This window comes from Lissotriton vulgaris, chromosome 8 (assembly GCF_964263255.1).
Source record: "Lissotriton vulgaris chromosome 8, aLisVul1.2, whole genome shotgun sequence".
Taxonomy (NCBI): Eukaryota; Metazoa; Chordata; class Amphibia; order Caudata; family Salamandridae; genus Lissotriton; species Lissotriton vulgaris.
In genome coordinates this window covers 236,978,266-237,050,354 of record NC_141696.1, presented here as the reverse complement: position 1 = coordinate 237,050,354, position 72,089 = coordinate 236,978,266, and positions in this window count along the sequence as shown.

Sequence of the window (72,089 nt, the reverse complement as noted above, 5' to 3'; positions counted from 1 at the left end):
CTAAGAACTGCTCAGGGCCGGTGTTAGCTTTTGGAGATATTCGCGCTTAGCGCGAATATCTCCAAAAGTTGGTAATAGGAGATAGCGATGTTAGCGACCGTTTCCAGTCGCTAACATCTTGGTACGCCCACTTTGCATGTCATTAGTGATAAATATCACTGACATGCAAAGTGGGGCCCAAGATGGTCGCTATCTCCTACTAGCTGTCGCTAACTGGTGTTAGCGACAGCTAGGTAATAGGGAGAGAATTTTGTCTCCGCTTTCTTGGCTTTTAAAGCCAAAAAAGCGGAGATAAACCCCCTTGATAATATGCCCCATAGTTTTACATGGGTAATGAATTACACACCGCAAAAGAAAATTAGCAAATACCCCCAACACATTTACCCATGGAAATATAAACAAACTCTAGATAAAGATGACATAACCAGTACAGTTGAAGGCAATATGCCAATTGGACCCATATGTAAGTGCAGACCACAGTTTCTCTTTCACTCTCTGGCAAACAGCACCCTGGCTAAAGCACTGGTCCTGAGTAACTTCACAGTTTAGGAAGTAAATCTATTGTTTATGGAGCTAAAACTGCAAATACAAGAGTAGCACTAGCTCCAACAACAATGGCTAGAGGCCTCAATAGTTGTTACTGAAGGCTTGGATTGATCAGGAGAGGCCTGAATCCATTGAATGTGAACAGGGTGCATAGTCTAACAACCTATCGACTTGACATGGCTGCCAGCCACAGCCCACTGGATGCAACATGAAATGCCCCAGAGGCCAACATTCAAAATACAAACTGCTGCCACCTCCCCATACAAATGTTGGGGATGGTATGTGTTTTGGCTATCCTGCAATTTTTGGGCGCAGTGGGAAGGCTACCTTTTCAAAGGTGTTATGGGTGCTATTGGGTGCACCACTATAACATCATTTTCCCAACAGACCCACAAATAGTTAATGCTAAAAAGGCTATGTTTTACGTCCTTAGTCCAATTCCCAATGCATTCGGTGCACATGTGGCACTTGTAGCACCCACAGCAATTAAACCGATATAATGTAATAGGAAGTTGCGGCATAGTATTGGTATTCAAATGGTGTGTTCTCTGGACCTAGTAACTGCACATTATGTGCCCATTTCCCAGCATCTATAAACGACGCAATAATCCTTTGAAACAACACAGTACCACATCCCATGTCAACACACAATTTGCACAGGACATGATTGCTAAGTGAGTACAATCACTTCCCTATAAATGGTACTGGACCACAGGAATGTTGCCTTGTCAGAGGAAAGATAGCTATGTGGAACACATAGTCCTTCAATATATTCATGTAATTCCTAATGTCATGTCACAATGTTGCAAAGGCTATTTACTTAATATGAGACTCACGTGAAAATTTGAACGTATATATTGGCATTCCTATTGTGGGTATGAGACAAATTAGAAAATCCTTACCTCTTCTTCGCATTCAGATGGTTCGGGTTTACATTGCATGACTGGCTGATGACATCAGGTCAGGATCCTGCAACGCATCACAACGTGCATACAATAAGTTACAGTCCTGAAAAGCTAAGCGTGATTCAGCATGCATCTAGAATGCTAAAGCATCATTTCGACTATGCACCCCAAAGTGGTCGAGCACTAGCTTACGCAGCAGAGAAGCGGTGTCAAATCACACACCGGTGCTGCATGCTGCCCAAGGTGTCACCTTGTCTTGTTTGGGCCTCCACTTTAGCTGGGCATAGATTTGTCTCGAGGCACGGCTTGACCCATGTGTCAGGAGTAGTGAGTGGGCAGTGAGAATGTAGGGTGGCACAGGCCACCCATATCTAAGCCCACTCAAATACCTAAACTGACACAAATGACTGAGTGAGATGCACATATAAAACCATGTACAGTACTACACTTCAAATTCTCTAAAAATATTTGATGTTCTCATTAGATACAGTGTTGATAGATAGTATTAACCTTCCTCCACCAACCTGTAGCCGGATATGTGTTTGTAAGTGAGGCAGAGTTTATGTAAGCATTTTTTTGCCCTCACAGGCACTATTAAAAAGGTATCTAGGTACAAGGGCATAGAATGTTAAGTAACATGTCACAACAGCCATTACTATATCTTTACATTTAAGTACAAAAGACAGGATTTTCGTATAAGTTGATACAAGAAGCACGGGTTTATTAAAAGGTGCCCTTATATCTCCCAGATTACACTCAGTTATTGCAAACTTTACATGATGTACTTCCTCATCTTGCTCTTCAATTCTACAAAACTCTGTGCTAATCGTTCTGATGCCACACACTGTCTCTCCCATGCCTGAAATTTCAGCACTAGTGATGGTGTTGCTCCAGTGGTGAGGCGTTTGCAAGCAAGTCTGGAATCTTGATTTTCAGGTCATTTAACATCCTTTTGCAGCCCTCCACTATCCGTGGCTGGATGGAGACGACATTTACTTTATTAATGATTGTCTGTCTGAATTTTGGTGGTGTGTGTACCATGAGGTGTCCACTTGAGGTGCTCTTCCGCCATCACCTCCTCTTCAGCCATCACCTCACGTTCTCATTTAGAAATGCATGGTTCCTTTGTTTGTGCTGCCATGGTGGCTTGTTGGGCACAATATTTTTGTGTATGTCTTTAATGGTCAGAGGATGGCAATAGATTGTATATTTACACTTTTCGTTGCTCCAGGAAAGAGAAATTTAATACCTGTTTACTTCACCACTGTCTGCTGCAGGAAGAGGGTGTCAAGCTGCCAAACAGCCAGTGAATGATGTTTCTGGGCTAAACTTCCTGTGTTTGTCTCTCAGGGATTATGTATTTCCTAGATGGCATGTGATTCTAATGTTTTGTCGCGTTTTGCCCATGCATAGTGTTATAAATTGGGTGTCTGATTGGCAAAGGTGTGCACCCTGTCCAAACAAGAACCTCAATCCTAGTCAGAGTAAGTCAGAAACACACACTAAAATAACTGGTGTTCGCCCTCAGGTATCTTGGCACAGCGCAGTCAGGCTTAACTTAAGAAGCAATGTGTAAAGTATTTGTGCAACACTTCAAACAGTAAATCAGTGAAAACATCACACAAAAAGATACCACACCTGATTCGAACAGTAGAGCCTAATTTATTGAACAAAGCAAGACCAAAGTGACAAAACTCCAATAAGTATAACCGGAGTTATGAATTTCTAAAGAATAGACTGAAATGCAGTGCTTAAAAGCATAAGGCACCACCCATGGCTATCTGGTCCCGCTAGACCGGATCAAATCAAAAAGTTCCAGCTGACCATGATGGAGCATGGGTCAGGTCCAGGGACCAACCTTGTCCTGCCGCAAAGTATCTTGTTGTGTCGTTGGCGAGGGCAAGATAGCTAGAGCAGAGAAGGAGATGCATCGGTTCCAAGCCACACAAGTCGGAGAAGTGACATAGTCGAACCACAATATATAGGCGATATGCCGTTGTTGAGGCTGCATCAGAAACTGGAGGTGATTGCAGCTCAGTCGGCAATACGATGTCTTCGGTCATTGTGGCAGCGGTGATGCGTCGAAGGAGAGGCGCCAGTTCCGAGCCACGCAACAACGGCGATGCATGGTTTTTCACTGAGGGAGTACTTTATACCCACTTCCGTGGGCCCAGAACTGGATTGGCACCACTTGTCAGGGCAAGACTCAGATGGCAGAGTCCAAGTGCTGTGGGTGGATGGTCTGACAACTTTTCTGTAACAGCACATCAGTTCTTCTTCCTGACAGAGTATCCACAGGTCCAGAAATGTATTGACTTGGTGATGTCAGAGGTCCAGTACTTATAACCAGTTGTACCTTTGATGTGGTGGAGACTTCAAAGAGAGGCCTTTGAAGTGTACAGAGTCCCTACCCTTCCTGCCCTGACTCCAGACTCACTATAGGGGGTATACAGCCCTTTGTGTGTTGACAGGACATAGCTTATTCAGGTGTAAGAGAGGCAGTGCTTAGCTCCGCCCTCCAATAAGCCAGTTGATGGCCCATAAGGCCCACCAAGTCACACCTAACACAGACTCCCTTTGCCTAACACCTTCCTAAGCTTCATTCAGGGAAGTTGAATACCCTTTGAAAAACAAGATTGCTGGTCCGTATATAGAAAGTGGAATATTCTGCTACTTTTTTAGAAGCTTATCAACTTCTGTAGTGCAGAGAGGAAGTGCTCTAATTAGTGTGACACATCCTGGATAATACTCAACATGGGTTCCGCACCGGCCATAGCACTGGGACAGCGTTGCTTGCTATGACTGAGCATCTCCGCCTAACTCTTGATCAGGGTCAAACGGCGGCACTGGTCCTGTTGGACCTTAGTGTCGCCTTTGACACTGTTTCACATCAGATCCTGCTCCATCGGCTCGAAGAAGCAGGGGTCACTGATCTGGCACTTGCATGGTTTAGATCTTTCCTGTCAGGAAGATCCTTCCGCGTTTCTACCCCTCCTTTTCTTTCTAGGGCACATCCCATTGAGCAGGATGTTCCTCAGGGCTCTGCCTTGAGCCTCACCCTGTTCAACCTTTATGTGCAGCCGCTCGCTGCGGTCGCCGGGATGTGGGACCTTAACATCGTCTCATATGCGGACGACACGCAGCTGGTGGTTGCCCTATCAGAGGGTGCTACCGGGGATTATGTCAGATTCAGAGCTGGGCTGTCTGCAGTGGCTGACTGGTTGACAGATAACTGCTTACAGCTTAATGCGGCCAAGACTGAGGTTGTTCTGGTTGGTAGGAACACCTATTTATGGGGAGACCACTGGTGGCCAGCTACTTTGGGGAAAGCTCCGAAACCGAAGATAGAAGTGAAGAAAATCGGAGTCTGGCTTGATTCAACTCTGTAAATGTAAATGTAAATGTATGTAAATGTATAGGCATTTATATAGCGCACTACTTACCCGTAGGGTCCCAAGGCGCTTCGACCGCTGCGAAACCCTTCCTGGCTTCCCTGAGAGATGGTCCCTTAATGGGTATCTCCAGGGTGAGACCAGGCATCCCCGGCGGTCTGGTGGGGCCGTTAGTGAAGATGAGGCAAGCTAATGCCCAGAGTTGCCGAGTGTGATCGCTGATCAGAGTGGGCACCGAGGCGAGAGAATTATCGAGTCCGCTGACCCTGGTCCAGAAACCTGCCGCGCCGGGAATCGAACCCTGGTCCCGGGCCGTCCTCTGCTCTCGGGTCTGCCGCCTCTAACCAGTGAGCCACACTACTTCACTCTCAGTTTTTCTACCCATACAAAGAAAGTTGCCGCAACTTGCTTTGACATCCTGCGTAGTCTGAAACCTGTCTTAAATTTTTTTGACTCTGAGACCAGACAGATGATAGTCCAGGCCACAGTGATGTCTAGACTTGATTACGCCTGCTCATTATTGTTGGGCGCAAATCAGGTAGAAATCGTCCGAATGCAACGCATTCAAAATGCGGCTGCTAGAGTTCTAGTAGGCTTGCCTAAATTCAGCCCGATTTCTGCGACCATCCGAAGGCTCCACTGGCTACCTGTAGCCCAACGAATACAGTTTAAGACTCTCTGTATTTCGTTTAAAATCTTAAGACTGACAACTCCCAGGATGCTCTGCCCGCTTCTGAACTTATATGCTCCTCTGCGTACATTACGCTCTGCGGGCCAAAATTTGGTCGAAGTACCTCGGGTCAAACGTAGTAGAGCGGGAGGACGTTCTTTTCGCCTTCTTGCGGCTAAAGCCTGGAACGCCCTTCCATCCTACATCAGAGGAATTCAAAGTTTGTCGTTTTTAGGAAAGCTATAAAAACTCATCTTTTCTTGTAAAAAATTTTTGGGAGATGCTTTTTCACTACTTCACTCATGGTCCTTTTTCTGTTCTGGAGTTCAGCGTTGGGACGCCCCTTCGCTGGGGCAGCTGTGCGCTTTATAAAATGTTATAACATAACATAACATAACATAACTACTCAGTTCGCCTGAACTATTTGTAATAGTTTCTTTGGTAGCTCCTGTTTGGTCTCTGGAGAGACGTACAGAGGCCTTAAAGGTGCAGAGTCCGCATGTTAGTGCTTGATTTAGACGTTGGCCCACTGCGGCAGTGAGCCCAAGTACTCCATTGAGCAGATGGTCTTCTGTCTGCTGTATTTAGATGCATATGTAATACACAGAAGACCGCTGCCGCTGTGGTCTTCAGTTCTGGCAAACTGTCGCCTTCTGGATGGCGGGGTCCCGCCGAGCAGATTTTGATGTTCCCCTCAGGCTGGCGGTGTCGTGTTGGCAGAGTGGTGATGGGGGCGACTGTAGTGGTGGGGAGACTGGTAAATGGGATTTTATGTTGTAAAACACATACATGTTGTGTATGTGTACACACGCGTATGTAGGTTATGTGTAGTGAGCATGGTTTGTACATTCTGCATTGCACCCCACCAACATACACACATGTACACACCATAAACACATAACTTCGGAGCTGTCAAAACTGGCTTCCGATCCATCTCGGTGAAGGTCCAGCAGGGAAGGTGGGACTCTACAGATCCGAAGTAGGAGGGATTCCTGCCAGAATTCCCTTCGAAACAGGTCACATCCAAATACTTGTTGTCCTCTGTTGGGAGCACCATCCATTTACTATCTTTAACATGCCAAATATTTAGATTTAAATACTCTACTACGGTTAACCCAAACAACAATTACTGTGAGAGTGATTGTAATCAATCTCCTTGTGGACACAATTATTAATACAAGATCGATACCTATAAAGTTCATAAACATTTCAAACACACAAAAAAACGTAAACTTTTGACACAAAGGGGTCACCTCTTCCCCAAACCACTGGGCTTAATTTAGATCGAACAATTAGTTTGCACCTGTGATCAGAAATGTAAGTCTGTAGGCTCTGCGGAAGCAGATGCAGGGTTTATTTAAGGTCTCTGCTTGTGGCATTTCCTCTATTACGCAGAGGAAAGTTCAAGTGTTGTACAGTGTGTTCAAACGTCAGAGAGGTTTCAGTAACACATGCTTTGAACAAAGAATGTAACCCATCCATCCGAGCAGAGCTGTAAACATAAACACATTCAACTCGAATGTAATCCCATGTCTCGCCTTCATTGAAAACCTGATAAATTATTGCTACAAAACACTATACGGGCACACACTGCAAAGACTCAGAAAATACATGCCGACCAGATACATAAAAACCATTCCTTTGCAAAAACACTGTATTATTTCCAAGTGTATCGGTAAACCTGCAACTGTTGACAACATCTGCGCATACGCAGAATCGGGGGTAGTGTTGTCCTCAAGAAAGTATGATGAAATTAGCCCCTTAATAGATTAGGATTGTGAATACAACAAATAGCATAGCCAGTTAAATAACCCTTTAAAACAGGGTATAAATAGGCAACCATGAAGGTTTGTTATTAAAATCAGACACAATACAAAAATGTGATTAATCAATCAAAATCATAATGATCATACCTACAGTGAATTAGAATAAAGCTCACTTAAATGCACAAAGAGGTCTGACCTAAGGTTAGTCTGTGTTCTAAGAATCAGGGCAAGCGAGTCTGGCTCAAGTCCAAAATAAGCCCTCCTTTATAGCAAAATTTACAACAAAAACCATACTGTCAGCATGAGGTGAGCAAAATGATACATAGGATCCGAAAATCCCAACACAGAATATAGTGCAACAATACCCATCTTTATCCCAAAAGAATTAGTCATCTTCTGCCCTAATGTCACCAGATGTGACCATATGTGACAGTGTGAATCTTATTACATGTAAAACAATGACAGACTGATGAATAGGCCCACTGAGCTTCAGGTAGGAAGAACAGGAAGAACATTTGAGAAGAGAGCTTCCTCTAGAGCTTACCAAGAACATCTTATTATGAAAGAAAATGACTGAATCACAATACATATTGCATTCAATATTTAGTGACTATTTCACTGTGTGTGGGAATGAAAACACTGTTATGTTTTGAATTTCAAGATGGAGTTAGGATCTAATCTGGCCAATTTAAGAAAAGACAGCTCAGTTGAGTTCAGCTAGTTTGATTCGTTAGAAAATTATTCATGCCACAAGTAATTTTTTATTAATTAGCAATTCGCTTCAACATTTATCAGGAACAAAGCGCCATTTTATATAAGAATTTGCAATTGAAATTCATGTTCCTATAATTTGTTTAACTTCAGCTTAATCATTAAATCAGGAGCTGGATCAGGTAGGTAATTCAGCAAGTTTCCTCATTTTGCAAATGAAACACATTTAATTGGAAAGTGCAAAATGGTATGCTTAATAACACACGTATCATGAATACACTTTTGTAGTAAGTAATCATATTTAGCTGTTTGCAAGTACACAAATGAAGTAACATATGTTCTCATTACAATGTTGGGCGAACTTTTACAGTTTGGAACCGCCAGACCGTAGGTCGGTGGTTCTGACTGCAGGATTAGGATGCGACCAGCCATAGGTCGGTAGCAAACATCAATTTTTTAATGGAAGCTTGTGCAGTGGGCTTAAAAGGCCCACAGCACAAGCTTCCATTGAAAAATGGATGTTTGCAAACATCCCTGTACTGTGTGGCAGGCACCATGCAGTGCCCGCCATACAGTGCAGGGCTCCTAGGCCCAACAGCGGAGGGCCAGGGTGCAGGGTCCACAAGGTTACTTTCCGACAGCCTTTCCATGTCGAAAAGGCCAACATGGAAAATCTGTTGGAAACCAACATTTTTATTCCAACGGCAGAGCCGAGGCTTGCTCTTTCGTCATTCAAGGTATTACAATTCTGCACCTCCTATGACAGCCTCTGTGAACTCATCGTAAGAGGAGCGGAATCCCACTATGGGTTTCCCTCCGACCGTCGTCATCATAATACGGCAGTCTGAGGGAAATCCTCTTTGTCAGGCAGAAAGTCTCCGACAAAAATTTGGATGGCTTTCCGCCCGATATCCAAATTGGGCCCACAATGTACTGACTTAAATTAGTCTGACCATTCATGTTAACTTGGATTTTATAAGCTCTGGTTAAAAGACCTGTTTTGCATTAAACTGTTGTTTTTCACAAAATGTTTCCTTCTTCGACTGCAGATGCTGTATCTTTACAGAAACCTTTTTTAGCTAGTGAATAGGCATTTGTTATGTATTGGACAACTTATAGTGAGGTTCTCACCAGGAGAAGAGGAGATGGCAGGAAACGCAACTCATGAAAGAACTGTCTGAACTTCAAGATGTGAACGATGTATTGTTTCAAGGACGTGATTTTGTAGCCTATTGTTAAGATGTAAGAAACTAGGGAGTTCACCTGATCCCAGGGTTTACTGAGAATTCATTTGTTGGTGAGTACAGGAATGTTTCAGTTGTTGCATTTCTATTTTTCTCATCAGAATCCTTCATTTGTGTTTCTGAAACTAACAGCATACCGTGCTCATTGAAGAACTCAAATGCTTACATTTCTGTTAACTCAGATTAGGGAATCCCTTTATGGAACAAACTTGCTGTATCTTCTCTGTTTTATTTTTGATCCTTCCTAATGTGGTATTTTATCTTGTTTTGAAACACTGACCAATGGGTTATTTGAATCTGTAATGATGGTGGTTAAATATTAATTCTTACTGAATAGATAAATCGATCTGAATTAATTGTTAATAAACCATTAAGCTCACATCAATTTTCTCCAAAGATTCCTATGATGCCCCAAATGGTCTTCACTGTACATGGTATTTGATGTAAATGATTGCTCCTTCTGACTTCTTCTTGTCGACGAACAAAGGTCTATACGATTAATGGCAGGACTTATTTAATGATTGCACTCGACGATCAAGATACAAGAATCCCACTAAGATAGGTGGTAGCAGATTGACAGTTAACACCTTAGCTGCGTGTAAACATTTCTCCCCAGTGCTGCGCTGTCCATTAGAACTAGTGCTGAATGGACGTTCAATGGTCGTGCGCAGCACTGGGGAGGTAGCGCTGCTGACGACCATTGGCCGTCAGCAGCACTTAAGAGGTTAATGTCATAGGCAACAAGGAGCAAATAATGTAAAGAATTGTCTGAGTTTAGAATTGCAGATGTCTCATAAGTCCATAGACTGCCCATAAATACTGAAGGAGTTAGCGGTTACAAAGGTGTTTGCAGTAGTAGACGTATGAGTATCCATAGGGTTGTGCATTGTAATTGTCTATTTTGAGCTTGCATTGTTGTGTTGAAGTTATGTGTTTTGCATTCTGATAATGTCTGTGGTTTAGTTGAGCATTAGCATTTGAAGACGAGCAGTTTAAGTTGTTATCATATTCGGTGCAGTCCAAGGGTCGAGGATAGATAAGAGGTATTGTTGTATTACTTGTCTAGTAAGGTCTTGGAGTTGGTTTGTGAGTTACCATCTACCGCACAATTGAGATAGGGATCATAATATGGGTGTGATTGTTTTAGAAGAGATTGTGAAGGAGAGTGTAATACTGCAAGGGGTAATAATTATGTCAAAGAGTACCACACTGGGATAGGTCAATTGATGCGCAGTGTTGCACTTGAATTAGTTGGTGAATCATCAGGTGCCGTTCTGTGGTAGATTTATGAGGAAAAGGACTTCATTGGAATTGAAAGTGAATATTAATTTGCACTCAACTGTGATTTTAACAAAAACATTGAAAACAATTGAATCTATTTTTGTACATTTATTGTTAAATTGTAATCATGAAATGTTTTAAAGCCATTAAAAATTTAATGAGAAGTGATGGGTAAATCCATGTCCATGAGGGAGAATAGGCTCCTCCAGAAGGTACACCAGATTGCAATATGGCAACAAAGGTAGGGCTCCACACATGCTTGTGGCTTCGTCAGTGGCGCAAGATCACTGAAAAAGAGAAGGCATTAAGATTTCCACATTATAGTACATTTGATTTAAAGGTTATTGAAAATTTCAGAGAAAAAATATTTGTGAGTAACCAGGTCCTAGACCTGCACAGTATGAAGCATTAAATTCCTGGAAGCATGCAGCTCATACTAAGGATTAATAAAGAATTGAGCAAAGAGGACAGTGCATAATTATGCTAATGCTAAATGGGATGAAGAACAGCAGAGAAGGAGGAATGTGTAATCGAGGGAGCTAGAATGTACAGAAAAGCCTAGAAAGAATCGAAAGCAGGGAAATGAAGATGAGGGCACTGCAGGAAAAACTGCTACTGACAGTGCTTCTGGAGATGACATTTTACAACAAGGTGGTGGATGTGAGGTCAACAGAGAATCTCTGTTGTCCTCACGTCCACCACCTTATGTTGTTCCATTGTCGGGTCCAGTAAATGCTACAAACTCAAGTGGAATAGTGGCAACAGCCCCTGTTCCACAACTTTCAATTGCAGCTGCATTTGCTGAAGCAGCCAATACTGTAATTACTAATTACTCCAGGTTTTATAGCATCTATTGTGACTGTTCGTGCACTAGTGTCACAAGTTGTATTGGCTCAGACATTGGCAAAACTTGTTACAACTGCACAAATAAACATTAGAGCCAGGAGTCGTAGGGGGAGTAGTTGAACAAGGTTTATCCTGACATCACAAAATTCACAAATTTTAGCTTGGACCCCTCCACAAAATGTCCAGTCCTTAAGTGAAGGGAAAAGGATTGTTTTGACTCCAATTGCACAAGAGGAAACAGGACCATTTGAAAATGAGATTCTGCCCCATTGCTTGAGAAAACTGCTGATACTAAGGAAACAGGAGATGCAGAGAGACCATCTGCTAGTCAAGAATGGGTGAGACATCTTGATGAACCATAATTGAAGGTAGAATTGGAACAAAACATTCAGGAGTGTTTGAAATATTTGGGAATGTTTGAAATATTTCGCATGAATCCAAAAGTTCAGGGGCTACGATGGAGCGAGGGTCAGATCCTGGGACCAACTTAGCTCCTCAGCAAAGTACCTTATTGTGTCATCGGTGAGAGCACCATGCCTGAAGCAGAGGAGGGGATGTGTCGGATCCGAGCGGCACAAGTCGGAGATATGTCGTCAATTTTTCAAAGCGTATGGAATCCCTCTGCCCCCACATTTACGGGCAAAGGAAAAGGGTCCATAATTGATTTAATGTTCTTTTCCCTGCACTTAGTACCATATGTTTTAGACTCTTACATAAAGTCCTCAGTTTTGAGCGACCACAATTCCATCTTTTTGGTACTTTCAGGCCCAGCTTTTAAACAATCAGGGTCAAACTGCCCCACTGAAATACATTTTTCAGCCTGTAAGAACATCCATCTTAAACATGCCAAAATTGATCAAAATATTTTTTTGGAACAACCTTATTTCAGAGAGTTATTAAGACTTTATGGTTTGCTTGGCAGAGGTTGCAAACCCTGCTGATGTGGTCCAGAGTTTCAAGACCATTTGCAACCCAGCTGCAAACCAATTTTTTATTCAGACTAAAGTAAACTAAAAGAGAGTCACTCTTTTAAATGGTTTTCCACCAAATATACAGCAGTCCTAAAATCACTTAAGGATGCACTTAAGGAATTCCCACGTAATGTTGCTCAAATTAAATTTCTTAGGAACGTGTATAAAACAATTGTTACGGCCAGGAAACAGGTAGTGATGGACCAAGCCTGGGACGATCTCAGGGCAAGCGCATTTCATGATTCCAGAGCTTTCTGGGTAGTTGTCAACAGACCCTAGTTTAGTGACTCCAACTCCCCTATGATTGAATGTCATATTCCAGCTGCTGAATGGTTGCACCAATTTTCAGAAATCTTTCGTGACTCTAGCTTATCCAAAGGCAAATATACGGTCCACCCTTCTACTGACGCAGTGCTGGCTTTTACTTTTGATATGAAAATTCATTTCCAAGTCCTCCTCTGGAAAAGAACTAGGGTTAGATGAGGTACCCTATGACGTTTTTAAACAAAACTCTGCATTCTGGGCACCTCTTTTAACAAACGTTTTCATTGTATAATATTAGGCCAGATCCTGTCCTACGGGAAGGACTCAACCATAGTGCCAAGTTTTTAAAAAGGCAACCGAAATCTGCCCACTTGTTTCAGGCCCAGATCCCTTCTGGACTTATCAGCTAAGAACATGGGGAGGGTAATATCCCACCTTCTCGAGAACACAAAGTTCTTCTCGGAGGCCCAATTCGGTGTCCTCCCTGGGGTCGGTACGTCAAACAATCTTTTAACCTCCTCATGATCTCTGGCAAATACGTCTAGGCCAGCTTTAATCAACCTTATGGGCAGATTACATAAAGGAACAAAGACATGGGTCAGTTTTGACAGCAACGGTGACTATAACCCCTTTTCTTTCCCAATCAAGGTGTCAGACGGCTGTATCCTGGCTCCATTTCTTTTTCTTTTTTACATTGATGCCCTAGAGAAAAAACTGATTTTAAAGGGTATGGATCTCCCATGGGTTGGGGCCGCGCCATCCCAGTGCTTCTTTATGCTGATGATGAGGTCTTCTTAGCCCAGCCCAGCTCTTACTGGATATTTTCTATGATTTTATGAAGGACTTAAATTTGAAAATCAATCACACCAAATCTTATACCAAGATTTGTGGGTCCAAAAAGATGCTTCTTGTTTACATTCTGTTGCTGGGACTACCATCACTGGAGTGCAACATTTTAGGTTTAAAGTATTTTATTGAAGCAGGGTAAAGAAGGAAACAACAGGGCAAGAAAAGAAAAACCACAGGTGCCCCACAATAAATGCATACAGTATATTAGATACATCAAAGCAGTGCAGGCTCTGCAATAGGCTCCTTCCGGCATGGATACACAGCTTGTGCGCCTGTGGTTAAGGACAAAAAAAGGAGGGGGGGGGGGGGAAGAGGGGGGAAGGGGAGGAGGGAAGGGGAGGAATGGAGGGGAAAAAGAGGGGGGGGGGAAAGGGTGGGGAAACAACCCTGCTCCACAACCTACCCAACCTACAAAGCCCCCCAACTACCACACCCCAACCCACCCCCTGTACTGTGCCAATGACCTCCAGCTCTCCCCTCATAGCGACCCTCCGGTCGACTCCGCTACTCAACGCCAACTCCGACCAATCAGACAGGCGGATCCGGTGGCGGTGTCAGTCGTAGCAACCTAAGATACCTGGGGCAGGTGATCTCCCTGAACTCAGAGCACAACAAGCCATGGAAAGGCGCCCACAGCTCCTCAAAAGCATCTGTATCCCCCAGTGCCACCAAGGACATCTTTTCCATGCCAAGGACATGCCAAAATCTATGCAGCCAGCCGACAACAGTGGGAAGTGTGGTGGAGCGCCAGTGTATGAGAATGTTTTGCACCGCTGACCCTAAGGCTATCGCAATCTGTCTGCCCCTTCTAGACCTGAGGGGGTACATCAACCCATTCGGCAACCGCAGTAGGACATAGGCAGGGAACCGTGGCAGCTCTATCTCAAAACATTTGTCCACCTCACCAAGAACCTCCTCCCAATAAGAAGCCAAGGGGGGACAATCCCACAGTATGTGTGTAAGCGTGCCAGTGTGGCCACAGTTACGCCAGCACGTCCCCGGCAGTGATCTATCCATCTCATGTAATTTCTCAGGAGTGCGGTACCAGTAGGTCGAAATTTTAGTGAAGGTCTCCGTGAGCCCCGTGTGATAGGCCGAGTGGCGTGAGCGGTAGGAGATGTGGTCCCATTCTGTGTGGCTCAACACTCGTCCGAGCTCCCGTTCCCATCGCTCCCTACCGGGGTTGTGAATGTAAAAGGGGGGGGCTGCAGCATCTTGCGAAATCGGACATAAGTTTAGCGTCCGACGTGCGAGTGATTAACCAGCGCTCGTACACCGTGATCTCCCGATCCGCCGATTCGCGCACTTGGGGTTGTAGTGCCCAGTGGCGCGCCTGCATATACCTCATGCGCTCCGTCTCAGGGAGGCCATAGTCCCGCCGTAAATCCTGAAAGGGGATGACACCCTCGGGGCCATATAGGTGATACAAAGTGCAACAGCGGGCCGCCCGCCAGCGATCGTAAGCACCAGGCTCCAGTCCCGGACCGAAGTCCGGATTGCCAACTAAAGGCGTGAAGGGAGAGGGAAAGGTAGTAAATTCATGCTTAGTGGCCACCGAGTCCCACACCCGAAGTGGGACACGTGTCACAAAAGATGCGTAGAGGTTAGGGGGCCGGTGTGACCGCCTCAAGAATGGCACCTCCTGCAGCGTTCTGCCCGCTACCGCCTGGTCCTGGAACAGCCAGTGTTTGTCCGACTCCCACCGGCTCCATTCCACCAGATAGCGAAGTTGGGCGGCCTGGAAGTATTTCTGTAAATCTGGTATCCCTAGCCCCCCAGATTCGGGCGCCAGCGTAGCAATGTTCCTCTTAATCCGCGGTCTACGGCCCTGCCACACAAAACGCGCAATGGCCGATAGAGTCTCTGCAAGCCACCCTGTGGGGGGCTGGAGTGCCAACGCCCTAAACAGGTATAGCACCTGAGGCAGGAGGGTCATCTTCACTGCGGCCACCCTACCGAGCAGCGACAACGTGCCCTTATCCCACCGGCCCAATTCCTCTCTGATTTTTGAGCTCAAAGCCGCATAATTGGCCGTGACCATCGCCGGAAGGGAGGGCGCCAACAGGATCCCTAAATACGGAATCTGGTCCCCGGACCAGCTCAGAGGATAAAGTCTCTGCAGTTCCGCCCTGGTGGCGCCTGTGAGCGAAATGTCGAGGGCAGCTGACTTCCCAAGGTTCACCTTAAAGCCCGCCACCGCGGCGAAGAGGTCCAATTCAGCAATGCAAGCCGGCAGCGACCTCCGTGGGTCATCGAGCGTCAAAATGACGTCATCTGCATATAGGCTGATCGCGTGGGGAAATTCGCCCATCTTGACCCCGACAATGTCGGGGTTCTGCCGAACCCTTTGAGCAAACGGCTCCATATAAAGAGCAAAGAGCAAAGGGGACAGAGGGCATCCCTGTCGCGTGCCCCGCTCTATGGGGAAGGGCCGGGAACTGCCCCTGTTCACTCGGACCACCGCGGACGGGAACCGGTAGCAGTTGAAGATCAAGTGCCGGAACTTCTCGCCTATCCCGAACTTGCCCAAGACCTTCTCCAGGTAGGGCCAGTGCAGCCTGTCAAACGCCTTCTCCGCATCTATGGAAAGGAGCATTCTTTCCCCGGGGATCCTGGAGGCCTTCTCAAGAATATGAGTCACCCTCTTTGTGTTGTCCACTGTCTGCCTACCAGGTACAAAGCCCGCCTGATCCAGGTCAACCATGCCCGGGAGATGAAGTGCCAAGCGTGCCGCCAATATGCTGGTGTACACTTTCAAGTCCGTGTTCAGCAACGAGATAGGACGATAAGACCCACAGGCAGTCCTGTCCTTGCCCGGTTTTGGGATCACGGAGACCGTGGCTTGCAGAAACTCAGGGAAAATGGCGCCCGGCTCCGCGAACGTGTTGAAAAGGCGGGTCAACAGAGGCGCCAGCTCCTGACAAAAGGTTTTATAAAACAGAGGGATGAAGCCATCCGGGCCCGGGGCCTTGCCCGGCTTGAGCCGGGAGATCGCCGTGACCACCTCCTCGATACGGATCTCCCGTTCCAGGTACTGGGCCTGATCCGGCGTCAACAAAGGGAGCTGCACCGATTCCAGATAGTCCGTCTCCGTCTGGGCAGAAGGGGCCTCACCAGTGTAGAGATCTGCGTAAAAATTACGGAAGACATCCGCTATTTGCTCGTCCTCCGTGACCGAGCGTCCGGCCGGGGTAACCAACTCCTTCACACGGTGCTGTTGGTGTTGCACCCTGAGCTTGTTGGCTAGGAGCCGTCCGCAGCGGTCGCCACCGGTATAATACTTGTGCTTCAGACGAAGCATTGCGTATTCCGCCCGGTCCGTGTCCAGGGCAGACAAGAGTTTTCTGGCGGCTTTCAGCTGCCTCCAGATCCTGGGGGCTCCCGTTCTGTGATGAACCTGCTCCAGCTCCCGCACCTGCCGGGTAAGCTCGTCCCTTTTGAGCTGTCGATCCTTGTTCTCCGCCGAGGAGAGAGCGATAAACTCGCCCCGAAGCACAGCCTTCAGGGCTGCCCATTGCGTCGCGCGGGAGGTGTCGTCATTATCATTGACACGCTGAAATTCCGCAATGGCCGCGCGAATCTGTTCCACCGTCGACCGCCTGTGCAATAATGTGTCCCGGAGTCGCCAGACCCCTCTCGGCCGGGCCACCGGGGGCAGATTGAAGGTGCCCTCTACCGGCGCATGATCGGAAAGAGAGAGGACCCCCATGTCAGCATTCGAGGCTAAAACGAGCATCGGTCCCGACACAAGTAAATGGTCCAGTCGCGCATAGGACTTGTGTGCGTGTGAGAAGTAAGAGTACGCGCGGGTAGTAGGGTGGAGGTGGCGCCACATGTCATGCAAGTCCAGCTCCTCAAGTCGGGTGCGAACCGAGCCCGAAAGCTCTCCCAACTGGTGGCGCCGTTGCACAGACCTGTCTAGAGCCGCGTCAAAAACCAGATTCTGATCCCCCCCAACACTATGTGCCTATCAGAGGTGGACGCCACGTCTTCCAGTGCCCTGTGCAAGAATTGCTCCTGGCGGTCATTGGGGCCGTAGATAGAGCCTACAGTTAGCACCAAGCCTCCCACCCTAATCCTGTACGCCAAGAGCCTCCCTTTCTGCTCCGCCACTTTGTGTAAGATCTCCCCCCGGAACCCCCTGGAGAGCAGAAGTGCCACCCCTGCCGTTTTGGAAGCGCTGGAGGAGAAAAGCTGCGTGGGGAACTTAGGGGTACTCATTCTGGGACAGTCTTTGGCCAGCAGATGGGTCTCTTGTAACAGGCAGACCTCAGCCTGGGAGTTCTCTAGCAGAGACAGTACCGCTCGCCTTTTAACCGGATTGTTCAGCCCTTTCACATTCAGAGTGACAACTTTAAGAGCCATCAAGGAGGGGAACCATTGAAATGCACATAGGTGGGCAAGGCCCGGCAAGCGAGCGCAGAAGCCATTTCACGAAGCCCCAGCGCGCAGCAAACATAGACATCCCTACGGCACAGTACAGTCCCCGGACCCCACAACCCCCCAACTGGAGGAACCCCCCCCTTCCCCTGGAACATCACAAACCCAACTCCACACCATTCCCAACTCCCAGCCCCCTCGCCGACCCCCAAACTCAAAACACCCCCCTGCAATTCCCATTCCCGCTCCCCGCTTCTCAAACTATAGAAAGAAGTCATTGTCCCAGTCCGGTCCTTTACGGACAAGGCCGTGGAAAGTCAGTTTAGTGGACGTCCAGCCACCAACACCTGCACTCGCCATCCTGCACCACCCACCCCCAGAACCCCCGCACCTGCAATAAGAAAAGTCTAATGCAGACTCCCCCCGGAGTAAGTTCAGGCCGTCAGGGCCACTTCACCAGTCGCCGTCGCTCTGGAGGCCTCCTGGATGGCGGCCGACATGTCCGCCCGAATCGTGGGCGAGTCCGGTCGCTCCGGCGGCGGGGAGCGTCTCTCCCCAGCCTGCTGCCAACCGTCCCGAGTGCTGCGTCTGCGGTGCGGCGCCGGGGTGTCTGTATCCGATGCTGTGATGCCCAATACTGTGCAGACATCCTGAAGGGACCGGAGCTGGTGCAATATTCCGTTCCACCGAAAAATCAGGCGGAAAGGGTGCCCCCAAGAGTACTGTGTCCCCTGTTCCCGGAGGAAGTCCGTGGCGATTTTAAAGGATTTTCTTTTCTGCAGTGTGACCGTAGATAAATCCTGATAGAGGGCCACCGGGTGGTCTCGGAATCGAAAAGGCTGCTGCCGCCGCGCCTCGCGAAGGATCCGTTCCTTCAGGGGGAAGTCCGGCAGGAAGGCCAAGATGTCCGGGGGGCACCGTGGCCCTGCGGGGGCGGCCCACTCTGTGCGCCCTGTCGATGAGAACCTGAAAATCTTCTGACTCCCCTAGAATTGAACGGAAGAGGGCCTCCAGGTATGCGGTCACGTCCTCTCCCTCCTCGCCGGACGGGACGCCTCGGACCCTGATGTTGTTCCGCCTGGACCGATTTTCGAGGTCCTCGGCGTGGGCCCGCAGCTCGATCTGTTGCTCCCGCAGCCGCAGGACTTCTTGCTGCAGGTGGGTGATCTCCTCGTCCCTGGAGTGACTAGCTTCCTCCACGGTGTTGACTCGTTCTCCCAGGGAGTCCACCTCTCGCCGGATCTCGCGAACCTCCCCGGCCACCTCCTGCTTCAAGGTCTGGAAATCCTCCCGCTAGGAGCTAAACAGCGACTCGAGGAACGACCGCGTCACCGGGGGTTCACCGCCCTCAGCGCCCCTGGAAGGGGCCGGGGAGGTCGTGGCGGTTTGGCTTCCTCCGCTGCGTAGGGCCCCGCATCCCAACATGTCCGGCAAAGTCCGATCACCCCTCCTTTGGCCCCTAGCGTTCGACATCCTGGCGGTACGGGAGTCAACGATGGCCGCCGCCCGGCGAAGAAGTGACCAGTGCCAAGGCAGCTATACTCCAGCCAGAAAGCACCGTCACACAGAGGCCCCGAGCAAGGCCGGGCAGCCGGTCCGGGGTTCACAAAATGGCCGCCCTTTACAGTCAATGGGCCAACGCCCAGGGAGTGAGGCCTACCCCCGTCGCGAATCCAGTAGCGAAAAACACCGCCGGAGGGCAGGCTCGCGAGGCGTAGGCAGTCGGGGCCGGCCCCCCCAGTTGAATAACAGCTCCGGGGGCGCAACACCACTCCTCCACAACCAGGGCTTAGCCGGAACGGCTGCACGAGGCGAGGACTCTTGCGTAGCGGCCGGAGGCCGGCTCCGCCTCCGTCGATCTCCTCCGCTCGGCTCCGCCCCCTCCGATCTCCTCCGTTCAGCTCCGCTCCGCCGGCGAAGCTTCCGCCGGCACCTACTCGGCCACTGAGGCTCAGACACTCCAACGGGACACCACAGGCAGCCGATCACACCGTCGAGACCCCAAGCCTGGAAGCCTCGCGGCCTCCGGATCACACACCAGCCGCCCAGCGGGCTCCGCCCTGGGCTATCTCGGCCAGAATCGCACCTCCGACGGGGCAATCAAAGCTCAACGGCCACTCCACACCACCACCGGGGTCACCAGGCGCAGTCACCGCTTGATCCGGGGGGGAATCAGCGGTTACGAGCGGTGCAGGGTTTCAGGGGCACGGGAGCTCTCGGCAAGTGCGACCTCTCAGCCCGCCATCTTGGCCACGCCCCCCGGAGTGCAACATTTTAATCATCTTGGCATCCTGTTTCCCTATGATTTATAATGGGAGAAATTACTGACAGTGAGAATAGGTAAGATGGAGTGGGCAATAGAGGGTCTATTCTACCTTTCAAAGAAATCGGGGGCCAGATGTAGGTGGCCCATTACCAGTCGGTAACGGACGAAATTAACGAATTTCGGCCGTTACCGACCGGTAATAGGCTTTTCTTATGTAGGGGGCCAAAATTAACGATTCGGTAGTTTACCGAATCAGTAATCTAAGGAATCGGTAAATTACCGATTTCTTAAATGCCGATTCGGTAAATTACCGAATTCCTAATGTAGGGAGCACTTAAATGAGTGCTTATCCCATGTTAGGATTCGTTATTTACCACGAACTACAAATTGGTGGTAAATAACGGAAAAAAAACAAAAAGCAATTTAATGCAAATTGCTTCAGTGTCATGTTGCAGACATACAGGCCCTTAGGGCATGTATGTCTGCAACATGTGCACCCATGAACAATTAAGGGGAAACAACCTTTACAACGCAACTTTTACAACGCACTACCATTACAACGAAACCTTTACAACGCAACATCCATTACAACGCATGCATTCACAACGCAACCATTACAACGCATGACACTACAACGCACACCACTACAACGCATGTCATTACAACTCAGTTATTACAACGCATACCATTGCAATGCAAAACATTACCATCCAACACTTACCCTACTGTTGCACCCCCTGGAGTTAGAATAGTAATTTTTACCCCTACACTATCCAACACTTACCCTACTGTTGCACCCCCTGGAGTTAGAATAGTAATTTTTACCCCTACACTATCCAACACTTACCCTACTGTTGCACCCCCTAGAGTTAGAATAGTAATTTTTACCCCTACACTATCCAACTCTTACCCTACTGTTGCACCCCCTGGAGTTAGAATAGTAATTTTTACCCCTACACTATCCAATACTTACCTTACATGCAATGTAATGTTATGCGTTGTAATGGTATGCGTTGTAAAGGTAGTATGCAATGTAATGGGATGCGTTGTAAAGGTAGTTTTTAAAAATTCATTGTAATGGCATGCGTTCTAATGGAATGTGTTGTAATGGATGTTGCGTTGTAAAAAATGCGTTGTAAAGGTATGCGTTGTAAAAGTGTGCGTTGTAACGTCATACATCCACAATTGAGGGGTGCAACAGGGTGTCAAAGTGACACCCTTCCACCCTTCAATGTTTTCCCCCTTTTACCGAATCGTAATGATTCGGTAATTTTTACCGAATTATTAGCTACATAGCATTTACCGATTCTTAAATACCAAATCGGTAAAATTCGGTATTTACGAATCGGTAAATACTATTTACCTACATATGGCCCCAGGTCAGAAATCGATTCAGTAGTTGATCACCTTGTACAAGGAAAAGTGCATTCCTCTGGGAACCATACGAGGCAGGAGTCTGAGGCTACCCTTTTCCTGGTCCTTTACAATTAAGAATACGTTTCTTTGTAGGTTGTTAGCCAGCCTGATGAGAACTGCCAAGTTAATAACCCATCTGGAATCTGGCCTTTCTTTTCTTGAAGACAATGTTCTAGCTGCAACTTTGCTCCTGTGGATTAAAGTTTGGACTTCCCCGTTTTGTTCCTTTACCAAGGAGATTTTGAAGGACTGCCTAAAATTGGAACAAGTCAAAGCCATTCCATGTTTGTCATATGTAAGAAAATCCTTTTTGGAACTAGATCTTCCCCACTTCTTTCTCTCTCCAAATGAACTTTCGGAAGCGCAAACGTTGAGACAAAAACAGCTATATAGCAGAATGTAATCCAGCTGATATTTCGTAATCAACAATCTTCAGCCTCAATTTTGCGCTGTTTATACTTTTAAAAAGAGTCTGGTTGAAAAGTATCTCCTTTGGGTCACTAACATAGAACATAGGTTCTACCTTGCCCGTTTTAGATTCAGCACGGTTCACCTTTTTATAGCCTACCCCCAACAGGGTTCATGGTTTCACAGCTTACCCATTTGTCCCTGATATGGCATCGCAAAACAATCTTTTGCCCATGTTATGTTTTCCTGCAGGTTTTAGTCTCAACCCAGAAGATCCTTTTTTCCACCCATCCTGCTGTCATTCTGGGTTAGAATTTATAATGCAAGTTTATCCCATCTTTTATGATTAGAATCAAAGTTTTGTTGTTTTGCTATCACTAGTTTTATTGATAGGGATTTCAAAATCAGAAATTCTCAGAAATGGAATTGGCTCAACACACTGTCTGATGAGGGGCGTTACCCTAAAACCGGTCCCAGGATACTTGCTTCTGGTCTTGGAAGATCGGGCTGGACTGTTCTCACGAGGAACAAGGTCAAGACTGATTTGCATATGGCTGGGTTGGCGAAGTGAGCTAAAGAATTATGATGGGTTTAACCCAGCTCTAACAGTGACTGGGGGTGAGTGAAAAGTTTCAGTGCTCCGTCAATCAACTCCTTGTGTTTGCTTTGTTTGCCCTAAGTTGGCAGGGTATGCCCAAACGTGGGTCCCTTGCTCACTTTGCTACTGGATTCAAGCTAGCCTGGCTAATGAGGGGTGTTACCCCAAAACCAGTGCCCGAATTCTTGTTTCCGGTCCAGGGTAGACCTGCCTTGGCAGTTTAGGCTGGACTGTTTGCGTGAGGAACAAGGTCAAGACTGATTTACATATGACTGGGTCTGAAATGGGTTGGTGAAGTGAGCGATGATGGATTTAACCCAGATCTAAAATAGTGACGGGGTGAGTGTCTGAAAAGTTTTAGCACACCATCCATCATCTCCTTGTGTTGGCTCTGTAAAGTAAGAAAATGTCAACTTTCAAAAAGTGTCATCTTCAGAATTACAATTTAAATTAGGTTCACCATCAGTTGTGATTTTAAATTGTGATTCCAGAAACAGCAAATTTGGACTTTACACTTAATTATTGTAATAATGTAATCCGAATGTTATCCTATGGGACAGATAGCCCTTGCAGTAATGAAAAATTAATTTAACAGTTTTTCACTACCAGGACATGTAAAATTTAAAAGTATATGTCCTAGTTTTTACATACAGTGTCCAAGCCTGGAATAAAAGTGTCCAAGCCAGTAATATATGAACTGGGCACGTTGCTTCGAGGAAACACAACTCACAGTATAATAAGAAAATCAACACACATCTTAGGCCAAGTTCCAGTGATCAAGCAATAAGCAAAGCAATTAAAATTAAAACAAATGGCGTACAAACAATTGCGAACTGAAGCCGCTAAAAAGCAGCTGAAATCAGCAGCAAAGACCCACACACTACTCATCAGGAAACTAAAACAGGAAGCCACAGAGGTGAAATGGCTAAACATCTTTGGGCTGCTGGCCCCATGCAAGTCCCAAGAATTCTGGCAATATTTAAACAACTTATTCATGGGCCCTCCAGCAGAGAGAACTCAGTTGCAGTGGATACCTGGGTAGCTCACGTGAGGTTTCTGTACACTGTCGACCAGAAAGCCATCTCCCTACTTGGGATTATCCCACCAAGGAAGGCAAACAACATCAGAGCGGATTACCTTGGGCCAGGGACGGATTCAACTCTTCCGAGTGAGGAAGTAGTTCGTACCATCCTAAAAAAGATACAACAAAATGGAGCTCCTGACCCTCATGGGCTGACTGGCTCCCTTTTTTAGGGAGGACATAGATTTTTGGTCCTCAAATCTTTCATTGCTATATGCATAATGCAGGCTCTTGGAGGACGTCCCAGACTCCTCGAGGGGCTCACTGTTGCAACCAATCTTCAAAAAAGGATCAAATACTGACCCCAAGAATTACCAGATGATTGCCCTATTGGACATCGGGGGTAAGGCATATGTAAACACACTCCAGCAGGAATTAGCTTATTGGGTTTACATTGAAGGTCTGCTGCTATTCTACCAGACGGGATTCAGACCAGGGGCTCAACTGTAGACACCATCATAGCCCTGTCATACTTAGCCCAACAAGCAGTAGCCCATTGCTCCCCTCTGCTCTTCGCTTGCTTCACCGACTACTCTGAAACCTTCGATGGAGTAGTCCACAGCATCTTCTGGCAGAAACTGGCACAGTGGAACATCTGCCCGAAATTACTACAAGTTATTAGATCTCTCTACTCTTGAACATAGGTTAGTGTTAAACTGTCCAGGGAGTTCGCCACGGACAAAATTGCCACAGATTGAGGGCTAAAGCAGGTATTTGTCCTGGCACTGATGCTTTTTAATTTGTAAACCACCGAGCTGGGAATAGCACTGCATGGAGCATCTCTAGCTACTCCCAGAATTGGCCACATAAAGATCCATCTGATGCAGAATGCCGGGGACCTCTTTCTTTTGTACCACACCTAAATAGGTCTTCAAAAAGCTCTCACCGATTTGTCAGAATATAAAGCCAAAAATGAGCTGGTAGTAAATGCAAGTAAGTCTAAAATTGTGATATTTGGCTGCTACCCAAAGAAAAAACTTACTAAGAGGTGACTGAGCCCTCTGATTTTGGACTGTGTACAAAGTTATAACCATCACGGGGCCTGGCTCAGCGAGCCCAGCCGGCCATGGGCCCACCTACAAAATCTGCAGCAGAAAGGGAAAATGGTCACACACGCTCTCTGCAAATTATATGCCACCTTAGATAACCCAACAATTATAGAAATTCAAAGGGTATTGAGGGACAAAGTACTACCATTACTCAATTACATGCAACAGGCATTTCCGGGAATGTTCACACAAGACTTGGAAAAAATACACTGCACAGCGTATAAAAAGATATTTCACGCACCAGCTTGTTCAAGAAGCACGTTGATCCACCTCTAATTCGATCTTAACCAACAAAAATTAGAAGAGCTGGCCGCTTTGACAAAATACTTGTTTGTGACAACTGTGGCGCCATAGAATTATATTAAGGCTGTTGGAAATGGGATTTCTGATTGGCTAAGGCTTGCCCCAAAACCAGGCAGAAACCACCACTCTAGTTAGGGCAAGGGAGATGCACACCAAAGATAACCCCTGCTCACCCCCTTGGCAGCTTGGCACGAGCAGTCAGGCTTATCCCAGAGGCAATGTGTAAAGCATTTGCGCAACACACTCACACAGCAGCAACACACTAGACACACTACAAAAGAAACTCCACACAAGGTTATAAAAAAATAGCCTTTGTATTATCCAAGACACATTAGAATCATAATCACACAATATACACTGTGCCAACGGGCACTGGGCAGTATTCATAGAGGATTATATATAGGACAGGGCCAAATGAGCCACCGACAGAACCATCACAAAGCACAAGTAGCAAATGTAAAACACAACTAGTAACTACTGGTACAATACTGTACTTAGCATTAGCAACATGAACACATAATGTTTGCATCCCTTTGGCATAAAACACATTATGCATAACATTTGGCATCCTCATCAGCATAACACGTTATGCAATAACCATATTAGGCATAACCACATTATGCATAAAGCTCATAGCATAAATACATTATGCCACCTCTGTAGGCACAAATCCATTATGCAACATGCATCACAAGCATAAACACATTATGCAATAAGCCTCACAAGCATAAACACATTATGCAATAATCATGGTGCATAAATCATCAGCATTATGGTGTAGGCATCACATTAGGGCCTTTCACCCTACCAACACTGAGGTACCCACCATGACCCCAGGCCAACTGGCCTTCCTGGGCTGAAAGTGCCCTCTGTCCAAGATGTCAGGGCACTAACTGGGGCCTTCCACTGGCTCTTTGCCTGCCAATTCAGGAAAAGCGATGTGCATAGCGCATTGGGGCAGGGGGGTGCAACTCACCCCTTCCTCATCACTGAACCTTATCAGCCATATGCAGTATGGGGCCTTCTGTGTACAGACCAGCAATGAATATAGCCCAGGATATGCAAAAACAACGTAGTCCCAATGTCTTCAGAAGGCATAGGCACCACAGACTCCACTAGGCGTTGGGGCCCCTCCCTCTTGTGTCTCAACTGGGGAACACAATGCTTTATCCCAACGGCATGCCCCAAAAGGCAGACATACCTTGCTCCGTCCTCCTCCACTTGAAAGAGGGTCATGGGCAGCCCTGCAGACCCGCGGTGTAGCTACTGATTACGAGTGCACCAGCGGGCTCACCTCACGGGGGACATTCCCTGCACATGAGGAAAGCAATGGGAAGCCTGGGAAAAGGGAGCCGAGCGGGACCTCCGTTGAGGTTTGCTCTCGCCTTACCCACCACGAGGCTGCGGGAAGGCGGCTTCAGCACGCATCTACTTCTGGCCAAATGCCCCGAGGCTCCATCTCAGTTTGGCCAACTCTGCTGGGGCCATTCTCTGCCTCTCTCCGCTGTAGCAGACACGCGGGCCACGCTTACAACCAGGCCTTAAAGCTGACTGACTTCCGGTCCCGGGCACAGCTTCCTTCCTTAAGGGCAGAGGTCCCTCCACAGTCAGGCTTGGGCGCCTGACTTCCGATTTCACGGCTTTCTCCTCCGGGTTGCTGCTCACTAAGCCGCGGCCCCTCGGCAGCACGGATATGCGGATGGACTCCCGCTCCTATCATGCACACCTCAATGCGGGTAGGATCCCGCCAAATGTGATGCAAATGCAGGGTGGGCTCCCGCTCCTCAGGAAACTGAATGCAGGCTAGGCTCCTGCCACCCAGAAGCCTCACTCCTGACGGCACGCAAATGCGGGGTAGGCTCCGGCTTTACTGTGGAAATGCGGGGGAATCCCGCTTTGAAACTGCAGTGCGGGGTGGGCTCCTGCTTGTCCTCTAACCTGCACAAAAGGAAAGCTGACATACGGGGTGGGCTCCCGCCTCCACCCTAAACCATGATGGAATCCCCATGCCAGGATTCCTTCTCCGACACTTCGCAGCAATGTGCTGCAGGCACCAGGGCTCCTCTTGTTTGGGAATCAGGATATTGTGTTCACACGGGGCTTAAGCAAGGTCCAAAAAGGTTGGGCCCAGGCAGGCCAGCTCACAGGGTCCTCCAGCAGGAAGGCAGTCCCTTGTGGTGGTTCTTTTCAGGGCCCCGCAGCCACAAGTATCCGAAGTAGCACAACACATAGGGTCACAACCTCAGTACTTACACTAACATTCTCTTTCTTCTGCCCTGGCACAGGGTTTGGGGAACCAATCTCAACTGCTTCTGGGGGGTTTTGGAGCACTCTGCTTACAGGACTCCTCTTCCTCATTATCAGGTGGGGGCTCGGTCAACAGGGGGGCGGAGCCATATTCACCCAGGCAGGCACAGACCTATTCAGAGTCAAGGGACTACTCCCACTACTCCAAATGCAGATCCCCTATTCAGCCTAGCGCTGGCTCACCCTGCCATCCCTGGAGCCAAACACACCCCACCAGCCCCTGTCACTCCAGAGCCAGACAAGCAATACACATCAGGCAGGCAGTCACAAAGCACACAGAAATGCCAACTTCTAAAATTGGCATTTCTAAAATAGTGATAATAAATCTGTGCACACCATTGGCAAGCATTTATTATTACTATTCCAATCATACCAAATGTGAACTCGCTTCTCCTCTCATATCAGGAATTACCACTGAAACACTTATCAGGGAATCTCCAATGCATTCCGGCCCTCATCCTCCTAGACCTCTCCGCGGCATTCGACACGGTCTGCCACCGCACCCTAGTACGGCGCCTCAGCAACATCGGAATCCAGGACAAGGTGCTGGAATGGATCATCTCCTTCCTCGACGGAAGAACACAGAGGGTCCGCCTACCACCGTACAAGTCAGAGGCCTCCGAAGTCATCTGCGGCGTCCCCCAAGGATCATCTCTGAGCCCCACCCTCTTCAACGTCTACATGAGCCCCCTCGCGGCCATCGTACGCAAACACAACCTCAGCATAATCTCCTACGCCGACGACACCCAGCTGATCCTCTCCCTGACCAACGACCCCGCCGCCGCCAGAGCCAACCTGCACGAAGGGATGAAAGAGGTAGCCGAGTGGATGACGTCCAGCCGCCTGAAACTGAACTCGGACAAGACGGAGGTCCTCATCCTGGGCTCCTCACCCTCCGCCTGGGACGACTCCTGGTGGCCTCCCGCCCTGGGCACCGCACCCAAACCGACAGACCATGCACGCAACCTGGGCTTCATCCTGGACTCCTCCCTCTCCATGACCAGGCAAGTCAACAACGTCTCCTCGGCGTGCTTCAACATCCTACGCATGCTGCGGAAGATCTTCTGGTGGATCCCCACCGAGACCAGGAAGACCGTCACCCAGGCCCTCGTCACCAGCCGACTGGACTACGGCAACGCCCTCTACGCCGGTACCACCGCCAAGCTCCAGAAGAGACTCCAGCGGATCCAGAACGCCTCAGCCAGACTCATCCTCGACATCCCACGAACCAGCCACATCTCCGGACATCTGAGAGACCTTCACTGGCTCCCCGTCAACAAAAGAATCACCTTCCGCCTCCTCACCCACGCACACAAAGCCCTACACGACCAAGGCCCGAGCTACCTCAACAGCCGAGTCAACTTCTACGCTCCCAAACGCCACCTCCGATCAGCCAACCACGCCCTCGCCGCCGTCCCCCGCATCCGAAGAGCGACTACAGGAGGAAGGTCCTTCTCCTACCTGGCCGCCAAGACCTGGAACTCCCTCCCGACCGACCTGCGCCTGACCCAAGACCACCTCTCCTTCAGGAAGAAGCTGAAGACCTGGCTGTTCGAGCAGTAGCGGCACCCCCCCCCCCCCCAGCGCCTTGAGACCCTACGGGTATGTAGCTCGCTTTATAAGTGTCACTGATTGATTGATTGATTCCAATGAGAAGGCAGCCTCACATCAGTGAGAAACCGAAATGGCTGTTTGTCACTACCAGGGCATGTCACACACTTAAGGCACATGTCCTACCTTTTACCTACAATGCACCCTGCCCATAGGGCTAGCTATGGCCTACCTTAGGAGTGACTGACATGTAGTAAAAGGGGGGTCACAAACATTGGCACACACTTTAGGTGCCATGTCACAGCGGCAGTAACACTGCGCACACAGGCCCTCAATGGCAGAGGCCTGAGACAGGTTTGAAAGGCTACTTTTGTGGGTAGCATTTAATCTACCAGCCTGGGTATCTGAGATACCACTTTACAGGGACTGACAGGTAAATTAAATATGCCAAACAGGTGTAGACCAATCTTTCCATATTTACCACAGAGAGCACACGCACTTTACACTGGACAGCAGTGCTAAAGTGCCCAGAGTACTAAAACCACCAACACCATGTCAGAAAAAAGGCTTGGAGGAAGACAATAAGTTCAGGGATGACCCTGCAAAAAGGGCCAAGTCCAACAAAGGCTCTCATCAATTCTATAATTTTAAACCCAAGTAATCCCTGGTCTGCCAGTATCACCATAGCCAAAGGTCTTCTTCAATTAGCAATCAAGAACTGGGATCCTAATGCATTCAACTACGCCACCATTAGAACAACAATAACAAGGCAATTACGCTCTTGCATTTTGGACATGGAATCCTTGGCAGCCAGAGACTTTCATGAAACCCTATGTCTCCCTCAAATTCTGCACACTCATAAGCCTCACCTTACGCACCCGTGGGGAGACAAGCATTGCATTGGATTTTAGCAGCAAGATTGCATCCACTCCCTTTAAAAAAACGTTATTCATCTTGAAAAGCTCGGTCAGATATCACAGAGTGTCATCTCTGTAATTATAAAAGGGAGTCCCTGGGACACATTTTGTCATGCTGCCCAGCCTTGCGGGCAGCCCGCAGAATTCACTTCAGACCGATTCTTCTTCAACTGGGCACCCACACAGCAAAAGAGGCCCTCTGTCAGCTCTAAACCTTGGACATTGTGAAGAACATGGCCAACTTTGGCAAATTTGTATACCATGCTCACACACTTTTGAAAGACAAGTTGGCATAAGAAGAGTCTGACGAACAGCCTGGGTACTCCACAATATCCTGGCTTCCCTCCCGGAGGTCCGCTCCACCCCTGAACAGTTGATTTTATCATGGGGACCTTCGAGCACTAACACTGTCCAGATGTTCTTTTTTATATACCGATATACCGCTTGCTCACATATCACTGTGATGGCTTGCTCTTAAATATTATGAGCTTCTTTTTTAGCTTTGATTTTTAATAATGATGTGCACTTCCCTTTTGCTACATGACTAGCTTTCACATACACTGCTCCCTTCCCATGGGCTGTCCCGGGCCTACATTAGGGGTGACTTATATGTATTAAAAAGGAAGGTTTAAGGTGGGCAAGAGGGTTACCTTTTTTTTTAATGGCAGGTGCGAGACATATTGTCCCGACCTCACCCAATGCACACTCGAATCAAATTCTTCTGTCTTTTCACAGTTAAGCCTGGTATCACTAAATAAACATATAACTCAATGTACATATATCATTTGATACTTATATTTCAGCATTTTTTGATATTCATACATATAACTTTTGAACCAATGTACACATAAATCCTGTATTTACATCATACAGATTTTTCTTCGTGACATAATGCGTCAAGCTTTTCTTGTCATTAACAATGTATCAAAATAAAACTCATTGGTGTAAGTACATCGAGGAATACGATGGTTTCTTGATTGGCTTGATGCCTCTGGGGCCTCTGTTGATAGAAAACGTTCTAAAAACCATATGAATTATATTGCTTCATTGCATGTTGATATTAAATGCTGTAAACATAGCCACAAACTGTCGGATCTCATACAAAGTTTGGTAGTAAGATCAGTGTTGCGCATGCATTCAATCATTTATTCAGAAACAAATCAATGCTTAAAGTGCAATGTAGCATGCGTATCCATAAGCGGGTGAGAATACGATAGTCTAATGCCCTGAAATTGGTGCCGGGTGCTTACTGTGCCCGTGAAAAGACCGGAGTCTGCTACTCTACGGCTGGTGCCGGATGCTCACAGTCCTCGTGAATTAAACCGAATCAAACAGTGAAACTGCGAAGCGAGCGATTAGAAAGTTAATGCTTAAAATGGATTACTCAAATTAAGCATGGGCGTAAAATCCGTTCCGCTCGCGGAATTTGCGGATTTTCGATAAATTCGCAATCTGCGAACTCTCGCGAATTTGCCGAAAATCCGCAAATTCGCACGCAGCGGATTTTTTTGCTTGGTGATACAATATTGCGGCGCGCGGCGTTCACTTACCGTCATTCAGCGTTTGCAGAGTTCTTTTTCTCGATATTTTGGGTGTGCTGCGCCATTTTGGATCTTGCTGCGGGATCCCGTGGGAGTTTGGCGACCGTGATTACGTCATCGCGGCTTGCCACCTTGCACAGCACACATCGCGGGAGTTCGCAATTGCGAACACGTAGATGCGGCGGGCAGCAACAATCTCGCACTCGCGAAATTGCGAAATTTGCAATTCTGCACAAGAAATCCACCAGCAAGCAGCATAAACCTTCTGAAAATGATTATTTTTATCAGAATAACTCCTCAGGTTGACATTTGCCTGCACTTTTTTTTGCAAGGAGTCCATTTTTGGGGGGGGGGGGTGGGAGGAAGTAAGTGCCCCCAGTCTCCAACTTCCTGTTCCTGTCGAGCAGGCTCCTCCCAGTGCTTTCTTCATGTGCTGGTCACTTTCATTTGGATCTTGACCTGGAAGGATTACTTTTTGTGGATGCTGCTGGATATTTGGATTTGAGGCCTTTTTGACTTTCTTTGGATCACTTTTGGATTAGAAATTTCACAAGTAAGTTTGTTTGGGGCATTACAGTTGCTGCAACTACAATTTTGGAATTTTCGATTTTTGGGCTGTTGTTGGGGCCTTTTGCCCAGGGGTAGTGAATGGTGCATGGACTGAGTCTTTCTGTGGGGTCTCTTTAATGTAAACATCATGGAGGGCATGGATGGCATGGGATTGTGCTGATTTTTGTGTGTTTTTCGATTTTTTTGGCTGCTGTTGGGGCCTTTTGCCCAGGGGTAGTGAGTGGTGCATGGACTGAGTCTTTCTGTGGGGTCTCTTTAATGTAAACATCATGGAGGGCATGGATGGCATGGGATTGTGCTGATTTCTGTGTGTTTTTAGATTTTTTTGGCTGCTGTTGGGGCCTTTTGCCCAGGGGTAGTGAGTGGTGCATTGGCCTAGTCTTTCTGTGGGGTGTCTTGAATTTAAACATCATTGAGGGCATGGATGGCATGGGATTGTGCTGATTTGTGTGTGTTTTTCGATTTTTTTGGCTGCTGTTGGGGACTGGCCATGTGGGTGGGGGCCATTTTGAGTGCTGGTACAGGCAGGCCCTGGCCATGTGCTGGGGGAAAGGGGCCATTTTGAAGGCAGGCAGTGTTCTCAGGCCTGCACCCATTTTGCCTAGCTTTCATCCTTTATGCCCAGGGGTAGTGAGTGGTGCATGGGCCTAGTCTTTCTGTGGGGTGTCTTGAATTTAAACATCATTGAGGGCATGGATGGCATGGGATTGTGCAGATTTTTGTGTGTTTTTCGATTTTTTTGGCTGCTGTTGGGGACTGGCCATGTGAGTGGGGGCCATTTTGAGTGCTGGTACAGGCAGGCCCTGGCCATGTGCTGGAGGGCAAGGGGGCATTTTGAAGGCAGGCAGTGTTCTCAGGCCTGCACCTATTTTGCCTAGCTATCATCCTTTATGCCCAGGGGTAGTGAGTGGTGCATGGGCCGAGTCTTTCTGTGGGGTGTCTTGAATTTAAACATCATTGAGGGTATGGATGGCATGGGATTGTGCTGATTTTTGTGTGTTTTTCGATTTTTTTGGCTGCTGTTGGGGACTGGCCATGTGGGTGGGGGACATTTTGAGTGCTGGTACAGGCAGGCCCTGGCCATGTGCTGGGGGGCAAGGGGCCATTTTGAAGGCAGGCAGTGTTCTCAGGCCTGCACCCCTTTTGCCTAGCTTTCATCCATTATGCCCAGGGGTACTCAGTGGTGCATGGGCCTAGACTTTCTGTGGGGTGTCTTGAATTTAAACATCATTGAGGGCATGGATGGCATGGGATTTTGGTGATTTTTATGTGTTTTTCGACTTTTTGGGGTTGTTGTTGGGACTGGCCATGTGGGTGGGGGCCACGGGATTGTGCTGATTTTTTTGTTGTTTTCGATTTTTTTGGCTGCTGTTGGGGCCTTTTGCCCAGGGGTAGTGAGTGGTGCATGGGCCTAGTCTTTCTGTGGGGTGTCTTGAATTGAAACATCATTGAGGGCATGGATGGCATGGGATTGTGCTGATTTTTGTGTGTTTTTCGATTTTTTGGGCTGCTGTTGGGGACTGGCCATGTGGGTGGGGGCCATTTTGAGTGATGGTACAGGCAGGCCCTGGCCATGTGCTGGGGGGCAAGGGGGCATTTTGAAGGCAGGCAGTGTTCTCAGGCCTGCACCCATTTTGCTTAGCTATCATCCTTTATGCCCAGGGGTACTCAGTGGTGCATGGGCCTAGACTTTCTGTGGGGTGTCTTGAATTTAAACATCATTGAGGGCATGGATGGCATGGGATTGTGGTGATTTATATGTGTTTTTCGACTTTTTGGGGGTGTTGTTCGGACTGGCCATGTGGGTGGGGGCCATTTTGAGTGCTGGTACAGGCAGGCCCTGGCCATGTGCTGGGGGGCAAGGGGCCATTTTGAAGGCAGGCAGTGTTCTCAGGCCTGCACCCATTTTGCCTAGCTTTCATCCAATATGCCCCGGGGTACTCAGTGGTGCATGGGCCTAGACTTTCTGTGGGGTATCTTGAATTTAAACATCATTGAGGGCATGGATGGCATGGGATTGTGGTGATTTTTATGTGTTTTTCGACTTTTTGGGGGTGTTGTTGGGACTAGCCATGTGGGTGGGGGCCATTTTGAGTGCTGGTACAGGCAGGCCCTGGCCATGTGCTGGGGGGCAAGGGGCCATTTTGAAGGCAGGCAGTGTTCTCAGGCCTGCACCCATTTTGCCTAGCTTTCATCCTTTATGCCCAGGGGTAGTGAGTGGTGCATGGGCCTAGTCTTTCTGTGGGGTGTCTTGAATTTAAACATCAATGAGGGCATGGATGGCATGGGATTGTGCTGATATTTGTGTGTTTTTCGATTTTTTGGGCTGCTGTTGGGGACTGGCCATGTGGGTGGGGGCCATTTTGAGTGCTGGTACAGGCAGGCTCTTGCCATGTGCTGGGGGCAAGGGGCCATTTTGAAGGCAGGCAGTGTTCTCAGGCCTGCACCCATTTTGCCTAGCTTTCATCCTTTATGCCCAGGGGTAGTGAGTGGTGCATGGGCTTAGTCTTTCTGTGGGGTGTCTAGAATTTAAACATCATTGAGGGCATGGATGGCATGGGATTGTGCTGATTTTTGTGTGTTTTTCGATTTTTTTGACTGCTGTTGGGGACTGGCCATGTGGGTGGGGGCCATTTTGAGTGCTGGTACAGGTAGGCCCTGGCCCTGTGCTGGGGGGCAAGGGGCCATTTTGAAGGCAGGCAGTGTTCTCAGGCCTGCACCCATTTTGCCTAGCTTTCATCCATTATGCCCAGGGGTACTCAGTGGTGCATGGGCCTAGACTTTCTGTGGGGTGTCTTGAATTTAAACATCATTGAGGGCATGGATGGCATGGGATATTGGTGATTTTTTTGTGTTTTTCGACTTTTTGGGGGTGTTGTTGGGACTGGCCATGTGGGTGGGGGCCATTTTGAGTGCTGGTACAGGCAGGCCCTGGCCATGTGCTGGGGGGCAAGGGGCCATTTTGAAGGCAGGCATTGTTCTCAGGCCTGCACCCATTTTACCTAGCTTTCATCCATTATGCCCAGGGGTACTCAGTGGTGCATGGGCCTAGACTTTTCGTGAGGTGTCTTGAATTTAAACATCATTGAGGGCATGGATGGCATGGGATTGTGCTGATTTTTGTGTGTTTTTCGACTTTTGGGGGTGTTGTTGGGACTGGCCATGTGGGTGGGGGCCATTTTGAGTGCTGGTATAGGCAGGCCCTGGCCATGTGCTGGGGGGCAAGGGGCCATTTTGAAGGCAGGCAGTGTTCTCAGGCCTGCACCCATTTTGCCTAGCTTTCATCCTTTATGCACAGGGGTAGTGAGTGGTGCATGGGCCTAGTCTTTCTGTGGGGTGTCTTGAATTTAAACATCATTGAGGGCATGGATGGCATGGGATTGTGCTGATTTTTGTGTGTTTTTCGATTTTTTTGGCTGCTGTTGGGGACTGGCCATGTGGGTGGAGGCCATTTTGAGTGCTGGTACAGGCAGGCCCTGGCCATGTGCTGGGGGGCAAGGGGGCATTTTAAAGGCAGGCAGTGTTCTCAGGCCTGCACCCATTTTTCCTAGCTATCATCCTTTATGCCCAGGGGTAGTGAGTGGTGCATGGGCCTAGTCTTTCTGTGGGGTGTCTTGAATTTAAACATCATTGAGGGTATGTATGGCATGGGATTGTGCTGATTTTTGTGTGTTTTTCGATTTTTTTGACTGCTGTTGGGGACTGGCCATGTGGGTGGGGGCCATTTTGAGTGCTGGTACAGGCAGGCCCTGGCCCTGTGCTGGGGTGCAAGGGGCCATTTTGAAGGCAGGCAGTGTTCTCAGGCCTGCACCCATTTTGCCTAGCTTTCATCCATTATGTCCAGGGGTACTCAGTGGTGCATGGGCCTAGACTTTCTGTGGGGTGTCTTGAATTTAAACATCATTGAGGGCATGGATGGTATGGGATTGTGGTGATTTTTATGTGTTTTTCGACTTTTTGGGGGTGTTGTTGGGACTGGCCATGTGGGTGGGGGCCATTTTGAGTGCTGGTACAGGCAGGCCCTGGCCATGTGCTGGGGGGCAAGGGGCCATTTTGAAGGCAGGCATTGTTCTCAGGCCTGTACCCATTTTGCCTAGCTTTTATCCATTATGCCCAGGGGTACTCAGTGGTGCATGGGCCTAGACTTTCTGTGGGGTGTCTTGAATTTAAACATCATTGAGGGCATGGATGGCATGGGATTGTGCTGATTTTTGTGTGTTTTTCGACTTTTGGGGTTGTTGTTGAGACTGGCCATGTAGGTGGGGGCCATTTTGAGTGCTGGTACAGGCAGGCCCTGGCCATGTGCTGGGGGGCAAGGGGCCATTTTGAAGGCAGGCAGTGTTCTCAGGCCTGTACCCATTTTGCCTAGATTTCATCCTTTATGCCCAGGGGTAGTGAGTGGTGCATGGGCCTAGTCTTTCTGTGGGGTGTCTTGAATTTAAACATCATTGAGGGCATGGATGGCATGGGATTGTGCTGATTTTTGTGTGTTTTTCGATTTTTTTTGGCTGCTGTTGGGGACTGGCCATGTGGGTGGGGGCCATTTTGAGGAAAATCAGCTCAGAGTACAACCGATGCCCAGGCTGCTGGCGCAAGACGCCTCTTAGTTCCCATCTTGAACAGTTACCAAATAAAGAGACAGGCACTGGAAGCAGGGACGCAAGAACAGAGTTTTATTTCTCATGAGGCGAGCCTGTCATTTCGGACACACACACAGTGTCTTCAAGAGGTGCTCTAAAGGTCTTACTGAGGCTTCGTCTTTTATACACAGGTTTATAACGCACAAACATTCCTTATTGCAATAAAGACACTTTGAAGTACGAAAAGGCATGTTTGGAATCCCAGCTTCAGGCCTATTCCCATACCCTTCGCTCGGATGTCATTCCCCCTCCCATATGTAACATGTGATTGTAATCTTGCAGCCGGACATTCCAACAGGATACGAGGGCAAGAGGGGATGGTCAGATCAAAGGTTGGGGAGGCGATAGGATCGGGCACCTCAGCTGATGTATCACATTTTGTTATGCAGGGCCATATAGGGGGGGGGGGGTACATCCACGAGGCTTGGTTTTATGACTCGGGACCGGGTCGAGAGGCCAGGCGTGGCCAGGGTGGATCATCAGAAGAGGGGAAGGGTGTTCCTGGGAGGAAGGCGAGGGGGGGGTGTGGGTCAGGCGGGAAGTTGCTTTTAGAGCAGGGTCGCGCAGAGGGAGAGAGTTTTATGGCCTGGGATTTAACAAATGGGCAGGGAGGCCGTGGTATCTAAAAATGGCTGTCATGTATGTGCGTGTATGGGCCTACGCCGACGGGATGAGGCGGTCAATGCTTCGCGGTATCCGTTCTGCTTACAGTGAGAGATATGGTGAACACACATGAAGGCCGCTTATGTACACATATATTTGTCATTTTTCACAGTCGCCGCTTTTTAACATAAGTTAGTTCATTTCCGTGTTTGTCCTAACTAGCGGGGTGTACATGCAGCCACGTGTGGTAAATGAAATAGCGTTTGTCAATACTAGCGGATTGCGTATAACTATGTGCAGTCAATGCGATAGGCGGAATGCAATACATATGAATTTACATTTGTCGGGTTATACATACAAGTCTAGTGATCGGTATACTACTCAGTCGGGGTCAATCAAGGAAATGTTCCGACATATCATAGCAGTTCTGACTTTCTCTCTTCGGTGGTATCAATGTACAGAAAAAGGTGACCGATAAACATTTTGAAAACAATACAAAGTGGTTGAGGGAGGAATTCAGTTCAATACAAGCAATTTAGTCAAGAAGAGGGGGGTCTTCGCCACAGTGTCTTTTTTAGTAGCGAGCCATCACTGGTAGGCTCTAGTAGTCCGTCTTCTTTCGTTGGCGCTGTTGAGCACCGGCGGTGGAGCTATAGGTCCAGCTCAGATCCAACCTTACGCGTTGCAGGGTGCGGTCTGTCCTCTGCTGTTAGACCACAGTCCTGTTTCCTAACTAATCCTTTTTTAGGGGTGCCTCATGCTGGGCACCTGCATTTCTTTCTCCTTCCGTGGCTAAACCCTATTCTACCTAAAGGCTGTTCTTCTTTTCTGAGTCAAAATCCATGTGAAAAAAGGGGGTGTTGTTGGATAATCGAGGGAAGAGAGGGCAGAGTGGGAGCAGATCTTTGAAACAAACCAAGGGAGCAAGGGATAACGAGCAGGCAGTCCCATTGATCAGGCTAGAAAGGGCGGGGGACTTCTGGCACAAGTGGGTCAGCAAACAGAGGGCTTCAAGGCGGCCCTTCATCCTTTCGATTTCCGTGCTTGAGAGTAGTGCCTCGTCCCGCGTCTCGTTGCCCTGCGGCTCCACCTTTGGTCAAAGTCACAGGTTCTTCATGATCTGCGGCCAGGCTGAGCGTCACGTCCGGCCCCTCTCCTCCGGTGATTGTGCATCTTTGAATGGGTATAAAAGCACGCTTTAGAGAACTGGCAGGAGAAGACATTCATACATTTCAATTTCGTCCCAGACCCTAAGTAGTTGGGGGATATGTCCATCGGTCACAGTTTTGGTGTTCATTCATGACGTATACGGAGAGAAGTCAGATTCCTATCGACTGTGTGTTCTATCAAACTTGAAATCGGACCCTTCAGTAGAGACTCGTCTTTCTAACCCGAGTCCTGATAGTCTTACATTTTCTTTCAGGGTTGGCTAACTCTTGCAAGCAGGGGGGAGTGCTATCATCATGTGAGAGGGACAGGGGCTAAACATTCTTTTCTCGGGGAGTAATGGTCAATCAGGGTCATCAGTTATACTTCGGGGACACCTGAGATGGAGCTGGGGTCAACCGGGAGAAGCGAGGACGCTTAGGACATCCGTACTTGGGTGCAGAGAGGTGAGGCAATCTGGGTATTAGGGGTTGTGTTTTCTAACGAACTGAAAAACAGAAGGCCACTGACATATAGTCCCCCTATAAAAAGGCCAGATTAGGGGACATCAGTCGTCTTACCTGTCCTTTCCTTCTTAGCCAATTCAAGTTCCATTATTTTGCAGAAAGGAGAGGTAGTAATATGGCAAATTACAATCGTTTTGATTTCTGTCAATTTTGCCGAACATCTTTGTGTTCAAAAACCAATTAGGCTTGTGCCAGCGGGGCACAACGTTACCACATAATGGAAGAGGGAACAGGGGGATCCTCAGAGAGAGAGAGAGAGAGAGATCCGCATTGTAAACGAGCTATCCGGTACACGTACGACATGGAGAGGGAGAAAGAGAGAGAGAGAGAGAGAGAGAGAGAGAGAGAGTCGTGTACAATAATAGGCCGTTTGGTGCGCACACAACACAGAACAGTAGGGGTCAAGTTATATAGAAACACAGGCTGAAGGACGACGTAGAACCATACATTACGTACACACGAATTCAGGCGGGGAAGATAGTACATGCATCATATACAAAATCCAAGACACAACATAGAGCAATGTCTGGCCACATAGATTTCTGCCTGCATGCTGCGCATTCTTAGTATCCTACTTAATTCATCTGGGGGCTGAGCTTTTTACCCTTTTCTTCTTTCCTATCATCGGCTGCCCTGTCTGGTGGTGTTTTGGTTGCAAATACTTATACCTTTGACAATTGGTCGGGAATTAACCTGGTCGGGCTAATACTCACGGTGGGATTTTCAAATCATTTTTTTTTTCTTTTTTCTTTTTTTTTTTTAGCGCGCAGAGGGTTTCCAGGCTGGGGCAACGGAGGGTGTCAGTCGGGGGAACAATGGGACAGCTTCGAGTTTCATGTCTATGAGGGTGCGAGAAGGAGGTGGTAAATCGTAAACATTGGCAACCTTCCTAATCTTCCAGGCGGAGGGTACTTGGGTAAACCTCACCCCGGAGTATTCCTTAACCTTTCCCTTTTTAGTTAACGTATGAATTTACTCATTGGTGTACGTCATTCTTGGTTGCCTTATTTGGGGTGCCAAGTGAAGTCACATTTTGTCATCCTGTAATAACCCGTCAAGTTTCTGCTTCAGGCTGCTCTCCCAATCGCTGTGTTCAGAGAGAGAAATAGTCATATCTAAGTAAGGGGGCGCTATATATTTGTCTGCTTGTCATGTGTAGGCACCATATTTGGACCCCTTTTTCCCATTCCATCGGCCATTCGGTCATCACTTCTCCGTACTTTAATCGACGTTCCGATGTGACCTGCGGAAAGAAGGGAAAAAGAAGGGGGCGGGGGCAGCGTTTTTAAAACACATCGGCGCTCAAAAACCCGCAAATGCTTTTACTTACCACATACTCGGCCTATTCTCCGTGGGATGCAGTCCCTATCATCTCGGCGTTTAAGCCCAGAGGGACCGGCAGTGCGGGGGAGATAACTATTGATGCACTGTGTATTTATATAGATCGCCCAAGTGTGGTATTACGGAACGTATGCAGGGAAGGGTCAAGACAGAGGGCAGTCGGGGCAAAGTGGGGGGTGAGCTCGTGTTCTCCTCCGAGGAAGAAGGATGGTTTACAGTGGCACAGGGTCGTTTTGTGCACCAGGCACGGAAACTAAAGGGGCTAGGTGGCATTCCTTCGGAGTGGCTTAGGGGCGTCTAAAAACGACTTCCCTGATACATGTGGCCTATAAAGTAAAGGCTGAAGACCGGGATCTTTATCGATTGCTTTACGTCGTACAAAAATGAAAAACACACACAACAAACCTGGACCATTCACTTTTGCAATATTTCTGTGTACTATACTTTTTAACCTTTAACTAATCAAGCTGCTTCATTTCACCTGTATTGTACTTATACCGGAAACAGTGTTCATTCATTCGATTCTTACCAATCTAAGTGCTACAACTATGTTTGTTTTTCAAAAACCTTTAATTGAAAATGTTGGTGCACAAATACGGGCCTACAACCACGTGGCCGGCCACGGAGCAGACTGGAACTGTACACGTAGGGATATTTATTTGTGGAAAGCATAACGGAGTCGGCGGTCGGTGATTTCATAATAAAAGTGCGACAAATATAATAAAATCATGTTGAAAATTCATTGTGAGCAAGTACCATAAGTGTTGAAAAAATTTTAAACTTTCAATAACATGATGCGCCAAAGCTTAATATCAATTCATTGTCCGAACATATAATCGGTACCCATCCCATATCAATTCATTGTCTGAACATATAATCAATGCCCATCCCATCTCGCCATGTGCAAAAAATTGCATACATATCTCATGATAGCAAGGCTGAGCAACCGGGACACAACAAGGAGTTGCGAGTTTCATTTGTACCGGCGCCATTTTGGGTGAGGTCAGCCGGGTCCAAGTATAGTCAAAATGTCTCCATCAACTCGTGGTTGGACCAGAACCTCTTTCGGCAGTCCAAAAGTTTTCATTAAAGGGTAGCAAAAAGGGACTGGCGAAATGAACCATCAGTCAAAAAAAAGGGGGTGGCAACAATCTTTCCTACCGGGTCATACTGGTGTCCCACCGGAACTTGATCAAATTGGTAGTCTGCAGGATTTTGGTCATTTGAACTGAGGCTGGCGCCAGCATGGGAGCGCCAACGTCTCGTGGCTACGTCTTGGTCGTTCCGTGGGTGATCAAGGCAGTCATTCCCCATCGGGGGGTGCCCGCGGGGAGGGTCGGGGGCCCCCCGCGGCTCTCATAGAATCTTCAAAGTCGAGGAGAACACTTCTGGTTGTGGGACTCATTCTTTAGCTGACAAGCGACCGGGCCATCCTTTCACGCCGGGCCTGCTCCTGCAGGGTCGACCGCCTATTTCATGAACTTGGCTGGTTCGGGTCGAAGCGTCGCTGTATCGCAACAGTGGACGAGGCCCTGCTGGGTGAGTGGAGCGTCGCTGCACCGCAGGAGTGGACGAGCCCTTGTCGGGTGAGTGGAGCGCTGGGGGTGCAGCTGGGAGCCTCCACCTGGGGAGGTGGGAGAGGCTCGTCCGCGCCGCCTCTCCCTCCCAGCGCACCCCACGCCGTTTCCCGACTCCGACATTCGTGATGGCCGGACCAGGTGATAACAGAAGGGGGTGGGGTCGGAGGCAGAAGCAAGACATCCCCCGTGGCCTGCAGGGTGCCAGAAGAGGATGGGAGGACCAGTACATTCCGGGCCGACCATCCCACGACCTCTTCGACTGATGGCGGTTAGCCGGGCCCCGCCCTGTACGTGTCGAGGCCTCATCTTCCGGATGGGCGTGGTCGGGGGCCTGTTGCACTTCGGGAGCTTCCGGAATGGGGGTAGGTATCTACTGACTTGCATCTATCTCATGTTACCGTTATTGGGCGTGGCGGGCGGTGGGGCAGACATGTTTGAAGCAGTGAAGGGCGGTGGAGCTTAGCTACCTCGTGGCTGCCGTGATGTCAAGCTTGGCTTCTCTCACCACTTTCATGTTTCTTATTGTGGGCTGTTTCTAACATTTCTCATTTCTAGCAAAGTCACAAACTCATCAGTGGCCTACTGATTTTGTTCGATTTCTTTTTCCTTCCTTTTCTAGTGTGTTTCATGCTAAAGTTTCTGTTAACAGGATATGACGATTACTTCGTATTTTACGTATGTCCTTTTTACTAGGGGTGTCCTCCGGTTGAACCAGATGATCTACCTCTAATAAATGGTCCGGGTGGAACTAGTTTACCAATCAGATAGGTATGACAGGTTACGACGGGGGACAAAGGTCCGCATTACCTACCCTTCACTACTTGCAAAGACTACACAGAATATTTCTATTCCACGTTATTTGCAAACAGAGAATACCTCAAAAGAACTATTCCTTTAACAATAAGTGTCCAGACAATCAATCAATCAGTGGGGAGAAAAACAGGCATGACGGATTACAACGGGGGACAAAAGTCTGCATTACCTATCCTTCCCTATTTGAAAAGAGGGAGAAACGTTCCTATTCGTCGCTGTTTGCAAATAGAGAATGTCTCAAAGAGAACCAATACTTCAAGTAGCAACCAAGGCTAAATGAACCAATCAATGAACAATACCAGTATTTAAATACCGATTCCAATACGAACAATCAATCAATCAATCAATCGGATGGATAAAGCCGTCCTACCAATCAGACGTAAAAGACGTCCTACTTAACCTTACCCGGACCGGACCGTACGGACAGTTCTTCGCCTTCCCTTTCCAGCGCCCGATCGTTCTCTTACTCCATATTTTTACCGCAGCATTCCTGTGGGATTCCAGTCAGGACAGTAGGTCGCTTGAGAGAGGTCCGTTCGGAATCGGTGAAGTTCATTCAATCGGCAGCCGGGCGAGGGCCCTCTCATGGCAGGTATACTCCAATCGTTTAGATGTTCACCCCATCGTCTGGACCTCTCTTACCGGGCCTTATGTCGCTGATGGGCCCCGCGTTCGGACGCCAATTGAGGAAAATCAGCTCAGAGTACAACCGATGCCCAGGCTTCTGGCGCAAGACGCCTCTTAGTTCCCATCTTGAACAGTTACCAAATAAAGAGACAGGCGCTGGAAGCAGGGACGCAAGAACAGAGTTTTATTTCTCATGAGGAGAGCCTGTCATTTCGGACACACACACAGTGTCTTCAAGAGGTGCTCTAAAGGTCTTACTGAGGCTTCGTCTTTTATACACAGGTTTATAACGCACAAACATTCCTTATTGCAATAAAGACACTTTGAAGTACGAAAAGGCATGTTTGGAATCCCAGCTTCAGGCCTATTCCCATACCCTTCGCTCGGATGTCATTCCCCCTCCCATATGTAACATGTGATTGTAATCTTGCAGCCGGACATTCCAACAGGACACGAGGGCAAGAGGGGATGGTCAGATCAAAGGTTGGGGAGGCGATAGGATCGGGCACCTCAGCTGATGTATCACATTTTGCTATGCAGGGCCATATCGGGGGGGGTACATCCACGAGGCTTGGTTTTATGACTCGGGACCGGGTCGAGAGGCCAGGCGTGGCCAGGGGGGATCATCAGACGAGGGGAAGGGTGTTCCTGGGAGGAAGGCGAGGGGGGGTGTGGGTCAGGCGGGAAGTTGCTTTAGAGCAGGGTCGCGCAGAGGGAGAGAGTTTTATGGCCTGGGATTTAACAAATGGGCAGGGAGGCCGTGGTATCTAAAAATGGCTGTCATGTATGTGCGTGTATGGGCCTACGCCGACGGGATGAGGCGGTCAATGCTTCGCGTATCCGTTCTGCTTACAGTGAGAGATATGGTGAACACAAATGAACGCCGCTTATGTACACATATATTTGTCATTTTTCACAATTTTGAGTGCTGGTACAGGCAGGCCCTGGCCATGTGCTGGGGGGCAAGGGGGCATTTTAAAGGCAGGCAGTGTTCTCAGGCCTGCACCCATTTTGCCTAGCTATCATCCTTTATGCCCAGGGGTAGTAAGTGGTGCATGGGCCTAGTCTTTCTGTGGGGTGTCTTGAATTTAAACATCATTGAGGGTATGGATGGCATGGGATTGTGCTGATTTTTGTGTGTTTTTCGATTTTTTTGACTGCTGTTGGGGACTGGCCATGTGGGTGGGGGCCATTTTGAGTGCTGGTACAGGTAGGCCCTGGCACTGTGCTGGGGTGCAAGGGGCCATTTTGAAGGCAGGCAGTGTTCTCAGGCCTGCACCCATTTTGCCTAGCTTTCATCCATTATGCCCAGGGGTACTCAGTGGTGCATGGGCCTAGACTTTCTGTGGGGTGTCTTGAATTTAAACATCATTGAGGGCATGGATGGCATGGGATTGTGGTGATTTTTATGTGTTTTTTGACTTTTTGGGGGTGTTGTTGGGACTGGCCATGTGGGTGGGGGCCATTTTGAGTGCTGGTACAGGCAGGCCCTGGCCATGTGCTGGGGGGCAAGGGGCCATTTTGAAGGCAGGCAGTGTTCTCAGGCCTGCACCCATTTTGCCTAGCTTTCATCCATTATGCCCAGGGGTACTCAGTGGTGCATGGGCCTAGACTTTCTGTGGGGTGTCTTGAATTTAAACATCATTGAGGGCATGGATGGCATGGGATTTTGGTGATTTTTATGTGTTTTTCGACTTTTTGGGGGTGTTGTTGGGACTGGCCTTGTGGGTGGGGGCCATGGGATTGTGCTGATTTTTTTGTGTTTTTCGATTTTTTTGGCTGCTGTTGGGGCCTTTTGCCCAGGAGTAGTGAGTGGTGCATGGGCCTAGTCTTTCTGTGGGGTGTCTTGAATTTAAACATCATTGAGGGCATGGATGGCATGGGATTGTGCTGATTTTTGTGTGTTTTTCGATTTTTTTGGCTGCTGTTGGGGACTGGCCATGTGGGTGGGGGCCATTTTGAGTGCTGGTACAGGCAGGCCCTGGCCATGTGCTGGGGGGCAAGGGGGCATTTTAAAGGCAGGCAGTGTTCTCAGGCCTGCACCCATTTTGCATAGCTATCATCCTTTATGCCCAGGGGTAGTGAGTGGTGCATGGGCCTAGTCTTTCTGTGGGGTGTCTTGAATTTAAACATCATTGAGGGTATGGATGGCATGGGATTGTGCAGATTTTTGTGTGTTTTTCGATTTTTTTGACTGCTGTTGGGGACTGGCCATGTGGGTGGGGGCCATTTTGAGTGCTGGTACAGGTAGGCCCTGGCCCTGTGCTGGGGTGCAAGGGGCCATTTTGAAGGCGGGCAGTGTTCTCAGGCCTGCACCCATTTTGCCTAGCTTTCATCCATTATGCCCAGGGGTACTCAGTGGTGCATGGGCCTAGACTTTCTGTGGGGTGTCTTGAATTTAAACATCATTGAGGGCATGGATGGCATGGGATTGTGGTGATTTTTATGTGTTTTTCGACTTTTTGGGGGTGTTGTTGGGACTGGCCATGTGGGTGGGGGCCATTTTGAGTGCTGGTACAGGCAGGCCCTGGCCATGTGCTGGGGGGCAAGGGGCCATTTTGAAGGCAGGCATTGTTCTCAGGCCTGCACCCATTTTGCCTAGCTTTCATCCATTATGCCCAGGGGTACTCAGTGGTGCATGGGCCTAGACTTTCTGTGGGGTGTCTTGAATTTAAACATCATTGAGGGCATGGATGGCATGGGATTGTGGTGATTTTTATGTGTTTTTCGACTTTTGGGGGTGTTGTTGGGACTGGCCATGTGGGTGGGGGCCATTTTGAGTGCTGGTACAGGCAGGCCCTGGCCATGTGCTGGGGGGCAAGGGGCCATTTTGAAGGCAGGCAGTGTTCTCAGGCCTGCACCCATTTTGCCTAGTTTTCATCCTTTATGCCCAGGGGTAGTGAGTGGTGCATGGGCCTAGTCTTTCTGTGGGGTGTCTTGAATTTAAACATCATTGAGGGCATGGATGGCATGGGATTGTGCTGATTTTTGTGTGTTTTTCGACTTTTTGGGGTGTATAACTGATGTTCCTCTGTCTTCCATTGCTTTTAGGTGCACAAGAGAACCACCAGTGCCAGGAAGAAGTCCTGCAGCGGTGTGTGCAGCATAACGTCACGCGACGTCACGTGTGGCCACAGACAAGACAACTCTGCAACTCGTGTAACTGCGGCCTGCTGTTCTGACATCTGAAGAAGATGGCCCCCCAAAAAAAGTTCCCTGTAGCTCCTCTAGCAAGAAAGTTGCCAGTAAGGAGCAGAAGAAGCAAGTGGCGCCACTTACCAAGGAGACTGGTGTGCCGACCGCCGCATTTTTTGGGAAAAAAAAGTACCCCTGCAGCAGCAGTGGGGTCTGCTGGGGACCAAGCTGGGAGCAGCACCCCCGCTCCATTGGGCTCAGTGCCACCACCACCATGCCAACTTAAGTCCAAGCCCTTGAGTGCTTTAGAGGCAGCCAGTCTAGTTGTTCAATCACCATCGACCAGTGATGTTGGCTCATCGCAAGAAAGTAGCTGCAATGTCCCTCAATCAACACAGGTTGTTGTAATTCATCTGACGAGTGTTCAACAACCACAGCTGCAACAACAACCACATGTGCAAGTACAAGCCCAAGTACATGTGGAAGGAGAGGCAGCGCAAGGAGATGCGCAAGCAGAGGTGCATGGAGCGGCACAAGTGCCCACAATAGTTGTTCCCCCCGAAGTAGGGGCACATCACGAAATCGATATTCAAGCCGAGGTATCATTTGAGGACGCCACTCCTCCTGATCATTCATTGTCTTCCACATCCCCAGCAAGGAAAAGATCAAGGATGGTGTCTACATCTTCTTCAAGCCCCCTTCCTTCTGATGATATGGATCTAAATTGGGAACCACCACAGCCGTCTGAGAGTGAGGCACACCATGATCTGACAAAGCTAGCTAAGCGTAAAAGGAAGGTCCCCGAAAGTCTCATAGTTATGGGGTGTGATGATGACGCTGAAAAAGTTGCGTATACTACTTCTGCTAATGAAGACTCTCACGACGACGACGCAGTCATCATACACGCCACTGCAGCCTCAGCGGGCATGCAGCAAACAGACATTTTTACCCTAGCCCGAAAAGCTGCTGAGCGTGATGCTGTCGACTAGGAGGCAATGGGACCACCATCATTGGAGTTAACTAGTAAACCACCACCTATCGTTTCCATATTTTTTTCTCGCCAGAAGGGACCTCCATCCACCTCGACCTCCATTTCCTCAATTAGTGGTGCTGCAAGTGCACATCGTAGTAAAGTTCGGCAACACACATCCTCCACTTCATCTGGCATTAGCAGCATGACCAGTATCGCCTCCTCCGCCCCCCACAGACATTTGAAGTCCGCAGTTTGGGACTTCTTTAGTGTTTGCACAACAAGGGAAAACATAGCCATGTGTAGCATTTGTAAGCTTGCAGTTAGTCGTGGTAAGCTTGGTACCCACTATGGTACCGGAGGCCAGAGAGGTCATCTTGAGAGACAGCACACTGTCCAATGGCATGCGCACCTAAAGGAGATCAAGGAAGCCCGAATTGGAAGTCAACAAACTGTATTCGTTGATGTTTCATCTGATGATGACGAGGAGGAAGAAGCGTCAAACGTTTCTTCAGTTACACCCAGTACCCCTGTCAGCAGCACACCCCCTGTGAGCCACACTAAGAGTGTGGGAGAGAGTGAGACACCAATGTGAAAAAGTTCATCATCACAGAGCGTAACTGTGTCAAAGAAGTCATCATCATCATCCCGTAAAATCATGGTCCAGCCCACCATTAGAAGCATATTGTGTTCAGGAGTGCCATTTGAACGCAACCACCCAATGACGCGTCTGTATAACACTAAGCTGGCTAAAATGCTAGCTCTGGACCTTCTCCCTTTTTCTTTTGTGGAAGGGGTTGGTTTTCTTGAATTAGTGGCAACGCTCTGCCCTAAATGGAAGGTTCCTAGCCGGTTCTATTTTGCCAGAGTTGCGGTTCCAGCACTACATGCAGATGTGCTGGAGGTGATTGGGGCAGCTTTGCAGAAGAGTGCTGTTCACACTATACATCTGACAACAGACATGTGGACCAGTGGCGCAGGCACTGATTACATGTGCATCACTGCACACTGGGTCTCTTTTTCAGGAGTTACAGCAAAGCTATGGGCAGGTGTTGACCCGGACAACGTTTTCAAAGCTGCTCGGAAACATGCAACACTAGCCATGTTTGGCATGGAGACAAGTCATACAGGAGAAAACATTTTGCAGGAGTTTAACACAAAGGTCTTTCAATGGCTGTCCCCAAAAAAACGCAAGATTGGTTATGTTTCCACGGATAATGGCGCCAATGTAGTTAAGGCCATGGATATGGGTAACTATTTCAGAGTGCCGTGTTTGGCGCACTGTATAAACCTGGTTGTTAAAAAATTCTTGAGTGAAGAAAGTCCAGTGTGCGAGTTACTGACCACCTGCCGAAGAATGTGCACACATTTCAGCCATTCTTTTAAGGCCCGAAAGCATCTGAGGGGCCTGCTACATCAACGTCGACTGCCAGTGAAAGCCCTCATCCAGGAGGTGGCAGCACGTTGGAACTCAACCTTCTACATGCTTGAGCGTCTGTATGAGCAGTTTACGGTAGTCGATCAGTATTTCTTTACACTGGGTACAGCTATGAAGGACCTGAGGATACATGCGGAGCAATGGAAGCTAGTTAAAAGCCTGACAGACATGCTTCGTCCTTTTGAGGTCTTCACGCGTGCAGTCAGCAGGGAGGACTAATTTGGGAAAAGCTATCCCATTGTTGCGCATGCTAGAGCACCAACTGAAGGCGGTGTCTTCTACGTTTAAAAAAGATGAAGAAAAGCAAGAAGCTTTTGATTTGGCGGAGAAATTATTACAGCGCCTACTTTGCGATGAACGTCTTCAAAAGATCCACACAGAACAGCATTACATTTGTGCTACTATTCTGGATCCACGCTGCAAAAAGGCACTGGCAGGCAGAGCATTCTTCCTTTTGGTGACTCAAAAGTTTTAAAGTACAAACGTTGGCAAGCTCTGTCAGCCATACGGTTTGAAAGAGAACGGCAGGAAATTGAAGGAAAAGGCAGTACATCAGCATCAGCAGGCCATCCGGAGTCAAAAGAATCCACTTCTGCACCTGTGGCTGTGGCAGAAGTGACCTCTCAGCCGTTAAAGACACCAGCAACCGGATCATCTACACCAGACACAACAGTAACATTGTGTGAAGAAGAGGATTGGCTAACTCAGCTTGGGTTTGCTTCTCAAAAGGTCCCAGCAAAAAGTAAGCAAGGTGGAGGAACCGTGGAGAACCTTCAGTCGATGGTGCAGGACTATCTGAATGACTCAACAGAGGTCTATGTTCATGATGACCCATTGGCGTATTGGCATGGGAAAAAAGAATTGTGGCCAGAGATCTCCAACCTGGCTATAAACTACTTGTCTTGCCCACTCGCAAGCGTGTCTTCTGAACGTGTTTTCAGTGCTGCTGGTGGCATTGTAACTTGCAAAAGGACCCGCCTCTCGCCCAAAAATGTGGAGAGGTTAACAATGATCAAGATGAATCAGCACCTCATACCACCAGATTACAAAGTACGAGAATACACGCCGGAAGAAGACGAGGAGGACACCAACTTAGATGAGGGAATTTCTTCTCTGTTACGTGACCTACTCCCGCCTGAATTTGCAGAGTATGAGGACAAACTCTTCTTCCCTGACACCGAGCCCTGAAAATGAGCCAATAAATCAATAACTTTCTTTTTCGTCCTTATTCACTTTTATTCCTGTGTGTATGTCTTTCTTTGTTTTGCAAAGTCAATATAAATAAAAACTTTAATCACCTAATCACAAAAACAAGCCCATCAGCAGAACTGTCTTCACTTATTTGCTTATTGATTTGAAGGTGCCGCAGTCTGCATTCCTCAGGTTCACAAGTTCACAAGAACAATCTCCTCTATCTTCCTCCTCCAGACTCCAATTTCCCTCAAAGCAGAGGGCTGGATTACGCCCAATGAAGAAAGACTCTGCACTTGTGGGGGTGTTCTACTTCTTTGCGGGTGAGTTGACGGCTCTGGGGCCATTGCTGGGAAGGTCTAATATCGGATAAAAGTGGTTTGGCGAAAATCAGACTTGAAAAAGTTTTTGCCTTTTTTGCTCACTATCATGTTTTCGGGGGCCTGTTTGGGGGGCTTCCTGGTGTTTGTGGGTGGGTTTCGGGGTCTGGGAGCACTGCTGGCACAGTCTAATGTTGATTGCATTTGTTTTCTAGGACATCCATGGTGGAAAAGTGGAGTCATGACCTAGCTGCACAGCGCGTTTGGACAGAAGGCCGAAAAATATTGTAAGTATGAGATTTTCCATTTTTTGCTTTTTGCCTGTTTGGGGGGTGTTGTGCTTTTTTGCGGGTGGGTTGGTGGGTCTTGTGGCATTGCTGGGAAGGTTTAATACTGGATAAAAGTGGTTTGGACAAAATCACATTTGAAAAAGTTTTTGCCTTTTTGCTCACTATCATGTTATCGGGGGGCCTGTTTGGGGGGCTTCCTGGGGTTTGTGGGTGGGTTTCGGGGTCTGGGAGCACTGCTGGGTATGGATACTTTTGATTGCAAGAGGATTGAAGCAAATCCGTGGTGGCAGAGGGGAGTTAGGGCCTAGCTGCAGAGTGCGCACGGAGTGATTTTGGAATTTGGCCTGAAAATGACTAAGTCCCCATTTTTGTACTTTTGCTTTTTGGCTGTTTGGGGGTCTTCTACTTGTTTTTGCCTGGGTTGACAGCTCTAGGGCCATTGCTGGAAAGGTCTAATACCGGATAAAAGTGGTTTGGACAAAATCCATGAGGAAAAAGTTTTTGCTTTTTCTGACATTTCGCTCAATTTAGCGTTTTCGAGGGCCTGTTTTGGGGGCTTCCTGGTGTTTGTGGGTGGGTTTCGGGGTCTGGGAGCACTGCTGGTACAGTCTAATGTTGATTGCATTTGTTTTCTAGGACATCCATGGTGGAAAAGTGGAGTTATGACCTAGCTGCACAGCGCGTTTTGACAGAAGGCCGAAAAATATTGTAAGTATGAGATTTTCCATTTCTGCTTTTTGCCTGTTTGGGGGTGTTGTGCTTTTTTGCGGGTGGATTGGCGGGTCTTGGGGCATTGCTGGGAAGGTCTAATACCGGATAAAAGTGGTTTGGACAAAATCAGACTTGAAAAAGATTTTGCCTTTTTGCTCACTATCATGTTTTCGGGGGCCTGTTTGGGGGGTTTCCTGGTGTTTGTGGGTGGGGTTCGGGGTCTGGGAGCACTGCTGGGTATGGATACTTTTGATTGCAAGAGGTTTGAAGCAAATCCGTGGTGGCAGAGGGGAGTTATGGCCTAGCTGCAGAGCGTGCGCGGAGTGATTTTGGAAATTGGCCTGAAAATGACCAAGTCCCCATTTTTGTACTTTTGCTTTTTGGCTGTTTGGGGGTCTTCTACTTGTTTTTGCCTGGGTTGACGGCTCTGGGGCCATTGCTGGGAAGGTCTAGTACCGGATAAAAATGGTTTGTACAAAATCCATGAGGAAAAAGTTTTTTTTTTTTCCGGACATTTCGCTCAATGTAGAGTTTTCGGGGGCCTGTTTGGGGGGCTTCCTGGTGTTTGCGGGTGGGTTTCAGGGTCTGGGAGCACTACTGGGTATGGATTCTTTTGATTGCAAGAGGTTTGAAGCAAATCCATGGTGGCAGAGGGAAGTTAGGGCCTAGCTGCAGAGCGCGCGCGGAGTGATTTTGGAAATTGGCCTGAAAATGACTAAGTCCCAATTTTTGTACTTTTGCTTTTTGGCTGTTTGGGGGTCTTCTACTTATTTTCTCCTGGGTTGACGGCTCTGGGGCCATTGCTGGGAAGGTCTAATACCGGATAAAAGTGGTTTGGACAAAATCGGAGGCGAATTTTTTTTTGCGTTTTTGCTGACCTGCTTGTCTTTGAGGTGCTCTTTGGGGGGGTTCCGGGTGTTTGTGGGTGGGTTTTGGGGGTCTGGGAGCACTGCTGGCACAGTCTAATTTTGATTGCATTTGTTTTTCAGGAAATCCATGGTGGAAAACGGGAGTTATGGCCTAGCTACACAGCGCGTTTGGACAGAATTGAAAGAAGGCCGAAAAATATTGTAAGTATGAGATTTTCCATTTTTGTTCTTTGGCTGTTTGGGGGTGTTGTGCTTTTTTGCGGGTGGGTTGGCGGGTCTTGGGGCATTGCTGGGAAGGTCTAATACCGGATAAAAGTGGTTGGGACAAAATCCATGCTGAAAAGCCTTTTGGCATTTTTTGTAACTTAGGGTTCGTTAGGGTTAGCACTAGCAGCAGTATTCCATGTGTTTGGGGGTGTTCTAGATTTTTGCAACTGGGTTCTGGGGTCTTAGAGCACTCGTGGGAATGTGTAATTTTGGTTGCAAGTGATTTGAAGAAAATCCATGATGGGAAAGGGGGGATTTGGCCTAGTTAAAGAAAGAGTTTGCCACTATTCTTAACTTAGGGCTCGTTAGGGTTAGTATTGTATTGCATGTGTTTGGGCGGGGGGCTGTTTGTGGGGGAGTTTGCGAGTCTTGGAGCGATGCTGGGTATGGATACTTTTGCTTGCTTGCAAGTAGTTTGAATACAATCCACAGTGGGTAAGGGGGGATTTTTGGGCCTACTTTACTTTCAAAGTACGTTTTGTCACCATTTTTCTACTAGGCCTAGTTTTTTGAGATCTGATTGGGGGTCTTCTACATTTTTGCGACTGGGTTTAGTAAGGGTCTGGGAGCACTGCTGGGAAGGTCTAATTTTGTTCTAAAACACAGTTTACAGTACACCTAGTTTGAGGGGAAAGATCCGCTAAATTAATTCGCCCATACTTATTTATCCTTCAAAAGGAGACTCAGACAGAGTACGCACTTTCAGAAATATTGTACTGTCTATTAGGAAACTCAAAGTGTGACTTTTTGCACTATACAGCGTACATACCTTATATTTATTTGTCAGTGGTGTTCTAATATCACTTCCTGTTTTTCCATCAATAATTACAGGCCGGGTTTCAGTCTGTGCAATGGGAAAAAAAGGATGAAGTCAGGCTTCACATTAGCGAGCCGCAATTCAGCATCCGCCAGGCAGGCAGTGGACAGGGTGTCTTCTGGTCACCAACATTGATGAACGGAGCGTCAGCTGGAATGGAGGAGTCCCGCTAATAAGAGGAATGGTTTGATGAATGCAACTTACCAAATTCAACAGGACAACTACAACAACATACAGATACAGTATCCGTTCTTTTCTAATTATCTTTTAAGTAATGTTATTGCTGTGAACTTCTATGAGTGTGACTCTGCATTTCTTTGATCTCTGCTTCTAAATTCATCCCTACAGCCATTCTATAGGTTTTACTTGTGCTATTTTTTAAACCTAATTTAATGTAAGCAGTGTTTCTCTGAGTGCAGAGATAGGCAAGTGAAAACGCATAATAAGTACTGCAGCCCTGTACTGTCTCATTCTTTCATTCACGGTTGTCGAAAGTACTACTTACTTTTCAGTAACCATGCATGCAGTAGTGCATGCACTTCCTTTATGTCACTTAAAAGATTTATGGTTAGCTTTGTACCCAAAGATTTCTTTATCTTCAATTATTGTTTGTCCATGCTGTGCTTTTTTTTTCTTCTCTCAACAAAACTTTCCCAAAATCCCCCATTCCTATCCATTTTCCAAACCCTAACCCTCTTCCCCGGGGCTGTGTGGTTTTGATTGATGTGTGACTAAATGACAGCAATAATTGCACACACTTGCTGGGGAGAATAAGGTCATAGCAACAGGCTGGTGAAGGAATCCGAGGATATATTCTATTCTTACTCAGCTTGACGCTCAGTCACTATTGTCAAATGAAAGCAGATTTTCATGTGCGCCATCAACTTGATTGGTCATCAAGAACATCCTCCTCCTAGACATGGCAAATTATTACGCTGTTGTGTCCTTCACCTTCAGTACTATTTCTTGTAGTAGTAGCCAATGTCAAAGAAATTCAACGCAAGTACTAGTTATACTTTCAATACTTTACCATTTGTTAGGCTACATTGTGGCACTGTTCTAGTGTACTGTCACCTGCTATATTCTCTATTGTACCGTTATAATGCTACGGTAAGGACAAACAAGGTTTCATTTTCTTTTTTTTCAGATGCTGCAACTGCCACTGTGTAACACCACTAGTACCACCGCAATGATGACATTTCATCCGCCCAGGATTGCCAACCTTAATCGCCATTTGCCGTGCATCCAGCCCTGTGCCTAGCCCTATTTCCAAACACAAATTACAGGTGAGATAAGTGTTTGGGGGAAAGAAGTATAATGGAGTATTAGGAGAGACAAGAGACTGACGCTAGTACTAGTAAAGTCCTAGGACTATTAATTGAATTCACTTACTCTGTGAGAGGCACTTAGTTTTGAAAACATTTGGGCAATTAATTACACAACTTGAATCAAGATGCCACTTAAGTTTCAGGAAAACAAATTTACTGTTAAACCCCCACCCACCAGCCTCAAAAGCAGTACAAAAAACACGTATGCTAAGATAAAGTTTAAAGTATATTTATATCCCTAACAAAAATAATCTCCCGCAAGACCGAACGCACCCCCACTCCCTAACCCCAACGAATGTCCGTGAAAAGTCCAAAAAACCCAACCCCAATTCCCACCCCCCAGAAGTCTTTAAAAAAGGGGCAAGGGACAGTCTCCTCCTACTGCTGGCTGCTGCTGTTGACTTTCCGGGCCAGGTCGGCATGTTCCTTGCGGAGGGTCTCGATCAGGGTTTTGGTGTTGAGGAGCTCCTGCTCGAGGTAGGAGACCCTCAGGGAAAGGCGGTGCATCCTTTTTTTGTAACTGCTGTGGGGGGCAGCTGATTTCTTTGCTGCTCGGCGGTGGCGGGTGGCTGCGGTAACCCGGCTCCGTACCGCTGGAGACCTGCTGCGCTGACTGGCTGACCCAGAGAGCGCAGAGGAGGATGCAGGTGTCGCCGTAGATGTTGTAGACGTACTCTGCGTGTCCTCCTCCTCCTGGGCCACCAGCCTCTGATATTCGGCGACAGTGGCCTCCAGCCTCCGTTGCCGGGCCAGTCTAGCCAGCTCCTTCCGTGTTGGTTTGGAAGGAGCATCTATATGAAGAAAGAAAGACATAGTCTGTAACCAATGCTCTTTAAGAGTAACACAAAATGATTCAGCAGAAAGTTGTGTCACAGTAGAACTAGCAACTTGCAAGCGCAGTACATAACTATTGTGGCCAGTATCTATCTAACCTCCCGCTTCTTCATCCTTGCTCTAACATTAGTGGGAGTTTAAGGAATCAATTCTACGACCACTATGGACTCACTCCATTAGAGTCGACTATGACAGTACACCAGTCTTATTCTTCTTCTTCTCTCTTGTTTAGCAAAATTGGTACGTTAACTTCTGCAAGCCGGCATAATGCCAGCGCAGTCAACTTGCACCCGAGAAAAACAGACGCCCGCCATGATGAGTCAGACAGACTTGCGTTACTGTACCAGTCCAGTACATGCAGGTGGTGATGCTCTTACTTTTCTATTATGGGTGGCACTGAGAATACTCTGTTACAAGGGCTACTGCTTAATTAATTTAACTTTCACCCTACAGTGCCATTGAATACTAGAAAAGGAAAATGAAGAAGATAAATAATCTGATTATCTATCACCTCACATGGTGTGTATTTGCTTACATATGGGATGACTTTAGGTGCTTTGCTTTTTATTGAGTGAACAGTGATACATCCACACATGAATGACCGAGTTCTACTAAACTTTTTAACAGAGGTAGTGAGTGGCCATGGTAATAGCCGGATATATGCTGTGCTTGCAATACAAACTACTGCTACTATTCATGGTAGTATTCGGACAAAATTACAACTTCTTTTCCTTGCCTTTCCTGCACTGGGACAGACGTGCGGGTGCAGTGTTACATGTTCTTCAAAGTAACACTTAGTTCATCCAGTGACCGTCTACTCTCTCTAGATACACATATGCTATCTAAGAGTCAGATAGTACCATGATCCAGGCATCCATCCATTCAAACTATATGTCAATCATTCTTCTTCATGTCTCTCATCTGGACAAACCTTACGTTTTCTCACGGGGAGCACACTATGCAGTCTGCAATCTCAATAAGTAAGGAATATAAGAGCTTACCACTGCCCGCCACTACCGTGGCAACCCGCACAGCAGTTTGGTCCGGCACTTGCACCGCCTCCTCCCCAGAGCTTTCCTCCACCTCCGCGCTGGGCCCAGCACCAGATGTTCCACCTACAAAGTACATTTGAGAATGTTAGATGTCATAGACATACACCACTCACTATATTTTGTCTAGGAATGAAGAAATGTGAATACAGAAACCAATCTAATAATTTGTGACTGTCTACTCTAAAGTAAAAATGTCCCTTTTTCCAGGGAAGGGTGTTGTCTTGCTGCACTTTTTGGTACAACTGATGAATGCTTGCTTTTTAACACGCACCATTTTTCTCATAACAGACAGAAGCTTCACTTCTAAGAACAAATCATCATAACTAGGACGAAGGGACCAATGATTCAGCACCAAAAAGAAAAATGAAAGTTCAAACCAGGTGAGGGCTCGGCTCGCCCACAATAAATGCGTGAAATAAAATTTAAATCACTATAAGCACTTTTCCATTATTAATCAACCGTTTATGTTTTATGACAAGCTTGATTTTAATAAATATTTTTACTTTTAATAAAGCTTTAAAACTTAAATAGACTCTGTGGTTTTTGGTCATGAGTGAATGAGCAAAAGGTTTTGCAATTTGCAAGCATGAGTCCGTGCCTCTGACACTTGTCAAGTCAAGTCAAGTCAAAAGATTTATATAGCGCGCTACATACCCAGAAGGTCTCAAGGCGCTTGTTTGTCCTGCGTTGGATAATCATCATTGGGGATCAATCATCGATGAATTCGGGTGCTAAATGACTCTGCCACACTATCTAGTCAGTAAGCAGATTGGGGGTTCAACTACAAAGTCTGTTATCACTGAGGTATGTGGAAAGTCTAACAGCGCCTATTATAATTGATAAGCAATGGACTATTTAGTGTCCATAGTTCTGTTTGTGCAGATTTGTCCCTGCAACAGTAGTAGTATGGATTGTCCTCCCATCCAAACCAAAAGTAAAGTAGTATCTTATTCTTTCTTGGTTGTCATTCACCTTTTTATTGTTGGTAATTTCATAGCATAAACATTTAGAAGACTTGAAAAGACATTATGGACAATCCTAGAGGACGGCACTCAGTGCATAGAGCTATTGCTGACTAGAATGGGAGTTTCGTTTTACACCTTTTGCCAAATGTGCAATCTTAGTTAGCTACACAGACAGACTAATAAGAATAATCTAGTAATACCACAGGGAGTCATAGTCGAGGCAGGATAAGAATTTAGATACAGTCTACAAGAAGATCAAAGACGGTTTAGAAAAAATCGAATGAGGAACGCTAGGAAAAAATAGGTACTCTATATTAGAATTAAAACTTACCGGGGCCAGCAAAGGAGCCCTCGCCTGACCGATCCTGGCCTTGTCCAGCAGCAGCAGCAGCCTCCTCCAATGCACTCTTGCCCCTGGGGTGAGCTGATGTACAACATGAAAGAAAGAAAGAAAGACCAGAAAACATGGATGATATTTGTCAACCAAATCAAACATTTCAAAAGAACAATAACAAAATAATTTGGCGAAATAGCAAATAGACAACTATTCCACGGGATATATTGACCTATCTCATGTGGTCTACTACGATATTAGTATTGCTTGATTTGCGGACTGTCGACTTGGAAAGTTATGTAACTCACTAAACAAACTACTAAAAAGGTTCGCCTAGGACTGGCAGGCAGCAGTCCGCAGCACGCGAAGTGACAGACAAAGTCCATCGTGATTGCAGATCAGCGACAACACTAAAAAGTTTCCTACTACATTAACCAGTCATTAAAATACTCAAACTATGAATCCACCACCACTATTTCCTCTTATTGCCAGGTGTACAAAGGAAGGACTGGACTTGAGTCTGTAGGGGAAGATTTAGAAGCCCCTTGCGGCTCTTTTGCTCCATTGTTGCGTGACTTTTGTGACGCAGCAGCAGAACAAAAGAGGTGCCATGGTGCAGTGTATATTAACAACATGACGCATATGGGAGATGCATCACGTTGTAAAGCCCTGCGCCATCAGGGGGCGTTCCGGCGCAAAGGAGAGCGTTACTGCGCAGGAACGCATCCTAAAAGTGGCTGAAGGAAATCTACAAGATTTCAATCAGTCACTTTTAGGACAATGATGCGTGACTCAAACCCTGCGCCTGCTTGAAGCAGACGTTCGGCTTGACGCAGCATTGGGGAGATAGGGCACCCAGAGCATTGCTGGAGCTGCGCCATCGTTGCGACGCAACTCCAGCAATGCGCCGCCTTTACGGCACAGATGCGTAACGCTTCGGTGACGTTTTGGGCCCATGGTGCGCCGCATTGTAAATACGGCGCACCATGGGTGGTGGTGGCGTGGCGCACAATTACTGGCGCATCCCTGCTACTTTGCAGGGATGCGCGGCTAATTAAAAATCTGACCCTTAGTGTCTAGCATTACGCAGTTCTTTAAACTACACTCATACATAATTTCTCAGGCCAATGAAATGAACACAAAATCGAAAACAAATAAGCATAGTAGCAACGCTACTGAGAAGGAGAGCAGTGCACCTGAAATGCACAGAAGATTTTGAAATATAATTTACCTACAATGTAATCAGCAGCATTATTGCTCTTGGTAAAAAACAAAAATTTGCAATATAATAACACACAGAGCAGGAGAAAACAGAGTAGTGAAGAAATAGCTACTATTACTCACCAAAACCGGGGATCTCAAGGCCGAGCATGTCGATCAAGTTGCGTTCCCGGTCCAGGAGATCTGTCCAACGGTGGGTGGCCTGTTTGTAGGTGCGCCGGACCCGAGAGTGTTGGTACATGGCCCGGCACACCTTCTCCCACCGCTTCCGGCGCTCCCGGATCCCGTACCCGCTAGCGATCTTGCCGCCTGCCATGATGGTCCTGGGGAGGCAGCGCTGAACATAAAAAACTAGTGTGGCCACCTCCTCCCCGCTGAAGATCTCCCGGGCTGTGACCTGCTCCCCCCTCAAATGCCCGCACGGGAGCCAGGCACGGGGTGCGGGACCCTTCCCCTTCTCAGGATGCTTCCCGGCTCCCTTTACCATGGCCTGGGCAGAAAGGAAGCTAAATAATAAAGAAGAAATAGAATAGGGAAGAAGAAAAGAAAAGAGTTTAAAAAAGTAGTTTAAAATTAACCAAAAGTAGCAGAAAACACAAAAATATAAAGCTAGAAAAATAGAGGGATAGATAATAAGTAAAATAGATTAAAAAAAAACTTCAAACAAGCAAAGGATGGCAGAGATTCAGAGAGGATACAGAAAGCATGCCCAGAACCATAGCAATGAATGAGAAACAAGATGGCCGCGCCCGTTCACGACCGCGTGGGTAAGTTCACGCGAGATTTCCCTCGCGATCACACACGAACTTGTACTAGCGAGCCGCACACTTTATGAGATTACACATCGCGCCCGGAAACGGAAATACGTCATGCAAACAAGATGGCCGCGCCCGTGAACGACCGTGAGGGTAACTTTGCGCCGTTGCGCTACAAGCGGTTCGCTAAAACGCACAAAATCTTGCGAACTAACACGCCGCAAAAAAACAAATCGCATATTCGCATGAATTCGCGGCTTCCGAATTCGATCTCGCGCAAATTCACGCCCCGCGAATCCCGCGAAATTGCAGAAGAACGAGTTTTGCAAAACTGAAAGCACTCAGCAGGTGCAAAAGTTAAAACTCATCATTAGTAACCATTCCCTGTAGTGCTTCCTGAGAGGCCCCTCCAGAGTTCAGTTGCCTACTTGCAACTATTCTATGACCCTGCTCTGACCCTCACAGCAGGCTCATAGAATAGCTACAAGTAGGCCACAAAGGTTCTGTGAAAAAAAATTGCACTGCAACAGAAAGCAAATTACAGATAAGGAAGCAGGTGCCAGACTGGAAGTTTAAATTCAGTGACACATTAATCAACCCCAAATTAATTCATGTCAGTTGAAGCAGAGCAGGTGTGCTTGCTTTTCCCTCCCATAATCTACAGTGATGAACCAGAGGGTGGCAGTGATGTACCAGAGGATGGCATGGGTGAACCAGAGGGTGGCAGTGGTGAAACAGAGGGTGCTGTAAACCTGTGATGATGAACCAGACGTAGAAACAACATAGTCGCGACCGTTGCGAGCCGACAAGTAAGTTCGCAATTGCGAACTGGTACAAAACCCTTGCGAACTGGCAGATACCCTTGCGAACACAAAAAAAAAGAAAAAATCTGCAAATTCGCGAGAGTTCGCAGATTTTGCGGATTGCGAATTCGTGAATACGCAAATTCGTGAACCGCGAATTGGCAAAATTCGCCCATGCTTAGCTCAAATAGCTGACCTTGGTCACGGCAACAGGAGGACTGGAGTGAGTAACTCACTCCAGTCCTCCTGTTGCCGTGACCAAGGTCAGCTATTTGATTAATCCATTTTGAGCATTAACTTTAGCATCGCTCGCTTCGCAGTTTCACTGTTTGTTTCGGTTTAATTCACGAGCACTGTGAGCATCGGGCACCAGTCGTAGCATAGCAGACTCCCATCTTTTCACGACCACAGTAAGCACCCGGCACCAATTTCAGGGCATTAGACTATCGTATTCTCACCCGCTTATGGATACGCATGATACATTGCACTTTAAGCATTGATTTGTTTCTGAATAAATGATTGAATGCATGCGCAACACTGATCTTACTACCAAACGTTTTATGAGATTCCACAGTTTGTGGCTATGTTTACAGCATTTAATATCAACATGCAATGAAGCAATAGAATTCATATGGTTTTTATAACAGTTTCTATCAACAAAGGCCCCCGAGGAAGGGACAGTATGTCCCGAAATGCATCGGGCCAATCAAGAAACCATCGTATTCCTCTATGGACTTTCACCAATGAGTTGTATTTTGATACATTGTTAATGACAAGAAAAGCTTGACGCATTATGTCATGAAGAAAAATCTGTATGATGTAAATGCAGGATTTATGTGTACATTGGTTCAAAAGTTATATGTATGAATATCAAAAAATGCTGAAATATAAGTATCAAATGATATAAGTACATTGAGTTATATGTTTATTTAGTGATACCAGGCTTAACTGTGAAAAAACAGAAGAAATTGATTTGAGCTGTGCTTTGGGTGAGGACATGACAATATGTCTTGCACCTGCCATTCAAAAAATTGAGCAAACCTAGGGACAGGCAGCCCTATGACACCCAATAGCACGCAATAGTAGGACAAAACAGAGTGTTTATATTACAATCAAAGAGTTTAATTCTATTAAATTCTGGTGTGCTAGGGCCCGATTCACAGAACTAACTTAAGACAAAATTCTAAACTTACTACCATTTTGGTATTCACAGAAGACACTTACTCATTTTGGTATTCACAGAAGGCACTTACTCATTTCGGTATTCACAGAAGTTAGGAGTCCTAACTTTAGGACTCCTAAATGCCTTCTGTGAATATCGAAGGTCTTAAAATCAGGATTTTTCTCAGTTTAGTAGTAGTAAAGTTAGGACTCCTAACTTTAGGACTCCTAAACCGAGAAAAATCCTAATTTTAAGACTTTCGGTATTCACAGAAGGCATTTAGGAGTCCTAAAGTTAGTAGTCCTAACTTTACTACTACTAAACTGAGAAAAATCCTAATTTTAAGACTTTAGGTATTCACAGAAGGCATTTAGGAGTCCTAAAGTTAGGAGTCCTAAGTTTACTACTCCTAAACTGAGAAAAAGCTGGACAAACCCATAATAAAACACCACACCCCTTATCCTACCTCTCATCTGTTTCTGTTCCTTCTTTTTATGACCTGTTTACGATATGGGTTGTGGTGTTTTATTATGGGTTTGTCCAGCTTGTGTAAGAAGGAATGTTGGGTTTTTTGCATCCTTGCAAAAGCTAGGACTGCCCCCTTTCTTTTATGCTGAGTTTTGTAACTCTAAAACATATATAAGGCCTCTGTTCTCTGTATTCCTCAGACTGCCTCATTCAATTGCTAAGGCAGCTGGGTGACGTAGCCTCACTTAATTAAGTTTAATAAAGATGTCTTTTTCATATTTCAGCTTCTGTGCCAAGTTCTTTATTGATATTAGTAAGACCCCTGAGAATGAAGATTTTCCATTTCCTCAATCCTCTAAAGGAAATGATTCATAAGCAATAAAACATTGATCTTTGAGCATTTATTATAGAAAAGTACAAACATCTATTTCTCCATGTGTAAATATTCCAGTCCACTCCAAGGACTTATAAAGCAGATAAACCACCCAGTATCTAGGCACTATATGGTGCTCATCCAGAAGAACTTCAAAACCAGCCAAACAATAAAGTTGTTTATCTTTCCGTTTTATACACCTGTTCTCCACACACACATCTAATGTCTGTGTACAGCAATTTCAAAACCTCACGGGCAACAGGGCTCATGATCTCCATCGACCAGAGGATATCATCATTTTAAGTTAGAGAGCAGTTTCTGTTTTGAACCACATCCCAAACAATGACCAGAATTCTTGTTTCTTTCTCTTACAACATTTTCTGTCTAGCATCTGTATTAGTGTCACTGGGGGGAGTCATTCGGTGCAAGAGGCGGCTGATATGAGCCACATAGTTTAAATTTCTGATCGGTTCAGTAGTATAAGGTAAAACAACAGATTATGTTTCTCTTGGTGTAAAATTAAATCCCTCACTGCTACCACGAAAAGAGCCAAAGTGCAGCTTACCTCAATTCTTTTGAAGAAGGATTGATGAGATTGTTTCACCCACACACCTCCAAAAGTGAGCATTGCTGACATTTTGCGTCCTACACTTTGCACATCGAACCTCTGCATCTTGGACAACTTTTTAGACGTCCATAAATCCTATTAAAAGAAAATATTTTTCTTTCTCAATGCAGCTCATCTGGCAATGGAATGACGCATGTTTATCAACATTTGTCATAGGCCTTCTTCCTCCAGCATAGACAAGCATCCATTCCTTACTCCATCCGCTTGGTAGCATGCTTTCCTTTGCCACTTCACACAATCTCCTACATCACCTCAAGAAGTTTTTTCTCCTTGGTGTGACATCTTGTAGCTACTATTCCATTTGTGGTGGAACCAAGTAGGCCAATTGTCCATATTTAAACCTGGACAAGGATCCTGTCATCCTTTCCTTTAGATATTCCCTACACTTTAATCTGATGCTATCCAACAAATGGCCCCATTTCTTAAAAAGTGCTGGTTGCAAAAGCAGACTAAGCTAGTCTTTGAAACATGCTGGAATTCTGGTAGAACCCCATATAGGGGCCACATTGAAGTTTCTAACCTCACTCTCGCACCATACCACAGCTTAGCTGCCAAAAGTAATACTTTCAGATACACTTTAAAAAATACTTTACGCCCTGTGCGACAATGTTTCTTGCCCCCCCCCCCCCCCATTGACCACCTCCGCCACGGGTTCCCTCACTACCACTATTTGGCAGTGCCCCTCAAGCCTCCATAACCACTGTCTCTTAGATTCATTTAGTTTATTAGCGCCACTCATACCAGTTTAGGGTGTCAGAACACTTTACATCAGACACACATTGCACAGAGACAACCAGTCTTCGGTGTGTAAATCAGTGTATAGTAAATGTTACATAAAACAGAGGCCTACAGGGAGTAGGAGTCGCATGTCATCCATACTGGTCGGTAGTATAGTTTAAGAGTCCTTGGAGTGGAAGAGTACAAATTCAGAATTCAAAATGTAACACCATTGTTATGGGTTTTCTTTAATAATTAGAATTGATTTCTACCCAAAGTAACCCCTTTTGTAATATTAGGACAACAAAAGACTGGGAAAAACTTTATATAGTTCGAGTATTTTCCTTGCAGTAGCTCACTGCTCTATATTAGGATTTTATCTTATAAACTGCAAGCATCAAAAGGATCTCTGACAAAAGTGGTAAACCATTAACCAATTAATATTATATGCACTTTATAATGTGAATGGGACATGTTCTTTACAGCAGGCATATTAACCCTCTGTGCTATGATGAGTCAAAACTTTCACTAGACAAAGCTCCTGTCTCTCTCCAGGAAGAACATTAGTCATCGGAGGTGTCATTTTTATTGATGGCTAAAAATTGCTGGGGCAATGTACGCAGCATCAGGTGCTTTTAAAATGTTGAACATTGTGCCCTCACCCCAAGTCAGCGCCAGGTGCGATGACACCAATCGCACAGACCTAGAGTCGACCCTGTTTCCACCACTGAATGCAGAAATAGCTCCCATTTAGTTTGGGTTGGTGAAACAATCAATTCTTTGAAAATTTTTAAGTAAAAGGCTCAACAGTACAATTCCAAATACGGCAAACACAGACTCCCTTTGACTAATACCTTCCTAAGCTTCATCCAGGGAAGTTGAATGCCCTTTGAAGCGCAGGTAAAACTACTAAACTGTATTTTAGTAATACCTGTTTGTTGAAATTTAATAGAACACTTTTGAGTTAAAATGGAACTCAAGCAGATTGATATTTTAAGCAAATCTGTTCATCTGTATTTAGAAAGGGAAATATTCTTTCACTTTTCCAGCAGCTTATCAACTTCTGAAGTGCAGATAGGAAGTGTTCGAACTAGTGTGTCACTATTCAGTTCGCCTATACTATTTGCAATAGTTTCTTTGCTGGCTCCAGTTTGGTCTCTGGTGAGGAGTATAGAGGAGTTAAAGATACTGTGCCCATATCTGAGGGCCTGATTTAGATATTGGCGGTCTTACTGCCAATTCAACGCAGCGGCGGGACCAAGTACTCAGTCGAGACGCCAGTCTTACACCCGCCATATTTAGATGCATACGCGATACATAGAAAAGCACCTCAGGGGCTGTCTTCGGTGCTGGCGAACCACCTGCCGTCTGGACGTCAGGCTCCTGCTGAGCAGATATTAATGTTCCTGTTGGCCTGGCTCTTTCCTGTCTGCGGACTGTCGGGGGCGACCGTAGTGATTGGAGAGTCAGATAAGTGGGACTTATTTTTTACGTAAAACACATATGTGTTGTGCATGTGTATGTTAGAAATGGCAGTCTCCAGTTGGCAGAGGTAGGTACCTTTGTCCAAATAGGGACCCTTGCTTCTAGTCAGGGTCAGGAGCATACACTTCTAAAATAACCCTTGAATACCCCCTTTGTAGGTTCGCCCAAGAAGGCAGGCTTATCCCAGAGGCAATCAATCAATCAATCAGGGAATTTGTAAAGCGCGCTACTCACCCGTTAGGGTCTCAAGGCGCTGGGGGGGGAATCCACTACTGCTCGAAGAGCCAGGTCTTGAGCTGTTTCCTGAAGGAGGGATGGTCCTGGGTCAGTCGTAGGTGGGTGGGGAGGGAGTTCCATGTCTTGACCGCCAGGTAGGAGAAGGATCTTCCTCCGGTGGTGGTTCTGTGAATGTGTGGGACGGTGGCGAGTGCGAGGCTGGTGGATCGGAGCTGGCGGGTGGGCGTGTAGAATGTGAGGCAGTTGTTGAAGTATTTGGGCCCAGTGTTGTGGAGAGCCTTGTGTGCGTGGGCGAGGAGTCTGAACGTGATCCTCTTGCTGACGGGGAGCCAGTGCAGGCTTCTCAGCTGGGGAGTGATGTGGCTGTGGCGGGGGGTGCCCAGGATGAGTGGTGCAGAGGCGTTCTGTATGCGCTGGAGTCTTTTCTGTAGTTTGGCAGTGGTTCCAGCATAGAGGGTGTTTCCATAGTCCAGTCGGCTGGTGACGAGGGCCTAGGTGACCGTCTTCCTGGTGTCGGTGGGGATCCACCGGAAGATCTTTCGGAGCATGCGCAGGGTGTTAAAGCAGGATGACGAGACGGCGTTGACTTGCTTGGTCATCGTGAGGGAGGAGTCCAGGGTGAAGCCCAGGTTGCGTACATGGTCCGTTGGCTTGGGGGCGGTGCCCAGGGCAGGGGGCCACCAGGAGTCGTCCCAGGCAGAGGGGGATGTTCCCAGAATGAGGACTTCCGTCTTTTCTGAGTTCAGTTTCAGCCGGCTGAGCATCATCCATTCCGCGACGTCTTTCATTTCTTCCTGGAGGCTGGCTCTGGCGGTGCCGGGGTCTTTGGTAAGGGACAGGGTCAGCTAGGTGTCGTCTGCGTAGGAGATGATGTTTAGGTTGTGTTGGCGTGCAATGGTTGCGAGGGGGGTCATGTAGATACTGAAGAGGGTAGGGCTGAGCGAGGATCCTTGCGGGATGCCGCAGATGACTTCGGTGGCCGCTGACCAGAACGGGGGAGGCGGACTCTCTGGGTTCTACCGGCGAGGAACGAGATGATCCACTCCAAGGCCTTTCCTTGGATTCCAATGTTGCTGAGGTGCTGTATCAGGGTGTGGTGGCCTACGGTGTTGAAGGCTGCTGAGAGGTCCAGGAGGATGAGGGTGGCTGTTTCCCCATTGTCGAGCAGGGACCTGATGTCGTCGGTGGCTGCGATGAGGGCCGTCTCGGTGCTGTGGTTTGCTCGGAAACCGGACTGCGAGGGGTCGAGGGATCCATTTGTCTTGAGGAAGGCTGAGAGTTGCTTGTTGACGGTCTTCTCGATGACATTGGTCGGAAAAGGGAGGAGCGAAATGGGGCAGTAGTACTTGAGACCTGTGGGGTCCGCGGTGGGTTTTTTCAGGAGGGCGCTGAGCTCGGCGTGTTTCCAGCTCTCCGGGAAGGTGACCGATGCGAAGGAGCCGTTAATGATGTCTCGGAGATGGGGTGCGATGATGGAGGTGGCTTTGTTGAAGATGTGGTGTGGGCAGGGGTCGGTAGGGGAGCCGGCGTGGATGGTGTTCATCGTGCGGGTGGTATCTTTGGTGCTGACTGAGGTCCAGGTGCAGAGGGTGGTGGCGGGGGGTGCTGGATCGGTGGTTGGGCGCGTGGTCTGTGCGCCGAAGCTGTTGTGTATGTCGGCGATCTTGCGGTGAAAGAACGAGGCGAGAGAGTCGCAGCGTTCTTGCGAGGGTGAGATGTCGCTGTTGCAGGCGCTGGGGCTGGAGAGCTCTTTAACGATGCTGAAGAGTACCTTGCTATTGTGGGAGTTGTTGTCCAGTCGATCTTTGAATGTGGTCCTTTTGGTGGTGCGGATCAGCTGGTGGTGTTTGCGGGTGGCGTTCCTGAGGGCTGTCATGTTTTCTGTTGTCTGGTCGTGGCGCCAGGCTTTCGCGAGGGTGCGGTAGGTTTTCTTGGAGTTCTTGAGGTTGTTGGTGAACCAAGAGGCTTTCTTGCTGCCGTGTCTGCTGGGGGGGTTCTTCAGTGGTGCGAGGTCATCGGCGCAGTTGGTGAGCCACTGTGTGAGGTTGCGGGCTGTTTCGTTGGGGTCCGTTGTGTTGGTGGGAGGGTTCTGGCTGAGGGAAGTGGTGAGTTGGTCGGCGGTGATCTTGTTCCAGCTTCTGCTGGGCACCTGTCGCGGGTGGTGGTGGGTCGTTGTTCTCCTGAAGTTGAAGTGGACGCAGCTGTGATCTGTCCAGTGTAGTCCAGTGGAGTGGCTAAAGGAGATGTGCTTGCTCGAGGAGGAGAAGGGGTCAAGTGTGTGGCCGGCGTACTTGGTGGGGGTGTTAACCAGTTGCTTGAGTCCGAGGTTGGCGAGGTTGACCAGCAGGGCGGCGGTGTTGATGTTGTGTCGAGGAGGTTCCAGAGTTCGACGGCGTGCCTGTGGACGTAGCGAGTGTTGAGCAGGATGCACTTGAGGTGATCGTTGCTGGTGCCTGGCTTGGCTGGTGTGGTGCAGGTACGGAGGCAGGTGAATTTGCAGGCTTGGCAGGTGAAGGCTCCGTGGGTGCGCTTTGGGGTGGCTCGGTGGCAGGCGGGGTTCCGGGCGGCATTGAGTGCGTGGAGGGTGGTGGGGTCGTAAGTCCGTCGGGTGAGCTGGTGTCGTCGAGAGACAGGGGTTCTGGCGCTGGGCGCAGTCCAGGCACGGACGGGCGCAGACGGGCTTGCCTTAGGCGCGCCCGCTGCGTGCGTTCGCTGCGCGTCCACGGCGCGGCCTCTCTATAAGTGGGAGTGCGAGGGAGGAGCAGCTGGGAGGCGGGAGAGGGGTGTCGAATGGGGCAGGGGCGTGGCCGCAGGGTGCAGCGGCGGGAAGGTGGATCGGGGAGGGGGGCACAGGCAGGGGCGAGGGATCTGGGTACAGAGGAAGAAAATACGGGTCACGGGGGCACAACAGTAGCGAGAAACGGGGTACAGAAGAGGAAAATACGGGTCACAGGGGGGACAACAGTAGCGAAAACGGGGTACAAAAAAGGATAATAAGGGTCACAGGGGGGGCAACAGTAGCGAAAACGGGGTACAGAAGAGGAAAATACGGGTCACAGGGGGCACAACAGTAGCGAGAGCGGGGTACAGAAGTAGAAAAAAATACGGGTCACAAGGGCCTCAACAATAGAGAGAGGCCAAGCAGGCGCAGGGGGCTTACTTGGCAGCAGCGGGGTCTGGCAGGCAGCAGCAGAGCACAGGAGGACCGTGTGGTGGCTGGGGGGGAGTCCTACCTGCTGGCAGGGTCAAAGGTCGCTCTTGGAGGCAGTGTGTAAAGTATTTGTGAACACATACAGTAATATAGTGAAACACTGCAAATGAACATCAGACCAGTTTAGAAAAATAAGAAATCTTTTTCTAAACCAAACAAGACCAAAACGACAAAAATCCACAAGACAGTAAAAAAAATATAGCTTCAAAATGGTAGCAATAGTTCAGTTCAAAGCAAATTGAGGATGCAACACTTTTCCCACAAAGTACCTTGGATTCATCGTGCAAACACACAAAAAGGGTCACAGGGAAGGTGATGCGTCGATTCCTTACACTCAGGGAAGTTGATGCGTTTGTTCCTTGCTCCGGGGGAGGGGATGCATCGGTTTCTTACTGCTGCACAGGGGAGGGGGTGCATCGGTTCCTTACCAGAGAGGAGATGATGCTTTGATTTCTTACTGCACAGAAAGGTGATGCCCAGATTTCTTACTGCATCCCCAAACGATGCGACAGACCTGGCACCTCGCTGTGATGCGACAATCCGGGACGATGTGTGGTTCCTACCAGCCGCACAGCAGGGTTTGCGTCGGAATCGGTGCGGTGATCTTGGACTTCGGAGACCGATGCACTTGATTCAGCGTGCAGCGATTTCTCTAGCAGGTGCTGCTTCGGTTTCTTCAGCGATGCAACGGAAACAGGCCCAGATGCATCACGCTTCTCGTTGTTGCATTGCTTTTCCAGCTCCAAACAGCCAGGCCAACCTCCAAAGGCCCTGAACAGCTACAGGCACATCTTGGCAGGTCAGAACTCCCAGGAAAGAATTTCAGGGGAGCAGGGGTCGAAGTCTTTTTGTCCCTGAGACTTCAGAACAGGAGGCAAGCTCTTCTTCAAGACCTTGGAAATCTTCCTCAAGCGGGGGACACAGCAAACAGCAAAGTCCTTTTCCCTTTCCTTGGCAGAAAGTAGCCACTGCAGGCCAACCCCAGACAGCAAACAGCACAGGGGCAGTACTCCTCCTCAGTTTCTCCTGCTCTTCTCCTTGGCAAAGGTTCCTCTTGATTTCCCAGAAGTGATCTAAAGTCCTGGGGTCTTGGTCCCAATATTTATACTGCAAAATCCTGTGTTCTCTGGTGGCAGAGAAGCCCTGTACCTAGTCAAAACCACTTCTGTCCTCTCTGGTGCAGTTTCCTGACAGGAGGTGAAGACAGCATTGTGGAAGGCAGAGCAGGCCCATTCAGATGAAAGGAAATCTACCGCCCTTACTCTAAATACAACCCTAATCAGTCCAGCCCTGACTCATCCAGATTCTCTGGAGCCACTGCACCTCCCTAGCCCCTGTCACTCCAAAGCCAGACATTCAATACACATCCTAGCAGCGGCACACTTGATGGTTAAGAAAGAAAACTCCTACTTTCAAAAAGTGGTATTTTCAAACACAGAATGTAAAAATCACCCTCACTGAAAGATGCATTTTAACATTCTGAGTTCAGGCATTCTAAACTTTATTTTCCTACCTTGTTCTGAGGGGTAGTTATGCTTATACGATGTTATAAGCAAACTCCCCATTCTATCCCATGGTAACATGTAGCTTTGAAATAGTGAAAAACGAAATTGGCGCTAATTCACTACCAGGACATGCCACACACATCATGGCATGTCCTACCTTTCACATGCATTGCACCCTGCCCACAGATGTACCTTGTGACTACCTTAGGGGTGACTAACATGTAAGAAAAGGGACGGTTAGGGCCTGGCAAGTGGGTGTACTTGCCAGGTCATCACAGCAGTGCCAGACTGCACACAGGCTCTGCAATGGTAGGCCTGAGTTACATTTGCAGGCTGCTTATGTGGGTGGCACAATCCATGCTGCAGCCCACTCGCAGCATTTGATTTACAGGCCCTGGGCACACAAAGTGCACTGTACCAGGAACTGACTAGTAAATCAAATGTGCCAATCAAGGATCACCAATCCATAACAACAATTTACAAAGGGGGCACTTGCACTTTGGCACTGAACAGCAGTGGCAACATGCCCAAAGCATCTCCACCAGCAAAACAAAGTCCAACACACAGCAAAAACACAGGAGGCAAAGGCAAACAATACATGGGAAACCCACGCCTATCGCCAATCATGCTAGGTCTAACAGTGTACATGTGTGTATGTAGGTTATGTGTAGTGAGCATGTTGTGCACGATCTGCATTGCACCCCACCAACATACACACACCCTGCAATGTATACATGTAGACACCAGGAAACACCTACCTTTAGGTCCATCAAAACAAGGTGCCGTTCATCAGGGGGAAGGTCCAGAAGGTAAGGGGGGACCTGGGAAAAAGAGAAGAGGTTTAAATCACAGCCTGTACCCCAAGAAAAGGTGAATTTACACCCCTTTTCTTACCATTTTACCGATCCCAAGTAGGAGAGATTCCTGCCGGAATTCCTTTTGAAACTGACCACATCCAAATCTGGAGGGTGGGAATCCTGGCTGGAGTGCCACCACTACCTGCTGCAGCCCAAACTACCGTAGCGGTGTGGAGCAAAGTCCTGGTGGAGTGGGCAGGACCACAGTGGCCCCATTGCCAGACAACACCTAAAGCGGGCAGGCGAGGAGATAGCCAAAAAGGTCCGCTCCATCTTAGTCTGAATACCTTTGTCTGTCCGCAGGCCACCACCAAGGCAAGGTGAGCAACAGCAGGAATGCAGGACAGCAGAGCTTAAGCGGGGGTCATTGGTATTGTTTGATTCTACATTTTGTAATAGTTTAGTTCCTCTGAGAGGTTTCTGATAAGAGCTCCTGCCTTTAATGGATTTCATTGGTCACTATCCACATGAAGAATGACAAATACGATTTTCAAGTACTTGCGTGGTGGGAAGCTTGTGTATTTTCTCCGACAACGTTGGAAACTTAGAAAGGACAGAGAAGGAAAAAGCCAGGAATTGAGCTTTCCTTGTTGTCCTCTGTCGCGAGCACCATTCGTTTACCATCCTCCACATGTCAAACATGTAGTGTACTTATTCTTCTAAGGATAACCCAAACAACAAGTACTACGATAGTGATTGCAGACAATCTCCTTGAAGACATGTTATCGCGTTTGCATTTTTTACTCCAAGATCGATCCCTAAATGGTTCATAAACATTTCAGACGCACAGAAAATGGCAAACTTTTAACACGAAGGTACCACCTCTTCTACAAGCCACTGGGCTTCAGGGGCGGCCGTAGGCATGTGCAAGCTGTGCACCTGCACAGGGCCACCAAACCCCAGGGGCCACCACGCCAATATATATCCTTAATATAATAATCCTCTGAGGATGGATACATATTTGTGTGGCGGGCCCAGGCAGGGATTTGGTGGCCTCCGGCTCTGTTCCACTTCCAAACACCCTGACTCCCCGCCCG